This window comes from Equus caballus, chromosome 12 (assembly GCF_041296265.1).
Source record: "Equus caballus isolate H_3958 breed thoroughbred chromosome 12, TB-T2T, whole genome shotgun sequence".
In the NCBI taxonomy this organism is placed as follows: Eukaryota; Metazoa; Chordata; class Mammalia; order Perissodactyla; family Equidae; genus Equus; species Equus caballus.
This window is the reverse complement of record NC_091695.1, coordinates 37154915-37220815: the sequence shown is the minus strand read 5'-3', so window position 1 is coordinate 37220815 and position 65901 is coordinate 37154915. Positions and strand designations below refer to the sequence as shown.

Here is a 65901-nt window from a genome sequence, read left to right as displayed (position 1 = left end):
TGGGGATATTGGTGCCACTTTCACATTCCTTTTAAAGCTGTTTGGAGAAGAGCGTTTGCTCAGAAAGGCTGAGCAAGGAGGGGTTAGGATGACTCTGAAAAGGGCAGCCTGTCGCAGTATCTGGCAGCATGACATGCTCTGTACTTTCACAATTTCCTGAAGGCTGGCAAAGCTGTCCCCTGAAAAAGGAGCAAATCTAAGCCAAAGTGGTTGAAGAAACTCAAAATACTTGGAGAGAATTTTAGTCTGATCCTTTTCTTCTCCAAATGAGGTGTATCGCTGAAGGAACCTACCACAGACCACACGTCAAGTCTGTGGAAGAAGTAGGACTGGAATCCAAGCATCTTGGCAGCTAGGTCCAGGCTTGCAGCAGAGCAACAGTCTGTCATTTTGTCGTCGTCTTCAGCCCCATGACCAACATCATCTTCATTTAAGAAAATCCTCATGGTCCAGAACTTCCACTGGATCTGTGACCTGCTTTGAAAAAATTGCCAAAGAAGCAACTTGGTCATTTGAGAAGCCTGAGAAGGAATTTGAGAGGAATTTGCAATAACATCTCTTCTGAGTCTGAGAAAGAATTTGTGGGAAAATCAGTTAAATACCTAGTCAGTTTTCTCATATATAAAATGGTGCTAAAAAGGCCTTCAGAGTTTTTGAGAGGATGAAGCCACATACAAATTCAAGTATATGTCATATTTAAAGTGCCCAGCATAGAGTCTGACATATATATATTAACATTCAGAAAAGTGTATTTCTTGTCCAACATCTTCTCCTACATCCTTTATAGAAAAGTGGACTTTATCTCTAGACTGATCTCTGGTCTCTATGTGTAATTTTTCTACATGTAATCTAAATCCACCCTCTTGTGCATTGATTGGGATATCCTCAGCCTCTTTCAAAGGGTCCCGATGCTCTAGACTGGCAAGTGACTCATGCTGCTAAACCTGCTTCAAGGGCACAGTCCAGGGATTTCTCAATTTCCTACTGCCCAACCCCAAGCAGATTGTGGAGCTAGCCAAAGTGGAAGTGCATCTCAGATCTCTACTGACCTTAAACAGAAGTGGCTGAGATTTTTTTCTCCAGAACTAGAGAATGCAGGGTCTGACCGTCTGGGAAAGATTCCCCAGAGCACAGTTCACTGTCCTCTTTGGTGTTTGACTTTGGTTATTGACTCCACGCATGAGTTTTTTCCCCCCTGCTTCATAGAATCTCACATCATGACAGCAGAATGAAAGCTAAGGGATCCTTTTCCGAGTCTCACATTTTACAGGTGGAGAAACTGAAGCCCAAAGGTTACTCAGGGAGTTACTAGTGGCTGATACATGCAATTTTTAATCTCTATGATTTCTTTTCAGTTCTTATTGCACAGTTAATGCTTCTTTATAAGTGCTCTCTGTTGAAATAACAGGAGGTTTCTGTCTCCAGACTGATAACCTAAGTGAAAGAGAGGTTAAGTAACTTACCTCAGGTCACACATCTGGTGGTTGGTGGAGTCTAAATTTGAATCCAGGTAATTAGACTTCAGGAACCGTGCTCTAACTACTCTGCTGTACTATTACTGCTGGAACTTACTATACTGATCCTCTTGACTTGAACAGCTGAACCCAAAACTATTGTGAAACCCTTCCTTTGAAGTGAAGTGTAAGCAAACGGTTATTTGATAGGTCCTTTGATGTCTGAATAAAACACAGCTGTTGGGACTGACCATTCAGTGGTGATGAAAGGAGGAAAAGAATGAGATTGTCTCAGATGTTGATGAGGCTGAGATTCTGTACCTTTGGCGTAACTTGAGGACAGACATAACAGTATGGGGGGGTGGGAAGATGCACAAGGTGGAGTCTCTTTTCACCTCATTCTCAGCAGATCTGCCATGCCTCAAGGAACTTTACAGAAATCCCCTTTCTGAAGAGGTGTAGGGGGACAGTCTTCCTTTAAAAAAATTACATTTGGAAAAATAATGGGCATCACTTTTCATTCAGACATTTTTTGGAGTGCCTCTTCTGTGCCAGGCTGTGATCTAGGGGACATGTTATGGACTAAATTTTTATGTCCCCTAAAACTTATATGTTGAAATCTTAACCACTAATGTGATGGTATTTGGAGGTGGGGTAGGTTTAGATGAGGTCATGAGGGTGGGGTCCTCATGAAGGGATTCATGTCCTTACAAGAAGAGGAAGAGACCAGAGCACTCTCTCTCAGCCCTGTGAGGACACAGCAAGAAGGTGGCCTTCTGCTAACTAGGAAGAGAGCTCTCATCAGACATGAAATCTGCTGGCACCTTGACCTTGGACTTCTCAGCCTCCATAACTGTGAGGAATTAATATCTGTTGTTTAAGCTACCCAGTCTATGGTATTTTGTTATAGCAGCCCAAGCTAACTAAGATAGGGTGCATCAATGAACAAAACAGCCAAAATCATCTGCCTTTGTGTGGCTTACATTACACTAAAATAAAAGAGTAGTTAAGAGAGACTATACAGCCTTAGTAATAAGACTAGTGACAAGATGGTGCAAAGAGAGGAAGAGACCAATAGAACAGAGTTGATGTTAAGAACGTCATTTAAATAGATCTCAAGAGGTGAATAGGATTGGACATATGTTGACGGATTTATTGAAAAATTTGTTCTCTGGCCCAGTGTGAGAATCCTGAAGCTGTTTTGGATGTCATTCCCAAGCTGGAAACCACAGGCAATGCTTGGAAGTCCCGTAGTTATGGAAGCACGCCTGACACAAATTGTAAACTCTGTGTATTTGGTGACAGTGGCACGGGAGAAAAAGAAGAGGAAAAGAAACTAGACACGGCAAAGACAAAGAGAACTGCTCTGTATCCAGCTGCGAGACAACACTGCCATTTCAGAAGGCAGCCAGTTGTCATGCACAAGGAACATGAGGAGAAGGACCATGAGAAGGATGACAGAGCCGAGGCAGCTCCAAGGAGGAAATTGATGATCATACAAACATTTTGACAACTGATGGTGCTGAAAGGACAGCTGAAGAGCGGATCAATACCTTGCTTTATTTTTTTATAAGAAAAAAGGAAGAGGGTTTTTAGATTCTTTTGACAAGGAAATTGTTGCAGGAGCAGAAAAACTGGGTATAAAAGCCATGACGGGTTCTCTTGTTTTGACAAGAGTTTGTTTTTTTGTTTTTTAAATGATAAGATTAGAGAGGAAATTAAGAAATACCAATGCTATTTTCTACAGTTTGACACAGTAATGACAAAAGGCTCAGGAGTTCCTTCAGGTTTGGAAGTATATAGTAGCAATTCTTCAAGGTCAGACTGTCTTTAACATTCTAAGTATTTTGAAGGAGAAACAGGTCACAGGGCTTTTGGAAGAAGAGGTTATCATCAGCTCTTTGGGAAAGGTATCTAAGAAGTTAGGGCTCAAGAGAACTACTAAACAAATTGCTGTCAAAGTGAACCACTTATAAAATGGCTGGAAGAAGAAGAGGAGGAATAACCTGGAGGTGAAGACGTAGGTGAAGACAGGGATGCTGCAGTGAGTATCAAAGATTGCCAGCATACTTAAGCTGAAACTGGGAGTCTGACCACAGGGATGGTGAAATTATAATACTAATGCTGTTTAAAATGAGGACTCAACTTTTCTCACCAGGTCATGCTGCAGGTTTTTCTGCATTTTCAGATGGAAAGGCAAAGTATATTTACTAAAACTAAAAGGCTTTATTTCATGCTATCCTTTATATAGAAGCGTTTCATGACTTGTGGTCTGAAAATAAGAACAAAGAAGACTGCAGGGAATCTATGCACATTATTGAGCAATTGTGGTTTGTCTGTTTACAGTTCACCTCCGTTTGAAAAATTAGCAGTTAACAATCTGGATCTCATTTATGCAATCATAAAAATAAAGATTTTTTTCATGAAAACTTGGTTGCAGTTTGCATCAGGTGAGGCAAATCTTTGCCATCTGGATTACCAGATCTATCCTCTCTGTTTTCTCAATAATCTTCTTGTAAAAATACGTTAATTTTAACATATCTTATACATACACATTAATATTAAATATATTTAGATAGTATTATTTAGAACATTGCATTTTGCTTCTAAATTATGAGACATTTTATCAAGCATATGACAATGGTTTTTCTATATTGATTTTACCCTCTAATTAGAATGCTGTGAGGAACAAAAATGTTGAATATAGGCACAAAAACTGTAGTATGGTGGCTTTTGCTTTCTTTGTGTCTGTGAATTTTAATTTCCTTAAAAATGCTCATGTTAATCAAGATTACTCATTAATTCCTTGTGTTTAATATAAGACTACTCTCTTAAAGTAAGGCCCTTGTAATTACATTTTAAATTAGTGCTAAAGAACTCAATATTAAAAACTTGTCAGAGAAAAATGACCACTCAAAATTTAATTAACTAGTGAAAGTGGAGTAAAGGCACATACACACAATTTCTAGTACTTGTCTAAATGTAAAAGAGTCCATTCTGATTAAGGCTTTAGTCATTACAATCCAATTTAGTTTAACACGATTGCTTACATTTGCATAATTTAAAATGTTTAGAGTGAAGAGGGATCATTTATCTGACTTAGAAGATATGTAAGGAATCTTAGGAGGCTTCAATTAAATCGATTCCCAATCCTTACTAACATCATTGAACTCTTTAAACATAAAAATACTGACAGGCCCCGGTGGTTTTTTATTCTGTGATAATTTGGGAAGAGGACAGACCACTGTCTTTAAAACTCAATTGAACTAAGCAATCTGTTCCAAGAATTTGCCATAATTAGGAGAGTTAAGTCAATCTGGCACATAGGTTTTTTTTTCAAACCAAGTACTATTAACGCTGTTATAAACTTCTGTTGTTAACATCTGTTAAAAAGGGGCTTAACACAAAAGGATTTCTTAAAACCGGCCTGATACCAATGAGTGTTTCTTTGTTTCTTATCTTCACCAGATCACTATCTACTTCCCTTAACTAAAACGGCATTGTTCCTTTCTGCACACTTTGTTTTTTTCCTCTTTCCTGAGTCCCTAATACCTATTATTATAAATTTGTACAAGCTCTTTGAAGTCTCCAGAAATCAAATAGAACTCCTTTAAATTTGAGAGCCTTTATAATCATGTTCCTTTCCCTCTAGAAGTAGGTAAAAATTCCTTTTCCTTTCCTTACATTTGTTTATTCCTCTGGGTATAACTCTTATACCACTAAGGAGAAAAAAAAGCACAACATTATTCGATTAGTAGTTTTATTTCTTTAATTCTTTGTAGGTCATCTCACTATCCACAGCACAGGAGAGTGTCTCCTACCCACATATCTTCACGAGATCATTCTGGTGACACTGGGTGGATTCTCCGTTCATGTCGAGGAAGATCTGTTTATTTTGAACCAGAAGTTCTGGAAGCATGACAAAGTCACACACATGATTACTCTACATTTTCGTACGTGCAGTGAACAAACGGGAAGCCAATGTCTAGTCGATGGCTAAAGAATCTACCTGGGCTGATGTGAGCAGTATAGACATAGGTAGACACACAGAGACCAGCAGAACCAAAAAGACGTAAAAAATACTGACACAAATATATATGCAAGCAATCCCCACCCCCAACAAAATACAACACAAATAATATTGTTGCCAAAATTTTCGTGTGATTATTCACACAGCTAGTAATTGTACAAGCTAGAAACTGAATCCTGTTCTTCATACTCTAAACCCATTGCATTTTCCATACATGAAAGCTTCACGAAAAACAAACTGGGATGTCCCTATCCCTAGCACAGGCAATTTACTAGCTAAATCTGTGGTCTCTCCAACAATTGCATTTGAAGATAATCATCTACACCTGTGATCCACTTACGTCCAGAGTCACTGTAAGATATTTTGATGCAATTATCGGTAAAAGCATTTATGAGACTCTAAGAATCCAAACTAGTGTAATGCTGTCACTCTTGTCTTCGAGAATGAGCCCATTTTTGAGTTACTGACACATGTTCCATTATTAACTAACCTTGCTTCCCTGAGATATTAATAGTTCTGTAGAGCATAAACAATAAGTGGAAGAGAATAGGTGACATGGACCTCTGTAGTCAACACAACATGTAAGAAACAGCACTGGTCGTGGAATTAGGAACTCTGTATCAAAATCATAACTCTGTAGCCCAGCTTCTCCATCCATTAAATGCTAGGAATGAACAAAACCAGAGGCTTTCTAAAGCCATTCCAACTATAACATTAAACAATGGTGCCTCCAAAAGTGTGGGAAGAGATATAGAGGTAATTCATAGTGAAGAAACATTTTGAACCTCACTTTTCACATTAGGATATCTTGAGGTTTATTGGCTCGCTTGTAAAAACTATTTTTATTCTTTCTAGAAATGCTTATATTAGTCTGTCAGACATTGAATTTAATTCAATGCCAATAATCCCTGAATACCAAAGCTTAGGAAATTAGGCTTATCCAAGAAGTCTGGAGAGGCTGTCTAGAACTAATGAAGAAGATACATGATATCATCAATGTTTTGAACTCCGTCAGTCTTTTTGCTCAGCTATCCATAATGTGGGCTTTCATCCTCATGGGAACTGTATGGTAGCTGGATGCTGCATTATAGGCTTTCCATCCTCCTTCCCTGTAGGAAGAAGAAGAAAGATATGAAGGGGAGGTGAAGCACCTAAATAAGAAATTGACACGTTCTCAAGAAACTCTTGCAAAATTCTTCTTAGGTCTCCTCGGCCAGAACCATATCGCATTGCCATTTCTATCCACCATGAAGGCTGGAAAATATTGTCTCTCAGCTGTGCACTGTACCAATCCTGAATAAAGTCACCTCCCTTTTGCAAGAATGATAGGGAGACAGGTTAATGAAGAGGCAACTTATCTATTTATAATTAGTGTTGAATTTGCAAGATAATTTCTATTGAGGTGTGTCTTCATCTTGGGCAGCAGGATTCTTTGCATATTTCATTTGAAGATTTAGCGAAAATATTTGCAAAATTATGAAATGATACATTTAACACTTGATAAGATTTCTTCTAAAGTATTTTCTTAAACCCTAGATAGTAGCAGTGAATGGATATGGAGCCATTTTACCAGCACATTGCAGATGTTATTAAAATGCATTTGGAAGAGTTTTATATTTTATTTTTAAACACACACACACCTATATTAAATTTTAACGGCATTTTAAAGACCAAAATTTGTTCATTAATTTTTTGCTATGATTTTGGATAGCAATTAATTTTGAGTGTAAAAGGTAAATATTGGTAGGAAATTAATCAAAACTGAGTGTTGTGTCTCATTACAACCTTTTCAACCCACTGAAGCTGGTAAATAATTATAAAATTTGAATAGCAGGACTTGTTTTAAACAACTCATTTTTTCCCATGCAGAGGGTTAGTTTTCAGTTTACATAACCAGTATGAAATGTCTTGCTTACCAGTTGGAAAACCCCTGACTTTCCCCACTCAGTGAATACTTAATGAATTTCCTCTCTGGGTTGTTTCCTCACTAGGTACATAAATAAACACATAAACTCGGCTTTATTTATTGATTCATTTTTTGTAAGCTCAAGTGTTATTTATTTTACTCTTTGACGTGTCAAAATTTCAGATAATGGGATTAAAATTTTATGAACCTTCTGATTCAATACACCTGTGATTTGAGATTCTTAATATTGGTTAAATTTTTAAAAGTGACAATTACCTTATTGATATGAAAGTCATCTTCATTTTAAGTAAGTGGTATTCAGAGAAAGTCCCTTCAGCACTTAACCAATAATAATCACATTAATTCTTGTCATTAAAGAATCAACTAGATTTATTGTTAGAGATATTTCTTAATTATTTGTTTTAAAATGTAATGATTTTTTACATTAAATTACATTTATTTGCGGTTACCTTTTACTATCACAAATAATACTCCACAAAAAATGTACAGCGATGACATTTTTTATTTTTAAATTCATTTATTTAAGTAGAAAAAGTGAGTTAATTAAGCAAATAATATTACAACTGGTTTACAGTTATGGTTTTTTAATTATAGAATTTGGGGATAGTGCACTTTTTCTAAGATTGAGCACTTGAAAAAATCCCAATTCTTCTTTAAGGAGCACCACACAGTGTTAAGAAATTTAATAGCTCAATTCCTAAAGCTTGAGTATATGCGATATGGAGAACACAAAAATAATATAGTACTTTTTCTATTTGGGTTTTCAAAATCTTTGTAACTTGTACTTGAATAAGTGGGACTCATAAAACTCGAAGAAACCTACCTCTTTCTTTTCCCACAACTGTCCTTTCCAAACATCCTCAGTGGGGCTAGTTCTCTTCAGCTTCTTATTTAAAATCTAAGGTAAGTTACTGTCAGTGAGTGAGGATTCTCTGATCGTTTCAGTAATTATAATGTTCAGTCTTGTGTAAGAATCAAAACTCAACTGTCATTTATAGTGAAAACTTCTTCCTTCCATCAGTTTGGGTCTGCCTTAGACAGGATGCCTATCATGGGAGGCAGGAAAGTGTGCTGTCTTTTTCTAGCCATCTTCCCTAGCTCACTAAGAGGGATTTCTGATCCTTGCAGAATCAAGGGCAGGAATGAGAAGAGTTGAGGACTAGAAAATGTCTTCCTTGACTGGTACTTTCCCAACTTGATGTCAGGCTGGTAGGGGTTGAGTGTTTTGCGGCTCCATCACTGGGATTCATTGGCTGTGGTTCTCTCAGTATTTTAATGCACTTATTCAGCTGGTTGCTCAGGATTCCTCCTAGGTCCCATCCCTGGGTGTCCATCAGAAAATCTCCAGCCTCATTCTCTTCAAGGTCTGCTTGCTCCCTCCTGATGTCCTTTTGGAGCAAGCTCTAAGACCACCCATGGAATCTCTTCCACATGGTTTACCTGTAGAAGGACAGGTCATCCCAATCCAACCTACTCTTGCGTAGCTATGGCAGACAGACTTCGTATCTGTCTCATGATTCCTGCCTCCTGGTGTTCATGCCCATTTGTTATTGCTTCCCCTTGAGTATAGGCAAGAGCTGTGGCTTGCTTTGAATGAATAGAATATGGCAAGAGTGACAAGTGTATGTGATTATGTGTATGTGATTCCACGATTATATTGCAGAAGACTGTAGCATCTGTCTTACTGGTGTCTCTCTCTCTCTCTCCCTTGCTGGTTTTGAGGGACCAAGCAGCTATGTTGGGGAGCTCCATGTGGCAAGGAACTGCAAGCAGCCTTTAGGAACAGCCTGCTTATAGCCGACAGGCCAGCTAACTCTGGCCAACAGCCTACAAAGACCTCCAGCCAACACCCAGCAGGAAAATGGGGCTCTTTGTCCCATAACTGCAAAGAATTGGATTTTGTCACCAACAGTGGAGACTTGAAAGTGGATCCTTCTTCAGCCAAGCCTCGGATGAGACCAAACCCTGCCAACACCTTGACTGCAGCCTTGTGAGACCATGAAGCAAAGAACCCCATTAAGCCATATCCAGAGTCCTGACCCATTGAAACTGTGAGATAATAAAGGTAAGTTATTTTAAACCTCTAAGGTTGTGGCAATTTGCTATGCAGCAATAGGTAAATACGCTGGCCATCAGAGTCGAAAGCCCCAGCCTTAGGCTTTCGGTTCCTCAGAGCGTGTTAGACTAAAGTCTACCATCTTCCCCAAACTGTGAAGATCTACATTAAGCTCCCCACATGGTCCCATTCTAGCCTCTGTCTCTGAGCTTAGAGACGAGGGGAAAGATCTTCCTTCCTTCTCCGACAGAGGGAGGAAGGAGAAAACCCCACAGAACGTCAACAGTTTTCTTCCAATGGAATTCTCCAATAAAGCTCTCAAGGAATATTCTGTTTCTAGCAAAATTCTCTGGGTTCCAACTTAGTCTTTAAACTTCTTTTATAGGCTAGTTGAGAGAACCGTTTTTGGCTAACTCTCTTGTAATTTCTGCTTGGGTGAATGGCATTTCATTTTGTAAACTGAAAGCAATTGTCAACTCCATGGCAAATCAAGAACAGGGGCAGTCCCTCCAGGTGCAGGCAATAGGGGAAGCATTGTCTGTAGAAACTTTTAAAACAATAGCAGAACTGCCATCTGCCTTTTATCATCCACGTGTAAGCAATTCTAAATATACTGATAATAAAATACTCCTTCCCCGAAAAAAAAATCTTCTGTTGGTCTAGATTCTAATCTAAAAATGACCTGTTCCTTGCCTGTTCCTGTTCCCTCCCACCGCCCTACCCTTGCAATGACACTGTGTTATCTATTGTCTCTTGGCCTCAGATGGAACTGAGCAGTCTCCTGCCCACGTAAGTCCTGTTATGTCCAGATGGACACTTTAACTTCAGATTTTACAATGCCTTCTGAGGCTGAATTAGAAAAAGCTGCCCTTCCTGAGGATCCTTTGCTGTCATCTGCTGGACGATTGTAAAAAGTGCAGAAATTCATGATGGTTGCAAAAGTGCATGTCGTCTCTTAGATCTGTGCTGTGTTCCCCCTGCATGCTCATATGTGGTGGTATTGTGTATGCGTTGAAAGTGCACCCGTCAGAAGGAAGGTGGAACATTTAGCATTATCTAAGGTATGAAGAATTAAGATGTAAAATTTCCACCTTCTAGTGCTTTTCTTTCTGTTTGGTCTAGCAGGACTGGTACCAGAAAGTCACTTGGGTGGACCTGTGTGTGATTGTGTGGTGGTGTGGGGGAAGGGGGAGAATGGGTTCTCTGGAGAAAATAAAGGAAACAGGCTCTGGAAGGGTATACTAGCTTTATTGTCCAGCAAAGCAAGGCAGGGAGAAATAGAAGATGAGGAAAAGGAAATGCATGCGTACTAATGAAATGGCACTGTGCCAAGTCACTGTTCTAAGTGTTTGACATATTTCTTCTCATCCTATTAGCATCTGGTGCTATTATATGTGTAACTCTCCCTATTTTGCAGACAAACAGAGGAAGACACTGAGAAGTGAAGGGACTTGCTCGAGACCAAATATTTTGTGTTTGAGGAAGTAAATGGTGAGGCTTCTTGAGGGAAAGTGCCCAGGCATCTTATCTGCAGGGTTAGACGTGCGTGACTCTCTGAGCCCAGACTGACCCTGAGCTCCAGGGGCAGATAAGTTCCACTTGTGGCAATGCTGAGGTCAGTGACCTTAAGCTCCAGAACAGGACTTGCCCACACAGTAGCCTCTCTGCCGTGGCTTCTGGCGGCTGCAGTGGAAATTGCAATTTTTATTTTCCATGAGTGGATGTGGGGACTTCCTTTGCTTCTGCCCTTAAAAATAAAAATAAGAATAAATCGGGGGCCAGCCCAGTGGCATAGTGGTTAAGTTCACATGCTCTGCTTCGGTGGCCCAGGGTTCACAGGCTTGGATCCTGGGCACGGACCTAGCACCACTTGTCAAGCCACGCTGTGGCGGCATCCCACATAAAATAGAGGAAGATAGGCACATATGTTAGCTCAGAGACAATCTTCCTCAAGCAAAATGAGGAAGACTGGCAACAGATGTTAGCTCAGGGCCAATCTTCCTCACACAAAAAAAAGAAAAGCAAAAGAATAAATGTTCCAAGCCAGCAGCAGCTCTGCCACTAGTGCTAACCTTGGAGGTCACAGTAGAATGTCACCTACTGGTCACTGCATGAGTCAGAGACTTCTTTGTCTCCCAAGTTTACAAAAAACGTTCATGGTACCTAAACGTGGGGTGAGGAGGGAAAGGAATACATGGTGGTGTATAACTATTGGGAAATGGAAACTTGATATGTTTTTATGAGATTTATCTTCCAGTTACTTTCAATTTGTTTGAGAGGAAATCTACTGCTTGGTTAATATAAAGTATCTCTTAGGCTGGAAACTTTCCTTCCCTTCAGTTCTGGAAGCAGGAGCACTCCCGCCCTCAATGATTCATCTTATCTGCATGACATCTCGTTGTGAAAAGAGTACTCAATATTGTTTGAGGGGCTGCATTGAAACACAGAGAGAAGAGAAGAAGAAAGAAGATTAAGCAAAAAGTATATATATTTTTTATACTTATATATTTAAATATAATATATATTTAATATATATAATCATATATAATAAATAATATATTATTTAATATAAATATATAATACATATATACATACATATATATTATATGTTTATATTAAATAATATAGTATATATAATATATTATACATATAATTTATATATTATATATGTAATGTATATAATATATATAATATATTATATTTAAATATAATATTTTTTATATCTATATAGTTCATATATATATCAATTTCACATATATATATATGCCACTCAGGGGCTCTAATGAGCTGTATAGTTGTGTAAAAACGGTACCTTAAACAGTAATTAAACAGATCTGTGCTTCATAGGGTACTTACAGCTCTCTTTTTTGAGACTTTTTTTTCTTGTATTGCTTCTGAAAAGATCAGCTCTCTGCTTTATACAATGGTAGGATGATAAGTGTTTGAGAATAATTTTTAACATTTACATATTAATTGTAAAATTTTGGAAATATAGATAAAATATAAAAATAATAAAACTGATATGTGCATATTTGCCCAAGAGATTCAAGCATTTTCAGGATTTGTCTTCTGTATTTATTTAGATTCACCCTTTCCCCCCTCAGAAATGAAATGTCAGAGGCCTCTCTGAAGCTTCCACCTCCTCCCCTTTTCTCCTTCCCCAGATGTCTCCACAGTTAGGAGGGAACTTCCTTTCTCTGGCTTCACGTTTCCTATGGGGGAACTTCCCATAGAGAAACACACCTTCTCCCTACTCCTTCACCTGCTCCTTTTCAGGGAAGGAGGGATGAACATAATCACAGAGTTTGGAACTAGGCGTTGGGTTTGGACAGCTCAGCTCCTCTGAGTTTCTTCTCTCTTTCTGGAGCCAGTCTGCCCACTGGAAAGCAGTAAGTCTACTCTGCTCTTCCCCTTCTGGGGTGGGAGGTGCCTCATCTTAGGGGAGAGGCCTAGGGTGGCCCAGCTCTGCCAGTGACTGTTTGGGAACATCGATTTAATTGCATTTGGTCTCGAACTGAAGGAATGCTTTCCTTTCAGCTTATCAGGAATAAAGTGATATTTTGGTTTTCATCTGAGTATTAGCTGAGGTGAGAAGAAAGAGGTGTTATTTAGTAGTCCCTCAATTCCCCCAAAATATGTATCCAGAGACTAGAAACTTTAAAAAATAAGTAAAAGCCAGCATTTGGGGAGACTGAGGTGTCTGTTGCAGCCTTGATTGGGTGGCTGCAAGTCAACAATCAACTGAGTTCATTCTCGGTTAGAAGTTGATAAAATGGAATTATATCTCTTAGGTGGTTCATATAATACTGGGTGACGAGGTGAACAAGCCTTGTTTGAATGGTGGATGCTTCTGGGACATTGAGAGTCTTGAAGACTCAATGTAGGGAGTACGTTAGGAGAACAAAATGCCCAGGTCACAAACAAGGAAAAGGAAAATAGAATATACTCTAATCAATGAACAACATCAACTTTTCATCAATAGATAAGGGAATGGGCCAATTTAAGAAGCAGATGAATTCTTAGTAGCTCCACTGAGTCTTTCAGAGAGTAGGAAACCTACAGAAGGAAATAGAATATTAGCGTCATGTGTGATTCCTGTAGAAAAAAAATGCTGCAGAGAAAAGAAATATTTCTGCTACTTTGAGGTACCATAGTATTTATGTGTGAAGTGCCACACTGAAGGCCTGTGGATTTAAAAGCGGAGGAAAAGCTAGGTTCTAGAATGGAGCTCTTTGGCAGAGGAAATGGCCGTCTTTAGACTCTTGGGGGTTCTAGCTTCACAGGTATAGATAGAAGCTTTAGTCAGAATTTCTCTGAGAGATTCTTTGCCTGAAATTAGAGTGAGGACAAGGGAAAACCTTCACCTGGGTGCTGGTTTTGTAGGCCTAAGTGATTCCAGCCAAAGGACTGTATTCCCAGAGAGTTCTCATATTCGATGCAGCATGAGGGCGACAGGAACACAGAAACCAGAGAGGAAACAGACATCAAGAGGTTTTGAATAAGCTGAATGAGACATAAGTACCTCCAGAGTGACTTGGTACAGAGAAGCCACCAAAGTTCTAAACTTTGCAAAGTACCTGTGATGGTTAATTTCGTGGGTCAACTTGACTGGGCTAAGGGATGCCCAGAGAGATGGTAAAGCATTCCTGGGTGTATCTGTGAGGGTGTCTCCAGAAGAGATAATGTTTGAATTTGAATCGGCTGACTGGGTAAAGAAGATGGCCCTCCCTGATGAGGTTGGGCATCATTCAATCTGTTGAGGGCCTGAATAGAACAAAAAGGCAGAGGAAGGGTGAATTGGTTTTCCCTGCTTGAGCTGAGACATCCGTCTTATCCTGCTCTCAGACATTGGCACTCTTGACTCTCAAGCCTTTGGACCAGAACTGAATTACACTACCAGCTTTCCAGTTCTCCAGCATGCAGGCAGCAGATCATGGGATTTCTTGGTGTCCATAACCACGTGAGCTAACCGCTATAACAAATCTCTTATATGTACAGTCATGCGTTGCTTAACAACAAGGATACATTCTGAGAAATGCATCGTTAGGCAGTTTTGTTGTGCAGACATCATAGAGTATACTTGCACAAACCTAGGTAGTATAACCTGCTATGCACACAAGCTATGTAGTACTAATCTTATGGGACCACCATTTGTATGTGCGGTCTGTCATTGACCAAAACATCATTATGCCATGCATGACTCTATCTCTATCTCTATCTAATCTCTATATTGTATTGGTTCTTTTTCTCTGGACAACTCTGATTAATACAGCACTGTAATTGCTCAAAGGCTGCTCTCTCAGAGAGACAGCAGTGTGCACACACAGGTTTCTTCACCACCCCACCATGAAGACAGCATGAAAAGATACTCAAATTCAATTTTAACTAGTTTTAAATTCACACATCATTGATCTTCAAAAACTGGAATTGATTGGCATCCTTGAGGATGAAAAGCAAGGTTTCTTTTCCTCCATCTACCCTCCTTCCTTCGGATCCTCCTGAGTTACTGCTTGGTATTTGGAAACATGTTATAGTTGTAGGTTAATTATGGGGTTCTGGAAACCTAATTTCCTTGGGGAAACTGTTCAAGGGGCTTATTTTTGGCTTGTTTTCTATATTTTGTAAATGTGGAGCTGAGAAAAGTTGGAATGCTGCTAAATCCCCGACGTTACACAGAATCTGAGGGAGACATCGCTGGGTGAGTTAGTGAAATAAGAAAATGTGGTAAGGTGACCTTTGGACTTTTTTTTAACATCCAGGGTAAAGGGGTTTAACTGTTTTTTTTTTTTTTAGGGTGAGGAAGATTGGTGCTGAGCCAACATCTATTGCCAATCTTACTCTTTTTGCTTGAGGAAGATTGTCATGAGCCAATATCCATGCCAATCTTCCTCTATGTTGCATGTGGGACACTTGCCATAGCATAGCTTAATGAGAAGTGTGTCTGTCCACGCCCAGATCCGAACCCGCAAACCCTGGGCTGCTGAAGCGAAGCACACAAATTTAACCACTACGCCACTAGACCAGCCCCAAAGGGGTTTAACTTTTTAAATTTTTCCTTGGGAATTTGATAATGAAAGAAGGCTTACATCAAACACTGCAGCATAATTCTACTGTTGATAATGTAGAATTAAAAAATTTTCTCTCATCATTTGAATTTATTATGTACCATTTTGGGAGCTATATTGGACAACATGGCCTAACATAATAAAAAATGAGAAGCCAAAGAGAAATTGAAAAATTTTAAATGAATTTTTATATTAAAACCACTTTTTAATTCCTTTTTGGAAGATCTGAGAATTTCCCTATGGATTAAGCAATTGCAGGCTTGCCATCCAGGCCTTCAAATTTGTACCAAATGGTAAGGGAGCTCCTAGAAGCTGCATTTTCTCCAGTTCTCATCCTCACTGTGGCTTTGGAAGACAACGGACCAAGGAAATCTTCCTGGAGAATAGAACTGCGAATAAATGAACTGTCTGACCAAGGAGCACGTGTCACCGTTTGGACCAAGCTCCCGTGATATTCTTATGCGGTGTTCATTGGAGGAGAGTTTGACTTGACTTCCTTTTGGGAAAAGCTGAGTGCACATCATGGAGCTGTGATCCTTGGTGGAAGTGTGTATCAGAAGAAAAATGTACTTGCATGAGGAATAGCCAGAGGAGTGAACTGCACCACAAACTTGTTGTTTCTGCGTTCCTCTCCCAACAATCTATGACTTCTGTTTGGGTATCCCGGTAGTTCTGAGGAACAGACTCCACCCGCTTCTCCAGCTCCGGTTCTGGGCTGTCATCCCCCACTCCCACGGCAGTGATCCATTCAGTGCGGACACGTGACCTAACGTGGTTCAGTCAGATTGATTCTCAGTAGTTCTGAAACTTCAGACAAAAACACTGTTCTTCCCAACTATGGGGTAGTATGTGGATGCAAGGCCTGTTCTCGATGTAGACATTTTTGTTAACAGCAGGGAATCAGCCCGAGGATGAAGCCAAAACGCCACAGACAGCAGAGCCAAGAATTTGGGCTGCAGGCTCCGTGACATCATAAACTGCTGCTCTAATCTTGTCTGAACTTTGCCCTGACTCTGTCCTTTTTGGATACGTAAGCCTATAAATTTTGTTTAGTTTTAAGGAAGGTGGTTAAGTTTTAATTGTATTAATTGAAAAGCTCATGACACATTATCATTGTATGCATCATGTTTTCTTATGCAAATATATGCATAGAATGAATTCCTGGCAGTAGAATTTCCAAGCATAAATTGCCCAATTAAAACAGACACACACAAAAATAAGGTCAGAAACTGACATGAAATAGTGTATATTAGGTGGAAACATGTCTCTTATGTCAATATTTGTAAACGTAAAAAACACATTAATAGGAAGATTCTTAGATTAAGTCACAAAACAAAACCCAGTAACATTTTATATATGACACAGTTAAGCCAAATGATTGTGTGAAAAATATGTGTTCTTGGTGAGAGCGACTACTAGCTTAGTTATGACTGGTAGTTTAATTGGAGGTACAACTAGCCTTGCTGCTTAGATACTAAGTCTCAAAAAGGAGCCCTTCGAATATTACTTGAATACATCCAGGCCTTCTTGTTCTCCTTGGTGGAGCAAAGAATGCATATAACAGTCTCACCATCTGAGCATTGAGAACAATGCAAATCTTTAAGTCTCTTAAAATGTCAGCAAAATGGTGGGGGAGGGAGGGCATGATTTCATCAGAGCACACGGAATGAAACTTTCTCAAGGCAGTTTCTTACCAGAATCTTATTTACCCATGGCAGCCCTTTCTCCACTGTTTCTTCCCTCTTCTTCACACTGTCTAGCCTCCTCTAGCAACTTTTCTGTTTTCTTGGAAAAATTTCATGAACTTTTTTTTTTTTTTTTGGTGAAGAAGATTGGCCCTGAGCTAATGCCTGTTGCCAATTTTCCTCTTTTTTACTTGAGGAAGATTGGCCCTGAGGTAACATCTGTGCCAGTCTTCCTCTATTTTGTATGTGGGTTGCCACCCCAACATGGCTTGATGAGTGGTGTAGGGCCGTGCCTGAGATCCGAACCCATGAATCCAGGCTGCCAAAGCAGAGTATGCCAAACTTAACCACTATACCACCAGCCCAGCTCCACTTTTTTTTTTTAATAGAAAGAGAAATAAATTTTCCTATTTATAAAATATAAGAAGGAAAAGGGCCCTGGGTATAAAATCTAAATGTCTAGGATGTGAATGGTCGGGAACACATAATATGACTCTGCTTCCGTCAGTCATGAGTGTGAGGTGCAAGGAAAATAGGGCCTGAGAGCTCTTTCTGTACCAGACAGAAAACCTCACAAGAGTAAGAGCCACAGAGCCTCTGTGAAGAAGATGGATCAGAGAGAAGTGAATGGTGTAGAGCAGAAATTTAACTCTCTCTCTCAACTTCTTTTCTTCGTAAGCCTACCCCTAAGACTCTGGCCTAGTTGGTGGTCCTCCCAAAAGGATTAGCTCATAGTAGAAATGTGTGCACGTGGGACGGGAGATAGAGGGAGGGACTCCAGCAGAGGAAATGTTTACGAATGCACACACTCTAAGATCACCTGTCTGCCACAGAGCCATAGGTTTCCTCTCATAGTTGTTAACCAATGTGTAAGTACAATTTTGTATGCTAGTTTTTCCCTTAAAGTGATGGCATAAAGATTTTACCATGGCTGTATCAACTCTTCATCAATACTGTCTCTAACTTTAATATCAGTGCAATATTTCTTTGGGTCTAGAATATCTTAATCTAATTAGATAGTCTTCATTTTTGTGCATTTGTATCAAACTTTCTTTATGTGATAAATAATGTGCTCCCCCCTTTGCATTGAGAAACACAAAAATGACTTGTTTACTGTCACAGAGACCTTTGTTTCTCCAATTCAGATAGGTAAATTGTCTAAATTCTGTACTCTGGGCCCTAGAAATGAAGGATAGAAAATGAGGAGAGGAAAAGAAACCAAGCCGTTCTTGAGGAAAGAAATGGGAAAAGGAGTTATAAGGAGGCGATAAAATTGTTTCTTCTCCAGGACAAACAAGTGAAAAAATTGGGCTCCCCTCCCACCAGGAATTCTGGCTCCCACTTATGGATCCTGAGACTGGCAGATTTTTCTAGGCTGTGGAAAACTGATACTCAGCTGAGGAATCACATCACAGGCTGTAACACTTAATGTTATTATTTTTCACTTGATTGTGCAAAAGAAGTGTGTTAATATGATGTCTAGGACTGATACCAAGTAAATACACTGCCTACAATTGCTGCTTTGTCTTATTTTGCTCTTGTTCCAAATTCAAATGATTTTATCCATCACTTCATTCATCGCTTAAGGAGATGACAGTTTGTTCTATGGGTGAAGGTGTGCCTGAAAACAGGCCACCGCTCGTCCTCTCTACTCCACACAGGCTGGATATTTGGCCTTTGGCAGATGGTCATACCACTGTTCATCCAGTCAACTTTCATCCAACAAATATGAATTCAGAAAATCAGAAATGATGCAGGGTCGGTGAGCCGAGGAGTCGAAAGAAAGATTTTTTAGACTCTCAAGATCTGGCAGTAGTGCTCTTTTATTTAGAGAATAGTATAGAATAGCATGGGGACAGGACCCATGGGCAGGCAGAGCTGGTGCGTGGGGACAGGACCCACGGGCAGTCAGAGCTCCTGCTGCTGCCCCGAGTTGAGGGTTAGGGCTAAATTTAAGGCATGGGTATGTGAGTCATCTCTTTACAAGACAAAGGAAAAAAAGTTAAAATGGTACCAGTGCCAGTAGGGTCCGGCCATTGGGCGGTCCCACAACTTTTAGATAAGAATCAAACCGGATTGAGTAAATGGCAGAAGTCACCGCTCAAATATTATCTTCAACTAAAGACAAAGGAGGATTTTGGGGTGGGGGGTCAGTTACATAAGGTTGCCAGACAGTAAACGACTTAAGTTCTTGCCTTCCCCATTAAGAGTTTCCAGAGATAAGGCCATCCCCCCTTCCTCCTGGTGCAGAGAGGGAGGCGTGGAGATTTCCTTCACAAATGCAATTGTCTCTGATCAAAGGGCAAGCAAATTCCACTCCTCGGAGCCTGATTCTCATCTGCAGTTTTAAAATTAACCAGCCTAAAAATCCTCATCATAAACTGTTTTAAAATTAAGCAGCCTAAAAATCCTCATCACTAAATGCCAGTTACAGTATACATGAGCAGAATCATACATTTTTGTCCTACCAAGCCATCCTAAGTTACTATTCCACATGAGCTACCATACACAATTAATTCTCTTACTCAGCCAGTATTTATGAGGTGCCCACCATGTGCCAGTGCTATGCTAGAGACTAGCAAAACCTTATGAACAAGATATTGTCGTTGCCCTTGAATGCGGTGTGTAGAGAGCATCCTGAGAGAGCGAAGGTGGGAGAAGTCGGTTAAACAACGGAAAAAGCAGGCTTTTCAAGGACACTTAGATGGTGCTTTTAAAGAAGAGCAGATGCTGTGGCCATATGCATTGTAGGCAGGAGGATCAGTGTGGGCAAAGGCTCGGGTTCTGTTGGAGGACTTAGAGCATTTTGTTATGATTCTATCACAGAGTGAGAAGTGAGAGACCCAACTGGGAGAAAGGCAAGATCCTGGATGCCCAGGGCTCTGAACGCCCCCTGAGGCATTGAGATTTGTCAGGGAGGCAATAAGCAGCCATGGGGGAATTTTAGCAGTGTGGTGACAAAATCTCAATTGTATTTCCTAAAGTCCCTATATAGCAGGGTGTGTGAGGGTAAGGAGAGGCAAAGACAGGTCAGAAAATGCAAAATAAAAGGACAAAGGATGCAATATTAATATCAGACAATGAAAAGTCTAAAGAAAATTCTTAAATATGACAACGGGTCTCGTTTGTAATGATGTTACATTGTGGAGAATCTTTATGACCAAATTACATGATATACAAGTAATGAAAAATTGGCCTAGGAATAGGAGAAACTAACAAAAATACAATAGCCATGAGACTTTTTAACATATCTTGTAAGGTTTGAGAAATGTACAAAAAAAATATGATGTGAATAATCAAATGCTTGAATGAACCAGTATAAAGGAAACATATTTTTTAAGCTCACCTGGCACATTGACAACAGTTGACCGCATTTTCATCCCAAAGAAAACCTCATTAAATTTATAAAAATCAGGTCACATTCACTAATCACATTGTGGTAAAGTGGAAAAAGATAATGTAAATATTTGTTTTCACAATTAAAAAAATTCAAGCCCAATGAAAATTTATAAATTTTTATACTGTCAATAACCAGATTAAAAATCTGAAGTGAATATGTTTTGTTCACATTGCAACAAAAATGTTAAATAATCAGGAATTCTCTTAACCTGAAGTGTAAAGGACTTATATGAGGAAAGATACACATTTTTTATTACAGAACATAAAAAGAGACTTGACTACAGCGACATATTTCTGGATGTCAATTATTCCAAATTTTATTTTAAATGTAATTCACTTCCAAAAATAGTCCCCTGTGGAACGTGACAATAATTTAAAGTTCATATGGAATGGGCATAGTTAGCCAAAAGCCTTTCATAAAAGATAAAAGCTGGAGTGAAGACTGTACTATCAGTAATGAAAATTGAAATACTTTAAATAATACAAATTGTTTGTTACTGGCACTGAAATAGACTGAAGATAAAATCATGAGAATAGAAATCCTAGGGGCCGGCCCCGTGGCCAGGTGGTTAAGTTCGTGCACTCTGCTTTGGCTGCCTGGGGTTCGCTGGTTTGGATCCTAGGCGCGGACCTACACACTGCTCATCATGCCATGCCGTGGCAGCTTCCCACACAGAGGGACTAGAATGACCTACAACTAGGATATACAACTATGTACTGGGGCTTTGGGGAGAAAAAAAAAGGGAGAAGATTGGCAACAGATGTTAGCTCAGGGCCAATCTTCCTCTCATAGGAAATAAAAACCCAACAATCTTACCTTTAAAAAAAAATTCCAGACAATAACTATATCTATATGTGAATATAATATAAGAAAAATGTTAATGTCTGTTAAACATATTCTAAATAAATTATTTTTAAACCGTGGAAGAAAAAATACAGCTAACTCAATATATGCTAATAGGCCAGATCCAGCCTTATATTACTTATGCTATCTCTCAGAATAAACAACAGATAACAGACGGAATGAATAATCAAATGTTAAAAAAATTAAAGAAGAAAGAAGAAAATATCTATTTTCTTGTCATTTTAGAGTTTGGAAGCAATCTCTAGGCATACAAAAATGTGCTTAATCACCCAGAAATTTAAGCACTTTTTAACTAACGTAAAAACCTGATGAACAATTCAAAAGGCAAAGCCAAATTATAACAAGGGATAAATATTTGTAACAGCTACAACAAGCAATAAGAGAAAGAAAAATAGGCAGGAAAATAATAAATGGAAGAAGGACAGAATCAGGCAGTTCAGCTAAAAGAAATAGAAATAGCCATGTGTTTATTCATGAAAAAAAAATTGGATTTGAAAGTAAATGATTTGTGTGATCAAATAAATAAAAAATGAAGTGTCCTAAAATGCAAATAAGAGAGGGTGAGAGAGAAAGGCTTTAAGCGTACCCCAAGGGGGAATATTCAAGATGTGGAAGTTTCTGGGAAAGAGGAAGCTGAGACAGGATATGCAACATTGGGCCTTTTGCAAAATCAGCACGAAGAGCGTCAGAGTCCAAGTTCCCAGGGAGATTCTTGCAGTAAAACTTTGTGATGGCTGTCACAAAAGCAGTTAGGGGCTGGCAGTGCAACCCAGGTCCCGCGGCCTGTTGTTTGCATCTAGTTAGAATGCAGAACAATTATGTCCACATGCAATTTCACAGCATGACATTTGAATATTTCTTTCAGGGCTACAGAGATGGTCAAATGAGGAAGGCTGAATGAGAGCATTCAACATCAGAGTTATACATCCCAACATCTTTTGTCCTCACCCTTGTCCTGAAACCCCAGGACTCAAAAACTCCAGCTCTAGAATTCTTCTGTAGCTGGCATACAGAATCCTTTTTAACTGGTTCAGAGGAAGTACTGGAGAGGCCTCCGTGCTCAGGCGTGGGACTGATCCTGTGTCCAGTGGACACAAAGGTGACCAGTGAACACTCAGGACAAGCTGGTCTCAGCCAATGTCCTAGGACTGAACCTAAACATAGAAAACCAGAGAATCAGAGAACAGCCCGTTACCGTGCCCTGATTATTTTCCTTTGCCCAAATCAACAATCTTCAGCTAGTTACTTGTTAGAAGAGATACATGTTTTTGTTTGTCTGCTTGGTAGCCTGAGAAATAATAAAACTGAGTCAACTTCTGAAAGCCTTGGGGAGTAACAGTGCCCACTGTCAGAAGACGCTCTTGTCTCTGTCCTTGATGGATTCTCAGGAAAGCATGGAATGTTCTGCCCATGGGCTGTCACCTGGGACTTTCTTTTAAGAAGAAAACCCAAGGGTTGGAGATACTTAGCCTGGATGTAGCACATTCTAGGAGGCAGAAAAGGTGCTTTAGCCGCCTGCATCCAGATGTGGCCCAAGCCTTCTTACTGTGGAATACCAGAGTCAGCCTTCCTTGCATCTGCTGGCGAGAGCTGAGCTAGTATTTGTAACGGCTCAAACCACTGAATACCCCAATGCCCCTAATCTCCTTCTCATCAGATTCTGACACCTGTCTTCAAGTCAAAGATTATCCAAGACCTCTGGAATGAAAAGTGTATCAACGTCACCTACCTGCCTCTCCACCTCCAGAGTAGCTGAGTGTCTCTAGGTGTCCCCTGAACTGTGTGTCTTGTAGGTTCCTCTTGTCACATTAGGAGCATCTGCTCACCTGAACATCTGTTTCTTTCTAAAATAATGTTTTATGGGCATATGGGATGCACTGTCAACACTTAGACTTTTTATGAGTCTGAAATCCAGATTCCGGGCACATGTACCAGCTTGATTATGGTGGGAAGGGAATGACGAGCCATTTCTTCCACTTCAATAGGAGTCAGGTATTTTTGGAAGGATCTACGAAGTGGACAATGGCTCAGGGCCAGTTTCATTGCCTTAAATCGAGCCCCAGCCCCTGGAGAATTGTCTTCAAGAGTATTTATCCTGATTTAGATTTTTTGGTCCGTTATTCCCTAAACTCACATACTCTCCCCCTCATCCATAACCCCTCTTTTAAGATCATTTTTTGGAGTATTTTCTCCTTTTGTTAACAGTTAATACTGGTGGTTTATCTCCTGTGTGCTGGTCGCCTATCTAGCATGGACTGTGGGCCATTCCTTTGTATTTGTTTAGTCAATAAATATTGAGTACTGATAAGTAGCAGGCTCAGTGCTAATGGCTAAAACTTTCAAAATGAGCTATTTCTTTTATTTGCTATGATATTTGAAAGTGACTTTCAAAGGAGGGGGAATGGATTTAGGGGAGTCATTCTTTCTGATGGTTAAAGGCAGTCACTTCACACAAAAGGGAAGAATAAATCAGAAATGAGAAGGTAGCAGGACTCCAAGGAGAGAATTTTGGCCTGCATAAGGGAAAGGACTAGGGGGACATACATTATAGAGAAGCTGTTGGGCTCAAGAGACTAGTTAAGGAGAGAGCTAAGGACAGACAAGCCAAATGGAAACTTGAAAATTTTTTCTAGAAAGTTCTAGACAAAAGACTGTCTTCAAGCAGAAAGGCCGCTGAGGTTGCTTGACCCCAAGGCTATGCTACAGGCTGTCTCAGGAGATGCTGAAAGCCGCTGATGTTTTATTCAGGTGCCTGTACGTTGAGGGTGACAAAAAAGGGTGGTAGGTTGCAAAAATGGCCATAATTTTTTATTCTCTCCTGCATCCTTGTCCTTTGCAATGTGAGTTTTCAGCATTTTCCATCAATAGGTGGGCATCTATTTCCTCTCCCCTTGAATTTGGGTAACCCTGTCACTTATTTTAGATAATAGAATACAGTGAAAATTATGGTGCACCAAATCTGAGTCCAGGCCTCAAGAAGTCTGGTCCACTTCTCAGAAACCTGCCCAGCCGCCATGTGAAGAAGCCCGAGTTCATCTGATAGAGGAACATATCTGATAGACCTCCCAGGGACTAGCTGTTCCTGGAACACAAGCCAGGTTGTGCTTTTCACTCTTGCTCCATCAAAGGGAAAAGGGTGACATGTTTTGGGGGATGAATTAGGATGCAGGAGCAGTAGAAACCTCAAGCCCTGGCATCAGGAGACTTCTCCTAGCATCCATGACATGGCCTGTCAGCTGTTGACCTCAAACACATGTGGAAAATAGCATACAACCTTGAAGTGTCCAGAAATACAAAAGGTACACAGTTCTCCTAATATTTGCTCTGTAATCCTAATTGTTGCCATCTTGCTCCCTCCCCTCATTACCCTCCCTACCTGAATGTTCCCTCACAAAACTTCTAATCTTGGCTTAACTCATTCCCATACCTTTATAGTGATTCCACTCAGTTCTCTCTCCTTCAGGATGCTTTGTGAATTCTGTTCTATTTTTTTTCTTCTTGTTTGCAGAATTTCCTAATCAGTTTCTTTTGGGTTGCTTTTCTATAAGGTTAGAAGGGACAATCATCTTTATTGCCACTTACCATCACCTGCTCATGACATGCATTAATCCTTGTAACAATTCTATAATTTACTTATTGTTAAGTCAGTTCTCCATATGAGACAGAACAGTGAACGTGGTTCACATCCATGAAGCATTTAACACATTGTATGCCACAAAGAGGGGACTCAAGTAAGTGCTAATGGTTTAAATTGTAATTAACCTACATTCACACTGCTGGCAAGGTGTTTCACCAAACCATCCTAGTTCCTTTTATGCTCTCTTCCTGTCTTTGGCATTTTCATAACTAAGTTTATTCAATCTGGTATAAATATGTGTGGAAGAATAAACTTGAGCTTGGAGCCAGAAAACCTAGGTTCAAATCCTGGATCTTACACTTACCAGCCTTTTTGATCAAGTTTCCTGAGATTAGACAGAGCCCTGAATGGCCCTCTTGTGAAATAGTGATAAACTAGATGAATTCCTAGCCCTATACACCCCAATTCCTTTTTTGTGCTAGAGAAGTCCTAAAATCATGAGCCCATCACTGAGGAGTCTCTTAATACACACACACACACACACACACACACACACACACACACACACACAGAGTCCTTATAAGGTAAATGTGTCAGGACTTGGCTCTTCCTGAGAGACCCAATATACATCTCACAGAACATCAGAGCTAGAAGGGACCTGGAGATCTTCCTACATAATTTCCTACACTGAAATATGATAAAAGTGTGGTCCAGAGAAATAAAGTGACTTGTGGGAGTCATGAAGGTAATGGATCTATAACTCAGGTTCCCCAACTCACTTTTTTCTAAATATTCTGTCTCATTTCCTCAACGTTGAGTGATATATTTAATTGAACCACAAGAGGGAGTCGGTGGGCAAGAAAATGTGCTCTGAATTCTCACCTAATCTCAGCTACCTCCTGGGAGGTTTTGATGCAAGGCTGACCTAAAGCTCTGGTTTCGTGTACTAGATATAGGTTGGATTCCCCCCCCCCCTTTTTTTAATAATTGAGGTCACACTGGATTATAGCATTATATACATTTCAGGTGTACATCCTTATATTTAGACTTCTGTATAGACTGCATCGTGTTCTCCACCAAATTCTAGTAGCCATCAGTTACCATGCACATGTGTTCTTTTACCCCTTTCACCCTCTCCTAGCCCCTTCTGTTAACCACCAATGTGTTCTCTGTATCTATGCGTTTGTTTGTTTATCTTCCACATATGAGTGAAATCATACAGTATTTGTCTTTCTCCAACTTATTTCACTTAGCATAATACACTCAAGGTCCACTCATGTTGTTGCAAATGGCAAGGTTTCATCTTTTTTATGGCTGAGTAGCATTCCATTGTGTGTATGTATATATAGATATACACCACATCTTGTAAGGATTGTTGATATTGCATATAAAAAGCTTAGCACAAAGTGGATTCTTGAGATAATAGGTATTAATGACCGTGACAGATATTGTGATAATGCTTTAATTTCAAAGAGTACTTTTTGTGCCTTCCACTCCTGTCTCACTCACTACACTCTGGGTAAGATAAAAAGCAATCATTTGGACTTTGTCCAATTGTTATCTACTCTAGTTTCCTCTCCCTTCTCCATCTTCACATTCTGGAAGATCTGAGCACATGCAGGATGGAGGAGGGCATGGATAAAACTAGAAAAAGAGACTAAGACTAAAATATCACCTGATCGCATACTCTGAATGATTTGGGTTATGAATAGGACACCAGAGACATGGTTGTGTCCTCTTCCGTCTTTTCGGAAAGTAGACCTTAGTACAGAAGATGAGGGTTGGGGAAGGCTCCAGGTGAGTGGCCAGGTGGCACCACCTATCCCTGGCTCCCTTCCATCTTGGTGGAATAGCCACTTGCCTCTGATGCAGGAAACAACCTGAACCAGACCCTGTGAGGTTCCTGCATGCCAGGTGTTGCATCTAGACCATCTATATGGAAACATGTCAATGAGAGATATTAGAATGACTCATATGATTTCTGGATCTAGAAGTGTCTTTGGAGGTGATTGAGCCAAACTAGTCATTTTCAATGAAGCTGACAGATGAGATTGGACTTGCCTGATGCTATAGAGTGGATCAGTGAAAGAGCTGGGACGAAAATTAAAAAGTGAAATAACATCAGGACTTTTAAATATTTCTGTAATATCCAGTCCCAACATGACAGGGCCATTACCACTACTGGAATTTTTTGTTTTACTTTATTTTGCTTCTCTCTCTATTTTACACAATGTAGAGCTTTACCAATTTAGACTAAGTTTTCTCCAGCCCTGTCTCCCCAAGAGGAATTTTAAATTATGTACCTCCTCCTCTTTTTTTTTTTTTTTTTGTCAAGGAAGATTTTCCCTGAGCTAGCATCTGTTTCCAATCTGCCTCTTATTGTGCGTGAGCTTCAGCCACAGCATGGCCACTGACAGATGAGTGGTGTAGGTCCTTGCCTGGGAACTGAACCCAGGCTGCTGAAGTGGAGTGTGCTGAACTTAACCACTAGACCACTGGGGCTGGCTCTACCTACAACATTTCTTATGCCAGCAATTTAGTAATCATCTTAGGTTGCTTGTGTACCCCCTAGCATTCGCACTCTCTATTCAAAACGACTACTAAAATAATTTTTTCAAAAGGCAATTAGTTGAATAAAATTTAACCTAACTGAATATACATGTACTATGATTCTTCTAACTTAATGTTGAATACAATGAGTGGAACCAAGTAATTTTCTTGAACCTAGTAATACAAATCCTTAGAACTCACCAGCAATTCTTTGGGCAGAGGAAATGGAAAGTGCAAAGGTCCAGAGGTGAGTGGGTGACTCGTGTTTCTGAGGAGGTAGTGTGCCCGAAGCAGAGAGACTGAGATGGGGAGAGAAGGTAGTGTTGTCTGAGGTGTCTGGGGGCTTGAGTTCATTAAAAACTCATAAAGCTGAAGTTTTTATTCCAAGGTAGATGGAAGGCACTGGGGGAGTTTGAGCAAAGGAAAGACGAGATCTGACTTGAGTTTTATCAGGATCACTCCGGCTGCGATACCATGTTGAAAATAGACCAACAGTGGTCAAGGTCAGAAATGGGAAAAACAGTGAGGAAGCTACTGCAGTAGTCCAGGAGAGAGAGGATGGTGGCTCAGACCATTGGGACACAGCATCACTGCTTACTCAAAATAAAACCTGGGAGGCTAGTTAAGCACTTCTCTTTCTTTCACTCCCCCGCAGTCACTCATTTTGAATCCTCAGTTATCAGTCAGGGTCCCCCAGGAAACAGAATTCATCCTGTGTGATCCATCATAAGGGACTTTAATGAAGACCTTACAGGCTGGGCCCAGTTAAGGAAACTAACAAGAGATGAGAGAGCACCAAAGATGAGAAATAGCAGGAAGGTGTACCACCTCTAGGGCTAAAGGTATGAGAAGACAGTGTTACTGGAGTCCACTAAGAGCAGGCACCTTGGAAGACGAGCTTCTTTGTAGTATAATTGTGAAGGAAGCAGCTACTTCCAGAGGCTACGCCACTGCTGAGAGAGGTTGGGGAAGAAATGCTTTGCCCTTTCCCTCCTTTTAGCCTTTAATCCTCCAAACAACCTACATGGTTTGCTTTATTATTCCAAATTTATGGGAGATTTGAAGATTTTCCCAGAGGCATACTGTTGGCAAATGACCAAATTAAGTCTAAAGCTCATGTCTGCTGCTTCTTAGTCCTAGGGTTTTTCCATCACCATATAACCCCTTTTCTGGGAGAAACAATGACGTGAAACTTGACTTTGGCTCACAGGGATGATGAACATCGAAAGTTAAAAGTATAAATGGGTGACAAGACAAAGTATCTGCTCATTCCCTCTCTTCTCCTCCAAGGAGAAAGAAGAGGTGACAATTGATCTAAATCCCAACCTTGGATTGAGCAGTCTGATGGTGTTCCCATTGCTGTGTCTGATGTTTTATGTAGCCTTCATTGCTGGAGTCACTTCTAATGAAGGATAAAGGCTGCGACTAACTTGAGAGTTGCAGGTGGGCACACTTTCATGAGTTTTACCTCCAAAAGTCCCACCAGGTTCTCAGAGTGAAGATCAGAGAAAACTCCCTTTGTGCTCTGGCTTATCCTAGGCACTGTCTACTTGTTGTTGCAGGAGACACTGACTGCTTAAGATGTAGATCTTTCAGCCCTGCTTTTCTGCCTACGTATGCCGCTGTGTTGCAGACAGCTCAACTCAAATTCTGCCAGTTTAAGAGTGCCAGCATGTTCAGTTGAGCCCAGTACACGTCAGGGTCTGGGTTTTATGGATCAAGATCCTCAGGTTTTCAGAAATAACAGTCATTAGATGTGGTGGTCATGTGATACACATAGAAAGTGGTATTGATGGCAAAGGAGGAGGTGCTCAAATGAGCTGGTTCATATTGATGAGGAGATAGTTCGATGGGAAGAATGAGAAGCTATGTGACAGCTAACTAGATGTGGAGTCACTAGGGATCAGGTTGGTTGGTTATTAGAACTTATCTATCTCAGTTCCTCACTTGGAGGATGAAAAACCAAACCTTACTCTCATCACATTGAGTTTAGTGGCTGAGCTAAGGTGAAAACTTGGGTCATCTCACTCCTAGTTATGTGCCTTATCATCTTCAGCCACCTTGCTCTTTAGAGAGTCTTCATAGCAAAAGTCTTGCACATGTGATGAGAATGCAGTAGATTCTCTTTGTTTTGGTTTTCCCTTACCACCATTGCCCATCTCTGCTTCCTCTCAGTCCTTACTCTTGTGTTTTTAATGCCCTTCTCCTAAAAGCCATAGTAAGAGCTATCATCTTATTCAATCATGCTCCATTGGCCTAACAAAATGTTTGTATATTGACTAGATCTTAAAAATTCTCATCACAGGAGAGAAATTTTTCTAAGTGTGGTGACAGATGTCAACTAGACTTGCTGTGGTGATCATTTTGCAATATATCCAAATTTTAAATCATTATGTTGTACATCTGAAATTAATATAATGTTATATGTTGATTATATCTCAAAAAAAGAAGCATTACACATAGAAATACAACCTCATATTTCATTGGTAGAGCCATTGTGCTCATGAAGGAAAATAAATTGCAATTATTTTGCATTTGCATAGCAATTGGCAATTTACAAAACACTTTCACATCCTTTGTATCACTTTATTTACAAACACCAATCTTCCCTTACCAGAGCCCAACAAGGAGGGCAGGTAGACTCCGGTGTGCTGAGGCTGTGAGCATCTCTTAGGGCTCACACTCTGAATTCAGGAAGCCTCCGTAACCATTTGCTCCCGGGTGTCCGGGATGAGTTGCATAGAACCATTCTCATCCTTGTGGGAGCTTGGTATAGAGGCAGAGGGCCTTGTGGTGAAGAATGGGGCTCTTCAAAGGCTCATCTCTCTATTTTCAAATCTAGACTCAGCACTTCTTTATTGTGTGATCCTAGCTTTGCGCCCCCAACTTCTCTGAGCCTCAGCCGTAATTTGGAGCTAATAACACCTTCCTTGTAGAATTTTTTGTGAGGAGTAAGAGAGATATGTAGGTAAAGCGTCTTTTCCAGTGCCCTGCTCAGGATAAGCCCTCAATAAACAGCAGCTACTCCCAGATTCGGACACCCCCAGAGTCAGTTTCTCTATGACTGCACTGGCACATTCAGAGGCAGAGCCCATGGCCAAAAAAATAATAAAAGTTTGTATATAGGTTTAGGTCATACACAATTTTATTAAAACAACTGTAATGAATGGCTCTGGAGAATAGTCTTTGTTTAGATTGCTGAATATACTATAGGAATCTTGGGATAGCTAATTATTCTGGGTTCAGAATTCAGAGGAAATGACACTGTGAGAAATATTGTATCAAGCCACTGAAGTTGGATATGGAGAAATGCTAAGGTATTTTACTTATCTTTTTGTGGAATTTAATTTTTCCTGCTCCAAAGCCACGAGATAAAATCCAATGTACCAAAAACATGCCTTTATGACTTTTGATATAATGGAAGTGTTGGGGGAATCACCTGCCAGAGACAGTGGGGGTTATCATTTTCTGTGAAACTCAATGTTCAAAAGAAGTGAGATTAGATTTCCCTGAAGTTGCAGACCTTCAGAATTTACAAAATATTCTTATAAACAAACAAGAAACAATGCTTTTATATCCTTTTGAAACACATATTTGCTCAATTTTAGTGATTTGATTGGTCTGAAAGACATTTCTAAGAAGTTCAGATAAAAACCTAATTTGCTTACTTGGCAAAATGATTGAAGAGCAGTTAGGTGGGTAGAGTTGAGTGAGCTGATTATGATAAAGGAGAGAAGAATGTGATGTGTGTACATTGCTTTGATGCCAGCATGGATTAGTTGGCTATTGTCACTAAACAGACCCTGTCCTTAGGGGTCTCTAACATTTATTTTATGTGTTAGTATACGTACGCACAAGTGTCTGGGGCTAGATGTGAAGCATTTTAATAGTGATTTCTTAAGAATAATACCTTTCTTTGCTACATATCTGCTATTTTCAGAACCATTTTGTTCTTAATGATAGAGGAAGCCCATAGAGAAAAATATGTTTATGCTTTTAATTTGGAATTATACAGGCACTGGAAAAAAAAATCCTTTTTCTTTTTTTGAGGAAGATTAGCCCTGAGCTGACATATGCTGCCAATCCTCCTCTTTTTGCTGAGGAAGATTGGCCCTAACCTAACATGAATGTCCATCTTCCTCTACTTTATGTGTGGGATGCCTGCCACAGCATGGCTTGATAAGCGGTATGTAGGTCCGCACCTGGGATCCAAACCGGTGAACCCCAGGCTGCTGAAGCACAACATGTGAACTTAACCAGTGCACCACCAGGCCGACCCCAAAACAAATCTTTTATTAAGAGAAAGCAAAGTAATATCCTTCCGAGATTCAAAATAATGAAGAGTAGTGCTTAGATATGTCACCTCAACTTTACATGACCCCCCAGTTCCTAATATATTTGTTTTCACACTTTTCCTCTGCTCTAATCTTTTATGTCAGTTGTCTGGGGCTTTTCCCTTCTCTTTTGCTGACATTGGAATATAATTTTCTCTGATAATATATCTCAACTCCCTCCAAGTGCATCACGTACACCCACTCCCTCCAGTGACTCTATTTTACTCGCCCAGGAGCATTTGACAGAAATGTCCCTGCATGTCATCAGATACTGCAAAGTGCTGAAATCAGAAAAATAAATGATACAGTCCCGTTTTCAAAGATATAACAAAACGGAAAGAAAAACAGATATATGAGAATATAATTTTGAACTGAAGGCTAATCTTGGTGTATTAAACACATATATTTCTGTTTCCTCATGAAACCCAACTAAAATGAATATAAGGGGTAGGAAGAAAGTCGTCAATCCACAAATCCAAAAAGAATATAAGAAAAAATAGCATCACATTATCCTTTTCTTTTCATGTTAAGAAGCAGCTGGATAAGTTGTAAGTGACTTAGTAGCCAACAGAAAAGTATAAATCTGACTGATGGAGCTGGAAGCCTGGAAAAAGGCTGATGCTCTTTGTAGAATTCCAATAAGTCTCAAGAACTGGAAGTGCCTCCAGGTCGATGTGTTGCTGTACATGGTGATGAGCTGGTTCTAACTGTCTAAGAAGTTAGTGAATAGTAAATTAAGTGAATTCACCAAGAATAGTGAATTAAGATCTCAGCAGGCCTAGAACGTAACTGGTTCTAAGTAGAACAAGAGAATACAAGGCTCAAAGAATGCATGTCTCCAGAAAAAAAAATAAATGAAACTGACCAATTATCCTGAGTCTGTAGACACTGAGAAGTTTACATTTATGGTGGAGTATTTGGAATTAGTTTTAGGTATATAGAAAACTAAGCGTGTGAAATATGAGGCAGTTATCAACTCCTGGGAAAAGAAATGGTCAAAAGAAAATACAATCATAACATGAACAATGATCTAGCCATTGATAATTTAAACACTATATATTGATCCAACTAAAAATTATGGTAAAACTCAATTTGGAGAATGAAGGAAAAGGAAGTATTATGGTGGAGGTGTGTGCCCAGGGTAAGGGAGGAGGATGTTGGGATTAGTTCATTGTCTTCAACAGTAGGAAGTTAGTTATAAAACCAAAAAATTGAAAATAGTATTACATTCATTCACTTAGAAATATGGAAGTAGCACAAAAAGAAACAACTAAAAATTTAAATAATTCCAGAGAAAGGAAATTGATTGAGACGCTGGGAAGGGGACACTAACGACCTTATTCAGGCTAAATCCAATGAACATTTTGTTGTTGTCATCTTGCTTCTCTAAACTATTTAACAGTAATTGAACTATTTCTTCTTGTTGAAACATTTCTACGTTAATAATAATGTTAAACAATTCATGCATATTACCGAATACAATCCTCTCAACAATCCTATGGCATAATATCTACATTTTATAGACAAATAAACTGAAGCACAAGGAGTTTAAGCAATTGGCTCCAGCTCACGTAGGGAATAGGATTCAAATCTGGCTCTGTCTGATTCTGGAGTCTACATTCACGATTACTAGTGCTGTGGCCCTTTCTCTTCCTTTAAAAATAATTTGATCTTCAAAATTGCTGTATGCATTTATTCCAATTATTATTTTTTTAATAGCACTAACCCAGCTACCTTCTACAGCATCAATTGGTCCACATGAATTCCATGCACCCGGATGTAGCTTGCTCCGCTCTTCAGCTTCCTCTGCCATGAGCAGCAGTTTTAGTCAATCTCCTACCTTCAGACTTCTTCATTGCAGAGCTAGGCAAGAATCTCCAAGCCGTCGCAAACTCAAAGGGTTAAGTGCCAGTTAACAGCAGGCACTTGCTTCTGCTCTGCTCTGGTGGAAGCTTGGGGCTGGCTATGGTTTTCTAAACCTTGGCAGTAAAATTGCAAACTCCCCTTCTGACAAGTCGTTCCCCCCAAACTTCCAGTGAGTTCCTTTAGTGCCCATGCACTTGTCTTTTGTGAGGACTGGTGTGACAAATGCTACAAATCTCTCTACTCCTAAGAATTCCCTTCAAAAAAAATCCTCCTTTTTGATGATGAATCTCTATGCTTTTCTTAAATGGGCTATTGGGTGTGATGGTCACTGAGCAGTTTTCCTAACTTTTTTTAACTTAAGTTCTAGGGAGATGGATCCAAAAGCTGTCTTTAATTTGGGGGTACTTGTTAGCTATTGTTTTCTGACTTGTGCTTCAAATGAAATCCAGAGCCAAAAGGAACTATCACATTTTATATCTTATTATTTTTGAATTGTCTTCATTTTTCTCTTTCTTTCCCTTCCTATGGTACATAGAATGAACTAAGATAGTGAAACTTACCATTAGGTAAGAATAAAGAAATTTGATGCAATGACTGAGTCTATTTGTGCTTTATCTTCCAGTGGAGATGGAACAAGTTCATTGCTGTTTGTGTGTGGGATAGTTACATTATGTTAGATGCACAAAATAAAAAATAGATAGGTAAATGAGAGATAGGAATTTTGATTGATAATTTTAGATCTGTAAGCTAGAAATCCAAGGAATGGAATAGAGTAGACATCTGGCTTTTGCTTGACCAGCATCTTTTCTAATTTTTCTGGAAATGTATTCAGACTTTTTCCTTTGAGAAGCACCTCTTCACTATTGCAGGTGGGACATTGGAATACTTATACTTGTTCCTACTCTTTCTCATGTTGTAGTCATGTAGTTTTCGAGATCAAGTTATTATATTTTATATTTTACATGAAAAATCATGTAGGCTTAAATGTCTTATTGCTTTATTTGTCCAAAGCTATTTAATGTCTTTCTCATTATTTCGTATTAATTTTTTGTTTTGCTGCATTATATCTTTTAATCATTCAAAGAAGCTCTGAGGTGTCCTTCTGTGTCTAGCCATTTCTTAACTAATACTTTTTTTGTCCTTACTTTTGAGTGTTAATTTTTTTGTAGGACTTCTGAGAGTCTTCAGTATACTAATGTTCATCGTGACCTTCCAGAAGGTAGTGTAGTTTCTGGTACTTTCAGAACTTAATGGTCTGTGGAATCTAGTCACGACTGTTTTGCCCTCCAAATATCTCAGGGGACTAATTTTCAATTGAAACACTATTATCTGCTGGTCTCAGCCTATCAATAACCAGTGTTGAGGTTGGACCAACCCTTGTGGTTGTTACTATGATTGCAAGACACTCTTCAGCAATAACCATCAGGAAATTTTTAAAAAATAAGTTTATTACTTACAGGACCTGGAAATTACATAACACACCTGGGGCCACATAGTGAGGTCCAAGGTTGCGGGTAGAGAGAGACAGAGAGAGAGAGAGAGCACATAGGCCTCTGGTTCTGCTTTCAATGGAGTTGAAGTTGGCGGCCTAGGGTTTCTCAGGCTCACTATTGGTGAATTTAAAACATATGAAGGGGAATGTAAAGCTCAAGAAAGGAAAAAACAAGTGGCCCAAATGGTCAGTAATCAAAATCAGCCAAGATATCTAAAACAAAGGAGCCTCAGTCTGGGGAGGCACCCTGGCTCTTTTTCTAGTCCTGCAGCTGGCAATGTGTTTATTCGAGATAGCCATCCTTGAAGTGGATGCCACAGCAATCAAAGCTTAAGTCAGGCACTTGCATTACAAAAAGAAAAAAACTATCAGGGCTTACACAGACACATTGAGAAATACTTGAATAACCCAGTTTGGAACTGATTGACAGTCGCAGAGGTCACCTCTGCCAGCTGGTTGGCTTGGCCAATGGCAGGACATGGTGGGAAGAGAGAGGTCAGAGAATTTATATAGCCGAGGGTGATTCACTATCTCTTGGGATTTTCCTTTAATGATTTAAAATCATAAGGAAATTCAGAGAGGTGAGCCTGGCATTTGGGATGCTTTTTATGTAGGAGCATTTACTGATTCTGGTGGGTGTCGAGTGGAATCTAATTGTGGTTTTAATTTTCATTTTCTTGATTACTAATGAGATTAAACATGTTTTCACATCTTTCGTGCTCATTTGGATATTCTCTTTGTGTAAAGTGCCAAGACAAGTTTCTTGAACAATTTTGTGCTGCATTGTCTCTTTTTTGCTTAGTACTTGTAAGAGTTCTTTATACGTCCTGGATATATACCCTTTCTTGATTATATGTATTAAAAATGCCATCTAACACTCTGTGGGTTGTCAATTTTTGCTTTACATATTTAGACATTTTGTTATTAGGTATCTACACATTTAAAATTATTACATTGTCCTCGGGATTTGGCCATTTTTATAAGTATGTAATATTCCTCTTTTGCTTCAGTAATGCTTTCTGTTCTAAGGTCAACCTTGTCTGATATTAATAAGACTTTAGTTTGGGTTTTGCCTGACATATCTTTCTCATTTTTCACTTTAAAATTTTTTGTGTCTATCAAGATTTGCCTCTTTTAAATAGAAAGTAGCTGGGTTTTGACTTTTTTTATCTAGTCTGAAATTTTTGTCATTTATTGCACAAAATATATTTACTTATGCATTTGGAATGCAATCTATCATGTTACTATTGGCTTTCCTGGGAGAAACAAAAGTTCTAATTCTTATTAGAATTTGATAAATCAGATATAAATGCTGTGATTTTTAGGGTTATAAGTAAACACACAGTAAAAGGCTTTATAATTACCAGATTGTATAATTACCAGACTAATCGAAGAGAGAAATGTAATAATAATAAATACGTAATCACTTGAAAATAATACAAGAAAAGGGAGATAAGAGAGTATAGAGCATTGCCAAAAAATGGAAAACTTTTTTCTTTGTTCATTTACTTATTTAATTTGAATTCTCTATTTTATGGTATTGATTTCCTTAAATGTTTTGTGTCTATTCACACTTTTGTTTGATTGCTTGTTCCACGTCAGTGAATATATGCTCTGCTTACCACAGACTACATCTGGTGATCGCGAGGGAGGAGTAGGCACTAAGCCAGATCACATGTGCTGGTTGATCGTGATCTAGGTGGGAGAGAGCATCCTGCTTCTCCAGACCAAGGCGCCCTCTGTGTCTCCATGCTCAGAATCCTAGCGCTGGAGGGTGAACTCAGAACTTTCATTTGGGGACTAATTCCATAATACCTTTCTCTCTACTTTTTCCTTTGTCCCTGTTATTTTGAAGGTTTGAAGTTATTCTTATCTCTGTCCTCCTTCTTACTCAGATCTAGGACGCCCATCTTGTGTATTTGCCTGGAGCAGAACTGTAATTTGGCTTGGAAAATAGTTCTCAGACCTTGGTTTGGGGATAACCTACATCGGTGTGTGATGCATGGGTGAGGGAGAAAGAGACAATGACCCAGCCGTTGCCAACATAATTTTAAAAATCAATTGCCTAAACAACTACCCTGGGCTCTGTCCCACTTGCCTAGAATTTATAGTTTTTGACATTGAATTTGGGCTTTTCCCATATTTGTTCTTATTTTTGTAGTGGTTTTCTTCTGTGCTTACTTTGGAGTAGAGTGGTTCTATTCATGCTTCTCTGTCTCTCAAGTTTCATTTCCACTTTCTCCATGTTTCCTTAATTCCTCAGATCTCTTGTCTAGCTAATGATGTCTCTAACCTTTTCATCATTTCATGCAGTATGGAGAGGGAGGAGAGACTGACACTTGTCCTTAGTCCAGCATCTCAACCTCTCTTGTGAAGTCATGAAACTCCGTTGCCTTGGCTTCTGTGAAGCTACATTTTCTTAGTTTTCCCACTACCTTCCGTAGCTCTCTTTTTATATTCCTCTGGGAACGCCTACTTCTGCTAATGCTGATTTTATCTCCTCTCAGTGGGTTTGATCTTCTCTGCCTCCACCTACAACCTGGGTGGTCTCATCCCTCTACATGTGGTAATTGCCTGGATTTACCTCCAACGCCATACTTTCACTCCCTAACTCTTATCCAACTCCTGACTGTCAACCTTGTTTGAAGGTCTTGACACAATTCAAACTAAACATGCTCAAAATTTTACTATTTGTACCCATAATGCTGCCCCGTCCATGTCCATTGCCTTAGTGAATGGTCCTATCACTCATTTAGTTCCCCAAACCAGAATCTGAGACTCATCCTTTCCAGTTTTCTCCTTATCCTACATATCCATTCTCCCACCAAGTGCTGCCATTTCTACTTCCCAGACATCTTTCAAACCCATTCACGTCTTTCCACTTTCCTTAGTGCCAAGGGTAGTTCAGGTAACCATCATCTATTCCCTGAATTACTGCTGCTTCCAGGAGTCTAACTCCATGACGTCAGTGTTGATTCTTCCTATTGTTTCAATACATGGTATCCGGGATGATATTTCTAAAATACACTTTTTTTTTTTTTTCATTTTGAGAATGGTAATTCCAGAGAAGTCTAGATAACATAGTCTTTTGAATTAGGGAAAACTGGATTTCGATCTCACCTACACCAATTATGTGAACATCTCTGAGCTTCAGTTTCATCTTCTGTGAAAACCTGAGTAGACATATGTCTAAAGCATATGGCCTGACACACAGGAAACATCCAATCAGTTTTAAATATAGATATAATCATAATCACTAACTTGAAGACTTTTTATAAATTCTTATTTCTCAGAATAAATCCCAAAGACCAGAAGGTGATATAAGTCCCTCAATTATCTGACTGTTCTTATTCTCTGCTCCTGTTCTATTCTTCAGTGATTCTATTCTTCAATCTTTATGAAGCTCTTTCAGTTTCTTGAGTGCACCATGATGCTTCTAGCCCTTTGGCTTTTCTTCATTCTGTTGACTTGGTCTGGAAACCCCTTACTCTTTTTCTTGTAACTCTTCTTTCATTTGTCTGTCTCTTACTCATTCAACAAGTCTCCAGTTAGACGTCTCCTTCTCCAAGAAATATCTTCTGCATCACCAAAGTCAGATTAATTGATCCTCCTGTGAGCTCTCTTTAGAATTCTCTTTGGCACCTTGCAGGGAACTGCTTATCCTGGATTATGATGGTGTGTTTTTACTGGTCTGTATGTCCCATAGTCTATATGCTCCTTGGAAGTAGGGATTCTGTCTATCATTTTTTACCATTTTGTCTGCAGCACATAGCACACTACTTGGTTCATGGCAATTTTTCTCTAAGAAAATGTTGAATGAATGAGAACTGAACATGACTTTGTTTTCCTCCTCCATATAAAGTAAGTATTGATTTCATATTATAAATCAAGAATCTTAGGTTCAGAGAAATAAGAAGGTCATCCAAGGAATGCTTGGAATTGGGTTTGTCTTAGTCAGAGGCAAGAGTTTTTTCTATGATACCAGCTGCCTCTTTGATTTATAAAAGTGTTGTGTTTATTATTGCCATGAAACCAACTTGTTGCCCTTTTACAGACATTTATGTCTAATGGTGGAATTTCATGTAAATAATACATTTAAATTGTGTATAGAATGGCAACACACAGTTCTCTAGAGGGACAAGTGGGAACATGTGAAAATGCATGAAATTGTGAAAAGGGGCTTTTCATATGATGTTTAAATGCCATTAAATTAATTTGTGCATATAAAGACCTTGGGGCAGAGTCTAACATACTGTAAGTCCTCAACCACTGATATGCACTATATACACTGATATACCACGAATAGTGGTAAACACCACTATTGTTTTCCTATAAAAGACTGTATGAGGCAGTCGCTACTTGTTCAGCCTATTTCACAATACACATCCACACCCAGATTAGGGACACAGACTCAGTTAGCGCTTCCGACATAAAAAAGGAACTAGCTGTGCACCACCTTTGGCATTTAGAAAAACTGCTAGGAGAGGAAGGCAGATTTAAACTGAGAGAGGTGTGGAGTTGAGGCAAGTTATTGTACCTGGACTGAAGGCGCTTGCCCAGAGTCTCTGGCACTTATAGGACACCTACAGACATTGCCGGCTTGAAGAAAGGTAGGTCGAGGGACATCCCTTCCAAGGCTTTTGGGCTGATGATTTTCTCATCCACTTGTTCTAAGGTCCCTGGAAATGGAATGAGAGAGAATGAGGTCACCTCCCATGGCACAAGGTGGTATTCTAGTTTGGGGTGGGTCAACTGCATCTATAAATATACGTTTAGGTACTTTGGGGAACAATCTTTGCTGCAGAGGATGGGGGTAAGGACAGGCTCCTGACGGCTGATGCTGGATGAGGTTGTTTTAGTTGCTTTTGTTCTCTAAATCCCCAGGCTATCAGGAAACTGAAATCAATATTTTCTGCTTTTGGCTAATTATTTCATATACTCTTGATTTATCTTCTTTCATGGTGTTTATTCTCTGTCTCTGACATGTGGTTTTTATAAGTAAACATTTAAGAAAATATCTGCCACATGCAGAGTTTGGCAGAGATGCTGTAGGGCAAAGGTGGAGTCCCCAGTATTATGCAGGCCCTGAGATAGACTGTGGCCTGACCTGGTTCTCCAACTATCTTTGGTACCATTCGTGAGAATGCAAGGCATAAACTGAGACTGCTCATAGGAAGTCTACTAATGAAAGAGACATTGCAGATTCTTGGCATTCTTGGGATCAGAAAGCAGATGAAAGGCAATTGTGCCCAATGCATTCTTTCTGGATGAGGTAAATGAAAGCCAGAGAAAGGAAATACCTTACCCAGAGTCATACTATGTAGTAAAAGAGCTAGGAATAGAACTCAGACTTCTTGATTACTACTCTAGGCCTTTGCCCGCTCTGCTCACCATCTCTACATTACCATCATCACCCTCCATCAAATCCTCCAAGTTCAGGCCTCCTTTTGGGCCTCTATTCTATTTTTTATAAGTTTGACGAGGAAAGAGAGGTGGCCCTTTCAGACCATCCTCCTCATGCTCCCTCCTTGGCATTGTGACCCATGTGGGGGATGGTGACATAAAAATAAGGAAACAAAAGATTGATGCTGGTGCTGATCCACAAGGAGATTGGAGCCAGTAGAAGAAGAGAGGGGGAATTTTCTAGGTTTCTCCACATCTGTAATAGCAACAACTACAAAAAAAGACACTGTACTTGTCAATGGCCCAATATATGTCACAGACGATGTGACAAGACTAGGATTCAGAGTCTTCCCCAGTCTGGAAGAAATGTTCCTCATCTCTATCCAATATTCTCTGTCGTTTTGTTTCCATGATATTTGAATATAGGAAAGTTGAGCCCTGGAGAATAAACACACATTTTTGTCCTTGGGGAATTTACCTTCCCTAAGTAAGTAACACATGGATTTCTACAGTATGAAGGTAGGAGAAGTTATATGAATTTATAGCGAGAGTTTTTAAAAAGACAGAGCGCCAAGTCAAAGTGACCGAGACCTGACGTGTGTTACCAAAGAACAATGGAAAGAACACCAAGAGTCATTTGAAAGCATTGTTTTAATATAGTGGCTGGCCTGGGGAAACTCAGTCTTATTAAGTATAGACAGGGAGAACCACCAGAGATGTTTGCTAAGAGTGAACCTACATTTCCTAAATCCCCAGTCTGAAGGTATGTCTGAGAGATCAATGCAGAAATTCCTATGCATTAAAGAGAAGTAAACTCAAGTACACATTCAACTGGATTAAGAAGAATCATTGGCACTGACATTCTCGGCAATGGGTTTAACATGTGCAAATGCCACCATGTAGGAATGAAATTGCTGATCTGGAAGTATTAAAATAAGTCAAATATATTTGTGGTTTCAAAAATAAAAAGAGATTCAAGGTAAGGTTAGGATAATGGGACGTGGACTGAAGTAGCAGGGCTTCTCCTATCAATTACATTACCCATTTTAACTTTATCATGAGGGTACTGGGAGGTCAAGGAAGGATTTTAGAGGGGGGAGGTAACAGAATTGGTTTCACACTTTAACATGATCATTCTATCTACAAAGTGGAGAATGAACTGGACATACAGGGGCACAAGTGGACACAAGACAACATTAATGGGGTTTGACAACATTCCTGATGAAAATTGGATGATAGCTAAGTCTGAGGATGTGTGAGAAAAGGTTGTGTAGGGTCAGAAGAACATGACTGATTTGGACATGGAGGATGGATAAGAGAAGGCATCAATGGAAAACTATCATTTTTTTTTTTTTAATGTGGACAACTGAGTGAATTGTTGGTCCTTCTGTTAAGGAAAACGCTTAGAATCCCATAATCCTTTTATGCTTCCTGTTACTTTTAGCTTTTGCCATTCTATGTTAGAAACCCTAAAGTAATGCCCTCTACATACTTTTCCTTGCACCATTAATTTTTGAAGGAAAATTGTTGAGGAAGCCTGGATATCTTCTGTTTAGATCTTCTAATGTCCAAAGTGAAAATTCTCCCTATTCCCGTCTGGAACAAGTTGCTAAATGAAGATAAAATTATGCACTTTATTGTAATGACTTTAAATTAAGTTCAGAGGGGCGGAGCTGCCAGGAAAAAAATGGGTTAGAGGACGTGGATTAGATTGAAAGTCGAAAAGAAAACTACCTATTTTATGCTCTTTTGTGTAAATTGAGATCTTGGGTTCTGTTCAGGGGATGCTCTAGTGTACAGAAAAGTGAACACACCCACTCGACGATGTGTAGTATGGAACCCATCTCACAAACTCAGTTATCATTGGGACAGACTGAAAGATAAAGAGGAGAGTTTAATGGCCTGCCTCTACGTAGTCTTGTATGCAGCTTATTCCATGAGAGTAGAAAACAGAACAACCCTGACCATTCTATCCAATCTTTGAGACAAACTGCAAAAGAGAGGGAGCCTCAACTACTGACCACCTGGCACAATGAATAACATGCTCTAACTAATCATATAAGCCCCTTCCTCTGCCTCTCCACCTCCCCTATTACAGGAGCAAGTTGGAACAAGAGAATATGAGGAATAAAATCTTGCTCTAGCATGTCCTTGAATGGCAGGAAGTATTAGAAGAAGTTTGTGTTTTATATATAAAGCCAAAAAATGGTTAAATAACAGTAGTAACAACAATAATAATAGTTAATATGCATTTAGTATTTGGTATGTGACATGCACTGGTTTAAATGCATTATCTCATTATTAAATTCCCACAAGAGATAGGCACTATTATTTGCAGTATAGACTTTTAGAAACACAAGATTAAGTAGCCTGAATAAAGAGTGGCAAAGCTGGAATTTAAATCCAGGTGGTATAATTCCAGAGCCTCTTTGCTTAAGAAGATCCAGTCTACTAGTCTGGTAAATGGAAGAACTATTTGGTTTGCACATTTGTCCACTCATCAGTTCATGGACATTTGGTGTGTTTCCATCTTTCGGCCATTCTGCATAATACCGCTAAGAAAATGCATATGCAGGTTTTTGTGTGGACATATGTTTTCCTTTCTCTTTGTTATATGCCTGGGAGTGGAATTGTTGGGTCATATGCTAAGTCTAATGTTAACATTTTGAGTTACTGCCAAACTGTTTTCCAAAGTGGTTGCACCAATTTTCAACCTCAGCATCAAGGTTCCAATTTCTCCACATTCTCATCATCACTTGTTACTACCTGTTTATTTTTTCCATCCTAGTAGATGTGAAGTCGTATCTTTCTGTGGTTTTGATTTACATTTCTTTAATGACAAATGGTGTTGAGAGTTTTTTTCATGTGTTTACCAGCCATTTGCATATTTTCTTTGGAGAAATGCCTATTCAAATTCTTTGCCCATTTTAAGTTGGGTTATTTTTCTTTTTTATAATTGAATTGTGTAAATTCTTTATATATTCTGGGTACAAGTCCCTTATCAGATATAAGATTTGCAAATATCTTCTCCCATTCTGTGAGTTGTCTTCTCTCTTTCTTCATGGTGTCCCTTGAAGTGGGGAAATTTCTATTCTGAAGAAGTCAAATTTATCTGTTGGTTTTTTGGTTGCTTGAGCTTTTATTTTTATGGCTGAGAAACCATTGGCTAAACCAGGTTCACAAAGACTAACTCCTTTGTTTTCTTCTAATAGTTTTCTAGTTTTAGGTCTTATATTTAGGTCTTTGATACATTTTGAGTTAATTTTTTTTTTTAAAGATTTTATTTTTTTTCCTTTTTCTCCCCAAAGCCCCCAGGTACATAGTTGCATATTCTTAGTTGTGGGTCCTTCTAGTTGTGGCATGTGGGACGCTGCCTCAGCGTGGTTTGACGAGCAGTGCCATGTCAGCGCCCAGGATTCGAACTGACGAAACACTGGGCCGCCTGCAGCAGAGTGCGCAAGCTTAACCACTTGGCCACTGGGCCAGCCCCCATTTTGAGTTAATTTTTTACTTGACATGAAGAAGCGTCTTTCTTCTTTTACATTCTTTTACAATGAATTGGGATGTGTCCTTCTTCTTCTCATCTTTCAAAGAGTTTTTGAAGAAAGCTTGTTATTTCTTTTTAAAATGCTTAAAAGAATTCACCACTGAAATCACATGGGCATGGGCTTTTCTTTGTGGAAATTTTTTAAAATTACTAATTTAATTTCTTGTTATAGATCTATATAGTTTTGTATTTATTTTTGATTCAGTTTCACCAGTTAGTGTCTCTATAGGGATTTGACTATTTCATCTAAGTTATCTAATTTACTGGTGTACAGTTTTTCCCAGAATTCCCTTACAGTTCTTTTATTTTTGCCCGGTTGGTAATCATGTTCCTGTTTTCATTTCTGATTTTAGTAATTTCTTGTCACACTTTTTCTTGTTCAGTCTAGCTAAAGGTTTTCCAATTTTGTGGATCTTTTCAAAGAATATCCCAATCCAATTGTTCATTATTCTTGTGGCTGTTGTCTGGTTTTTGTTTGCCTGTTTGCTATTTTTTGTTTTGTTAGCTTAGGGCAAATATTCCTCAAGCAAAACCAGGAAGATTGTCAACAGATGTTAGCTCAGGGTGAATCATCCTCAACAACAACAGAAAAGAAAAACACCTCAAGTTGATCCTTGACTTATACCATACACACACAAAATTTAATTCAAAATAGATCAAAGACACCCAATTGTAAGAGCTAAATTATAAAACACTTAGAAATAAAGCATAGATTGAAATTTTCATGACATTAAACTTGGCAATGATTTATTGGATATGACACCAAAAGCATGGGCAACAATGATAAAAAAAAAGTAGATAAGTTGGACTTCATAAAAATTAAAACCTTTTGTTCATAAAAGGAGACTATCAACAGAGTGAAAAGGCAGCCCATGGAATGGAGAAAATATCTGAAAATCACATATCTGATAAAGGATTGATATCCAGAATATATAAAGAACTCAACAACAAAGAAACCAAAATTCTGATTCAAAAATGTGCAAAATACTTGAATAGACATTTCCCCAATAAGATATACAAACGGACAATTATCACGTGAAAAGATGCTCAGTGTCACTAGTCATTAGGAAACTGCAAATCAAAACCACAATGAGATACCACTTCACACCCATTCAGAAAGCTATTGTCAAAACAAATGAACAAACAAAAAAGGAAAAGAATGTGGAGAAACTGGAACATTGTGCATTGCTGGTGGGAATGTAAGGTAGTGGCACTACTTTAGTACTTTCCACTACTGTGGAAAACAGTATGGTGATTTTTTAAAAAATTATTGTACTGGAGATTTTTGCCACAGCAATTAGGCAAGAAAAAGAAATAAAAGATATCCAAAATGGTGAAACTCTCGCTGTTGGCAGATGACATGATTCCATATATAGAAAACCCTAAAGAATCCATCAGAAAACTATTAGAAATAATCAACAACTATATCAAAGTTGCAGGGTACAAAATCAACTTGCAAAAATCAGTTGTGCTTCTATACACTAATAGCAAACTACCAGAAAGAGAAGTCAAGAAGACAAGCCCATTACAATTGCAACAAAAAGAATAAGATATCTAGGAATAAATTTAACCAAAGAGGTGAAAGACCTATACACCCAAACTATATAAGACATTACTGAAAAAAATCAAAGAACATGTAAAGAAATGAGAAGATATTCCATGCTCATGGATTGGAGGAATAAACATACTTAAAATGTCTGTATTACCTAAAGCAGTCTACAGATTCAATGCAATCCAAATCAGAATCCTAATGAGATTTTTCATGGAAATAGAGCAAAGAATCCTAAAATTTACATGGAACAACAAAAGACTTTGAATCACCAAAGCAATCCTGGCGAAAAAAGAACAAAGGTGGGGGCATCAGAATCTCTCACTTCAAAATATATTACAAAGCTATAGTAATCGAAACAGCATGGTGCTGGTACAAAACAAGACACACAGATCAATGGAACAGAACTGAAAGCCCAGAAATAAAACCACACGTCTATGATCAGTTAATCTTTGACAAAGCAGCCAAGAACATACTATGGAGAAATGAAAGTCTCTTCAGCAAATTGTGTTGGTAAAACTAGACAGCCACATGCAGAAGAATGAAAATAGACCATTATCTTGCACTGTACACAAAAATTAACTCAAAATGGATTAAAGACTGCAATCTAAGACCTGAGGCCGTAAAACTCCTAGAAGATAACATAGGCAGTACACTTTTTGATATCAGGCTGAGCAGCATCTTTTCAAATGCCATGTCTACTCAGGCAAGTAAAACAAACAAAAAAATTAACAAAATGGGACTTCATCAAATTGAAAATCTTCTGCAAGGCAAAGGAAACCATTGATAAAATGAAAGGAATACCCACCAACTGGGAGGAAGTATTTGCAAATCATATATCTGACAATGGGTCAATTTTCAAAATATATACAACTCAACAACAAAAAAAGCAACCCAATCAAAAAAGGGCAGAGGATATGAACAGACATTTCTCCAAAGCAGATATACAAATGGCCAACAGACACATGAAACAATGTTCAACATCACTAATTATGAGGGCAATGCAAATCAAAACTACATTGAAATATCACCTTACACCTGTCAGAATGGCTATAATCACGCAGACAAAAAATAACAGATGTTGGAGTGGATGTGGACAAAAGGGAACAATCATACACTGCTGGTGGGAATGCGAACTGATGTTGCTACTATGGAAAACAGTATGGAGGTTTCTCAAAAAGCTTAAAAATAGAAATATCATACAATCCAGCTATCGCACTACTAGGTATTTATCCAAATAACTTGAAATCAACAATCCAGAGAGACATATGCGCCCCTATGTTCATTGTAGCATTATTCACAATAGCCAAGATGTGGAAGCAACCCAAATGCCCATCAACTCTAGAATGGCAAACTAAGATGGTATATATATATATGTATGTATGTATATATATACGGAATACTACTCAGCCATAAAAAAGACAAAATCGTCCCATTTGCAACAACATGAATGGATCTTGAGGGTATGATGTTAAGTGAAATAAGCCAGAAAGAAAAATACGGCTCGATTTCACTCATATGTAGAAGATAAACAAACACATGGAGAAAGAGAACAGATTAGTGGTTACCAGAAGGGAAGGGGACTGGGAGTGGGCAAAAGGGGTAACATGGCACATATGTATGGTGTTGGATAAAAATTAGGCAACTGGTGGTGAGCACAATGCAGTCTATACTGAAATAAATAATAATGTAGAAGGTGAATTTATACAATGTTATCAACGTTTATGATTTAAATAAAATAATTGAAAAAGAAATTAGTCTCAGAATTACCATACAGTAATCTGATCAAGCTATTCTACTTCTGGATATATACCCTAAAATAGTGAAAGCAGGGACTTGAACAGATAATTGTATACCCATGTACACGGCAATATCGTTCACAAGAGTCAAAAGTTGGATGCAACCCAAGTGCCCATTGGCTGATGCCTAGATAAACAAAATGTGGTTTATATATACAATGGAATAATATTCAGCCTTAAAAAGTAAAGAAATTTTGACACATGGCTACAACATGGGCGAACTTTGAAGGCATTTTGCTAAGTGAAGTAATCCGGTCACAAAACAACAAATATTGTGTTATTCCACTTATATGAGATTCATAGAATAGTTTAATTCATAGAGACAGAAAATAGAATGGTGGTGGCCGCAGGGCTGGGGGGAGGTGGAAATATGGAGTTAGTATTTAATGAATACAGTTTCAGCAGAGGAAGTTGAAAAACTTTTGGAGATGGAAATGCTAGTGTTTGCTCAATAATGTAAATGTGCTTCAAGCTATACACTGACACCCTTAAAAATGGCTAAAATGGTAAATTGTAGACTGTGAATATTATACCACAAAAAAAGTGACCAACCTCAATATACTTAGTGAGACTCATCCTTTTCTTTAAATAAAAGCTCTGGGATTGTTGCAAGGTATTGGTTAGTGTCCACAGGTCTGGAAATTTTGATGCTGACAATTTTTCCAGTGTTCTCATTGCTTTTATTTATTTATTTATTTATTTATTGAGTTAATGATAGGTTACAATCTTGTGAAATTTCAGTTGTACATTAACGTTTGTCATTCGTGTTGTAGGTGTACCACTTCACCCTTTGTGCCCATCCCCCACCCCACCTTTCCCCTGGTAGCCGCTAATCTGTTCTCTTTGTCCACATTTTTAAATTCCTAATATGAATGGAGTCATACAGAGATTATCCTTCTCTACATGGCTTATTTCACTTAACATAATTCCCTCAAGGTCCATCCATGTTATTGCAAATGGAATGATTTTTTTCTGTTTTACAGCTGAGTAGTATTCCATTGTATATATATACCACATCTTCTTTATCCATTCATCTGTTGATGGGCACTTAGGTTGCTTCCATGTCTTGGCTATTGTAAATAATGCTGCAATGAACATTGGGGTGCATGGGATTTTTGGAATTTCTGACATCAAGCTCTTTGGACAGATACCCCGTAGTGGAATAGCTGGATCGTATGGTAGTTCTATTTTTAATTTTTTGAGGAATCTCCATACTGTTTTCCACAGTGGCTGCACCAGTTTGCATTCCCACCAGCAGTGTATGAAGGTTCCTTTTTCTCCACAACCTCTCCAACATTTGTTACTATTAGTTTTAGATATTTTTGTCATTCTAATGGGTGTAAGGTGATATCTTAGTGTAGTTTTGATTTGCATTTTCCTGATGATCAGCGATGATGAACATCTTTTCATGTGCCTATTGGCCATCTGTATATCTTCTTTGGAGAAATGTCTGTTCATGTCTCCAGCCCATTTTTTGATCGGGTTGTTTGATTTTTTGTTGTTGAGTTGCGAGAGTTCTTTATATATTATGGATAGTTAGCCTTTGTCATATATATGACTTGCAAATATTTTTTTGCAGTTAGTGGGTTGTGTTTTTGTTTCAATCCTGTTTACATTTGCCTTGAAGAAGCTCTTTAGTCTGATGAAGTCCCATTTGTTTATTCTTTCTATTGTTTCCCTTCTCTGAGAAGACATGGTGTCTGAAAAGATCCTTTTAACACTGATGTCAAAGAGAGTACTGCCTACGTTTTCTTCCAGAAGCCTTATGGTTTCAGGTCTCACTTTAGGTCATTGATCCATTTTGAGTTTATTTTGATGAATGGTGAAAAAGAATGGTCAATTTTCATTCTTTTACATATGGCTTTCCAGTTTTCCCAGCACCATTTGTTGAAAAGACTTTCTTTTCTCCATTGTATGCCCTCAGCTCCTTTGTCGAAGATAAGCTGTCCATAGATGTATGGTTTTATTTCTGGGCTTTCAATTCTGTTCCATTGATCTGTGCACCTGTTTTTGTACCAGTACCATGCTGTTTTGATTACTGTAGCTTTGTAGTATGTTTTGAAGTCAGGGATTGTGATGCCTCCCATTTTCTTCTTTTTTCTCAGGATTGCTTATCAATTCGGGGTCTTTTGTTGACCCATAGGAATTTTAGGATTCTTTGTTCTAATTCTGTAAAGAATGTCATTGGGATTCTGATTGGGATAGCATTGGATCTGTAGATTGCTTTAGGTAGAACGGGCATTTTAACCATGTTTATTCTTGAATCCATGTACATGGAATGTCTTTCCACCTCCTTATGTTGTTGTCCAATTCTCTCAGAAAAGCCTTGTAATTTTCATTATATAGGTCCTTCACTTCCTTAGTTAAATTTACCCTGAGGTATTTTATTCTCTTTGTTGTGATTGTGAATGGTATTGTGTTCTTGAGTTCTTTTTCTGTTAGTTCATTATTAGAATATAGAAATGCTGCTGATTTACGCAAATTGATTTTATACCCTGCAACTTTGCTGTAGTTGTTGATAACTTCTAAAAGTTTTCCAATGGATGCTTTGGGGTTTTCTATGTATAAGATCATGTCATCTGCAAACAGTGAGAGTTTCACTTCTTCCCCCCCTATTTGGATTCCTTTTATTCCTTTTACTTGCCTGATTTCTCTGGCCAGGACCTCCAGTACTATGTTAAATAAGAGTGGTGATAGAGGGCATCCTTGTCTCATTCCTGTTTTCAGGGGGATAGTGCTCAGTTTTTGCCCATTGAGTATGATGTTGGCTGTGGGTTTGTCATATATGGCCTTTATTATGTTGAGGTAGTTTCCTTCTATGCCCATTTTGTTCAGAGTTTTAACATAAATGGCTGTTGGATCTTGTCAAATGCTTTCTCTGCATCTATTGAGATGATCATGTGGTTTTTATTCCTCAGTTTGTTGATGTGGTGTATCACGTTGATTGATTTGCAGATGTTGAACCATCCCTGTGTCCCTGGTATGAATCCCACCTGGTCATGACCTATGATCCTTTTGATGAATTGCTGAATTCTGGTTGCCAAAATTTTGTTGAGAATTTTTGCATCTGTGTTCATCAGCGATATTGGCCTGTAGTTCTTTTTCGTGCTGTCCTTGTCAGGCTTTGGTATCAGCATGATTTTGGCCTCATAGAATGTGTTAGGAAGTGTTCCATCCTCCTTAATTTTTTGGAATAGCTTGAAAAGGATGGGTATTAAATCCTCTCTGAAAGTTTGGTAGAATTCCCCAGGAAAGCCATCTGGTCCTGGGGTTTATTCTTTGGGATGTTTTTGATTACTGTTTCAATCTCTTTCCTTGTGATTGGTTTGTTCAAATTGTCTGCTTCTTCTTGAGTGAGCTATGGGAGATTGTAGGAGTCCAAGAATTTATCCATTTCCTCTAGGTTATCTATTTTGTTGGCATATAGTTTTTCATAGTATTCTCTTATAATCCGTTGTATTTCTGCAGAGTCTGTTGTTATTTCTCCTCTTTCATTTCTGATTTTGTTTGTTTGAGCTTTCTCCCTTTTTTCTTTGTAAGTCTGGCTAGGGGTTTGTCAATTTTATTTATCTTCTCAAAGAACCAGCTCTTTGTTTTGTTGATTCTTTCTACTGCCTTTTCATTTCAATAGTATTTATTTTTGCTCTGATTTTTATTATTTCTCTCCTTCTGCTGACTTTGGGCTTTATTTGTTCTTCTTTCTCTAGTTCAGTTCGGTGTATTTTAAGATTGCTTATTTGGGATTTTTCTTGTTTGTTAAGATGTGCCTGTATTGTGGTGAATTTTCCTCTTAATACAGCTTTTGCTGTATCCCATATGAGTTGGTATGGCATGTTATCATTTTCATTTGTTTCCAGGTATTTTTGATTTCTTCTTTAATTTCTTCAATGATCCATTGCTTGTTCAGTAGCGTATTGTTTAGTCTCCACATCTTTGTGCCTTTCTCAGCTTTTTTCTTGTAATTAATTTCTAGCCTTATAGCATTATGATCGGAGAAGATGCTTGTTATTATTTCAATTTTTTTAAATTTGTAGAGGCTTGACTTGTTTCCAAACATATGGTCTATCCTTGAGAGTGTTTCATGTGCACTTGAGAAGAATGCGTATTCTGCTGTTTTAGGGTGAAGTGATCTATATATGTCTATTAAGTCCAATTGTTTTAGTTTTTCGTTTATCTCCACTATTTCCTTGTTGATTTTCTGTGTGGATGATCTGTCCATTGATGTGAGTGGGGTGTTGAGGTCCCCTACTATTACTGTGTTGTTTTTAACATCTTCCTTTAGGTCTGATAATAGTTGCTTTATGAATCTTGGTGCTCCTATGTTGGGTGCATAGATATTTATAAGCATTATTTCTTCTTGATGAACTGTCCCTTTGATCATTATATATTGTCCCTCTGTGTCTCTCTTTACCTGTCTTATTTTGAAATCCGTTTTGTGTGATATAAGAATTGCAACACCTGCTTTCTTTTGCTTGCTATTAGCTTGAAGTATTGTCCTCTACCCTGATTGAGATTACTGTATTGAGGAGAGAAAGTGGCATGAGAGTATCATGGTTGTGCTTTGAGTCTCAAAAGGATAATTTTATATGTCCTTACATTGGCAAGTTGAGATTTAAAGCATTTTAATGTGACAAGAGATTTAAATTCCTGATACCAGAGATATGATTCAAAATCATAATTTCCATCCCCAAAGTCCAGAGTTTATAGGGTATAATCCAAGATTATATAAATTGTATTTAATCAAGATGAACATGGAGAAAGTTTCCAACTCTGAGAGTGCTCTGAGTCACAGTGCTCTGATTAGAAAATGAGGACTATAAAATACATTAAATTGGAATGCAGATGATTCTGTACAGTTCATTGCTATTATAAAAGTTATCATTCAAAGGGGAAATGTCTGTAATCAAGGGAATATGCAGCAATAGGGACAGAAATGAAATCTGAATGCAGACCTAATGTGTGAACTGGAAGACATTTCCCAAATTTGTGGGGCCCAGTATATCCACTCAATTCTACCCATATTTCTATCTCTTCAATGCTTTCTAGCATCTTGATGTCACATGGCATTTCTCACTCTCTGTCTTTCTCTCTCTCTCTCTCTCCTTGTTCTACTTTCTCGGCTGAACTACCAAATGATGAAATTTTGCAAAGATGTTCTAATAGCTGTTATAATAGAGGAAGGGCATGTAGACCAGAGGTTGTTCTATCATTTCCATGACCTCACCCTAAGTTGCATTTGTTATTGTAGCCCCTTTTCTGCTGCCATGACACTCATGCAAAGGATGGAACAGACCACACCAGGGGCTGGCCCTGGTGTGTACCAGCTGGGACAGAATGCTGATCTAAATGCGTATGTGTGAAAAGGGATGCCAGAGAAGTTCTTGAAGGGGAAACCCAAAGTCCTTGGGGTAAGTCAGTTGAGGATCTGGGAGAAGACAAATCATTTTATAGAAACACAATAGGTCATACACAAAACAAATACTCTGTCCCACTAGCCTCAAAATACATCAGCCAGCCCTCAAAACATCAGTATTTGGTGTTCAGGCCCTGTCATTTGAAAAATGATACAATATTCTATTACATCATGCTTCTGATTTAGTTGGCTTAAAATACAATGACTTCAGATCTACTCTAGGGTAGTGGGTCATCCATGATAACTATACTTAACTTCAGCACGGAAGAGTAGAGAAAGAAAAGGACACATGTGCATTAGCTGGTGTCCCATCCACAGACATTCCTTACAGCTGATGGCCCCATATTGTTACTGTATCTCTCTGTGTAATTTTATTAGTCTTCTTATATCCTCTTTGCATTTCTGTCTGGAGTCTCAGGTGGATGTGCCTAGAGGAAATAGACCATTTAAAGAAAGACAGGTTAGTGAAGGTGGGAGGACAGTGAATATAGAGGTTTATCTCTAGCCCAAGCTTTAAACGAATGGGAGAAAGTCATTATAACACTTTGGATCCTTTTGAATGTCATAGGGTACTATATTACCACTTTAGTTTAGACCCCTGAATCAAGCATATCCTCCAGCCCCAGACCCCAAGAAAATGGCATATTGCTCTTCTCTTTGGCTTCCCTTGTACTTACTCTCCTTCCTTACCTTACTTCTCCTCGCTAGAATATGTGCCTCCTAATTTTTGGATCTCTCCAGTCTGAGCATGTGCAAAGAAGAGCAACAGTTTTGGTAGGAGTAGTATCATAGGTAGGTATCATAAAGCACCTCTGAGTAGGTCCTGGTACACTCTTTTTTTTAATTTTCAAATTCCTGAGGCAATTGGGATAAATATACCAAGAGATAGTTTTAGTAAATTAATGTATCCACAATTCCCTATATGAAAAAAGTGACAAGAGAATATCAATAAGACCATCTGACTATTTCAAATGTTAGAGAATAAGGGTAACTTAGTGGTTGGAAAAGGGATGGCTTGGCCTCTGTTTTTGTGGTAGATAATCAGTTTTTACTTTCTTCTTTGTTTCTAGGTTGTGCAGATCGTGATTGCCCTGATGAACCTCAGCTTGGGAATAACAATGATTAGAGTTGCAGTCTCATTTCCTGAAGTTTATTATATCGGTCCCGTATCAGTGTACTCAGGGTACACAATTTGGGGGTCGGTGATGGTGAGCAGAATACCACTAGATATAGTTGGAGACAGTATAACATAGTTGTTAATACCCTCTGATTTGGAGTCATATCCTAACCATCTCTTGTAGTTCTAAAACTTTGAGAAAGATCTCTAACCTCCTTTGACTCAATATTCTCATGTTTAAAGTGGGATTAATAATATAAAACTCATAGAAAGCTAGGTAGACTAAATATTTAATGTGTATCAGTTAGGATATATTACAGCAACATGTACCAAAAAGTCCAAACTGTATGGAGTAAACATTGAAAGTATTGATTATTTCACAACAAGATGCCTGGTGGCTAGTCATGTCCAGGGTTGGTTAATTCAGGAGTTACCTCATTGAGGTAACCTTGTTGAGGACTGCTGGCATATCATATCAGACATGTTGGCACATGTCATTGTTCATAAATGTTTTGTAATGCTTAAATGTTTTCTATTCCCAAGCCAACTATGGGCAAAGGTCATCGATTTCCCACTATTTTCTTGGACTAATTGAGATTCACCTCTATGGCTGGGAAGGGTTCATTGAAGCTCTTGGGAGACTGAACAAAATGAGGATTTTGTTAGCAAGGAAGAAAAGGGGGCATGGCTGGTGTGCAGGTGGTTTGTAGCCAACTATCAGACCTTGGCAAATTGTTAGTTTAGCAAATGCAAGTGCTATTAGCTAATTTTTTCCTCATAACTTTAATATCAATAACTACAATTAAAATTCAACTAAAATTTGAGAAATATTAAAAATTCCCCCTTGAACAAAATGCAAAGAGTTTCTCTGCAAATTGAGAGTGTAAATAGAGTATAAAGTATTAAGTTTTACCTACTGACAAGAGGAAAATACATTTATAAACTGGGTTTGTGTTAGAATCAGGGAGCCAATTTAAGTCCGCAGAGTTTCCATTTATTCACTAAGTTGAGAAGGAGATCGTTTAGAGTTTAAAATCTATAATGAGCTGCCTTTGGAGCCTCCTCACCTGTTTTTGGAAAACTGCAATCTTTGAAGAACAGTAAATACTGTTCTCCTTCTGGGCAGTTGTGAGATGCTTTATTTATCTAATCATACTGATGTCATTAATAGCTTTTTATTAAACTCTTACTATGATCTGGGCACTCTGCACTCTGCTAAGTGCTTTATACATGCAATTCCATTTCAAACAATCATCCCAAACTTCTGAGAAAGGATTTACCATTGTCCTCATTTTACGGATGAAGACATTGGAACTTAGATCAAGTGACTTGCCCAAGAGCACACAAATTTATGGTCTGGGAATCAGGGCTCAAATAGGGCCAGTCCAATTCCAGGATTTCATACATCTGACCACTCTAGTTTTCTGCTTCCCCTTTAATTTCTTTTTCAAGACCACCTTGGAAACCAGTTTTCATAATTTACACCTTTACACATGTTCAGTAGATTACCAGGAGCTGCGGGAGCTGTGTTTGTCAATTGAGACATCGCTCAGACTCTTGTAGGTATCCCACTAGAGGAGCCTTTGTTAACTGGGGGAACATGTTTTGCTGCTACCTTCAAATATTCTTTCAACCTCCTTTCAGAAACCTCACCTGTGGTGTGCCTCCTTCTCTCCCTTATATAGACAAGAACCGACAGCAAGAACCAGTCACAAATCTCTCTCCTATTTGGCCCTTTAGTCTCCAGTAGAGCTAAATGTCCTTTATTGGAATCTTATAAAATTACACCCACATTAGTCTATTTATTCAAGTTTTGTTTTGTGTGCTTTTGGAACACTGTAAAATTTTATTTCTATGTATCTTTCACATTCCTTGTTAAGTTTTTTCTCTCAGAAACCTTATATATTTTTTGCTATAGTAAATGAAGTTCTCTTATGAAATCCTATCTTCAAACACACAAACACACATATATTTATAATGTGTATACATCATTTCTGCATATAATTGTGTTCCCATATGCCTTTCTGAATTTTCCTATTTATGGTAGTTTTTAGTTGATAATCTTGGATGTTCGCAGTGTAAGATATTCATATTTAACTAACAGTAATTTTAACCATTGGCTTCAAATATTTTTGTTACATAATCGTTTTGGTTAATATACTAAGAACGGTAATACGTAATAGTCTCCATCTTTATCTTGATTTGACTTTATGAGATGGCCCCAGTGTTTCCCATTAAACATGGTAACGACTTTTAGACTGAGACAGATGTTCTATCATGTTATGTAAAATGCAACTCTTCAGATTTCATAAATAATGTTTAAGTCAATAACAAGGTTGAACACTATTAAATGTTTTATCAAGATTATAAACATAGGGGCCCACCTGGTGGCGCAGTGGTTAAGTTCGCACATTCGGCTTCTCGGTGGCCCGGGGTTTGCAGGTTCAGATTGTGGGTTCAGACATGGCACTGCTTGGCACGCCATGCTGTGGGAGGCGTTCCACATATAAAGTAGAGGAAGATGGGCATGGATGTTAGCTCAGGGCCAGTCTTCCTCAAAAAAAAAAAGATTATAAGCGTAAATAGGAATTAGCCTGTGAGTTTTCTCCTTAAATCCATTAATTTCATAAATTATAATAATATTTCAATATGAAAACATCTGGTCATTTGAAGAATACTCCATATGTTCATGATTCAGTTCATATAATATGATGGATTATTCTCCCTGTTTTGTTTTTTTTTTCAAGGGGAGACAGTTTACGTTAATCATCTCTATGTCTTGGTATTTAGAAATCTATTGAAGAAATTTATCAAGCTGTTTCATTAGATCAATCCTTTTTTGTATTAAGATAGAAGTTTTGAAACTTCCGAAATTAAATTTGGAGAGCAAACCCAGAAACTCAAACGGTTAAAAAAGTTTAAGGCAGGGAGACCAATCGACTTGACTCCAGTCATTTTGAGTCAAATGAAACTGTATATTATAATCATCATCTAAAATAAAATTTAAAATTTTCTGTGCTACAATTTTCTTTCCAACTTTGAATAGTCAATTTAAAACGAAAATAATCACTGGGATTTTTTCTCTTGTAATACGTTGTTAAATTTTGGCACCATATTAGAGTTACTTCATATCAAGAAGTGAGAATCTTTCTTTATATTTCAATCACCTCAGTTTGTTGATTTTTATGCTTTATTTTTCTAAGATTGGCACCTGAGCTAACAACTGTTACCAATCTTTTTTTTTCCTGTCTCTGCTCTCTAAATCCCCACACCACTACCCCAGCACACAGCTGTATATTCCAGTTGTGGGTCCCTCTGGTTGTGGCATGTGGGACGCCGCCTCAAAATGGCCTAATGAGCGATGCCCCGTCTGCACTCAGGATCTGAACCGGTGAAACCCTGGGCCGCCAAAGCGGAGCACGCAAACTTAACCACTCGGCCACAGGGCCGGCCCCCACCTCAGATTAAATACGATCACAGTTGGACACTTTCTGAAAGCCTTGACAAACTCTCCTGTGATTCCATCTGGTAGAATTTCGCTGGTGTTTCGGGGCAGAGGGGACCATAATTTACAAACTTTTGTGTCTCTTCCAATATAATTAGCCCGTTTAGCATATTTATCACATTTTGGGACAAGTTTTAGTAAGTTATGACTTCAAATAATTGTTTAAAGATTTTTCCTGTATTTTTTTCCTTGTTATTAGTTTATTATTTCAGGGTCCTTGTCAATTGTAGCAGGAACTAGAACTACAAGATGTCTGGTGAGTAATATTTCCTCTTTTTTGTTCCAAAGGAAGAAAGACTGACGACCTATGTATTCTGCCAGAATAGAAAATAAATTTTATTAGTTTTTTAAAAATTAGAGAGATTGTAAGTTTTACCTAGTTAGATTTGTCTTTCAACAGTTGGAATAAAATATTGTCTGATAATAGAATTACTCACATGAGAAATAATAGTTTGGGAAAGTAGCTGCTGAGAGAATCTTTATGGAAATACAGAGAATTTCAGAAAGAGGCATCAAATGGATGGGTCATACAAACCCTACAACTTGAGATCCAGCCCCCATGACAGTGACACCAATTGTTGGTGTGGCATCATATTTACTGACTTGCATGGAAATATGTATTTCACCTCTGTGCAGAAAGGATTTTGATTCAGTTTGCAAAGAAAGAAATTCACAATAAGGCTACTAAGTCAGAAAAAGCAATTTAAAACAATAAAAGCCAATAAATGGCAAAAGCCCAGATCTCAACAAATGTTTTTTCTAGCTAAAACTGTATTGAGTTTTCTTCACTCAAAGGATAAATATCAAACTATGGAGATGATCACTATGGCTTTTCTAAATCTGATCTCTATTTGCCTCCCTAGGATCTTCTCCAGCTATAAACATTAAAATTTACCTCGTGCTACAGCCACACTAAACCTCTCATACTTTCTTGAGGAATTTTAGTTCTTATTAAAAGCCTTCAAAACTTCTCTAAGGGAGAGAAATAGGAAAAGCAATACACAGCAAATGGAGATAACATGCAAAAGGCATGGAGGCATGAGAGGCAACTGGAATTTAGAAAATAAGGAGAAGTCAGGCACCTGAAACAGTACATGGTAGGAGATGGACACAGAAAGGACTGTCCAGCTAAAGCGTAAAGGATACTGAAAGCCCTGCCGAGGAAATTGGAGCTGATCTCATGTGCCCATGGGAGTCATCTGAAGGATTTAAGGGTGGGAATAACAGGATGATATTTGTATTTTGGCAGGTGATTAGAGTTGAAACTACTATAAGGAAAGAGACAAGTTAGGAGACTATTGCAGTAATCAAGACAGAGAAGATGAAATGGGTTGGACAAGAAGTGGTGGGTGTAAAGTGATTGATAGAGACATGTATGAGGATGATGTTGGATTGTTTAATTGATTTTCCTTCCTTTCTAGGTCCAAGGTAGCCTAGGAGTGAACATCACCAGCTCTGTCTTTGCTGCATCAGGGATCATAATCACTGTGATCAACATAATTATTCTTTCAGGCAATTCCCATCTCTGTTACCGATTTTCAGAGGTCGGAGAATTGTTCCATCATTGTAAATGTTTTAATGGTTAGTGCTTCCTCTTTTCGTGGGATACTTTGCTGGAAGCAAGTCACAGGAGCCCGGGCTCTGGCAAAAGTAACAATCAGTATTCCCTAGTTGATGGATTACTTGGGAAGTTAGAAGTGATTGAGAATTAGGGCAATCTTTTATTTAGGAGTCAGGCCCATGTCTCATCTCTCTCTTTGTTCCTTCTCTAAATGTGATGAGGGAAAGTGGGAAGAAAGCTCATGATTATGGAAAAACCACTCTGTAATAATGAGTGTGCTAAGAATTTTGCATAATTTTTCCCATTTAATTTCAAATCACCAATAAGTATTTTCTGTTATCCACTCTAAAACGGGAGCCCAGATGTCAATCTCTATAGGTCCCAGGGCATTCTGTTGGAGCCTGATGCAATTACCTAGTTCTCCAAATATAAATTAAAATTGTATCGAATATTATCCTACAAAAGTTGAATAACCCAGTATCCCTCACCACATCTCTGGGTGTTCTTGCAAGATTAAGCACTTTTGGCCTCAACACCCAGCTCCTGGCAAATTCTTAATCTCTAATGTGTATTTTTACTACTTTTCTGTACCACTTGCCCTCATCTACCTGCTATACATATTGTTTTGTTCTCCAAATTACAACTTACTCAAGACTTTGCAGGTAGTAAAACTTCTTAAAGTTTTGAGTAAGTGTGGGAAGGAAGACACATTGCTGTACCCGTAGCAGACTAAAATGCAATGAAATCTTTATTATTAAAAAGTCTATTAGCCATTCTCAATACCACTGAGTTTCCTGTTACCTCTCCTCCATATGAGCTTCCAGCCTTTCACTGTGCTGCTTAGTTCTTTCTCTCATTGTCACCTTTCTTCACCTAAATTTAGAAAGTCAGCATTGTTCCTAACTTCTTATGCAGATCAATTGCATTAACTTTTCTTCTTTCCTGCTAATCCAGGTGAGTCTTGAGTGCTATATATTCACCCTAAAATAACCCCTTTAGTGTCTTTGCTAATGATCTATTACCCTTGACATTTCCAACAGGTCTTACAGTAAGTAATTTTATTTCTTACCACACCCTGAAAATTGTGGGAGAGTTTCTTCAGAGAACTTAAAACTTTTTTCAGGTTCACACAGTTAGAGATTGGCAAAAGCAGGATTAGATCCTGTAAATTCCCACCTCTAATCCTCCTATTCTTTAATAGTTTTCATGTAGTTATGCTGAAGAAGAATTTTACTTCCAGTGTCAGAAGTTCTCTCCACTCATAGACTTTAAGTTCACAATGATAGGGACACAATCTACAACAGACCAGCTTCATAGGGCTGGCTGGTGGGCGCAGGACCTGTGGGGTCACACAGGGTTTTTAGGTAGAAGAGCTCTACACTTGGTTTACTGCTCTGCTGTTGCTGTCTTGAAGTTCTTAATACCTTTTCACAAGAGGTCCTGTAAATGGTGCAGCCATTTTGTACCATTTGAAGTCTTACCTTCATCTTAATCACCTTCTCCCAGAGACCGTCACAAATTCCTATTCTGTGCACATTTTTTCTGCCTGCCCTTATAGCAGGGCACATCCATAAGGGCTTCCTGGGATCTGGAGCATCAGGTCTATTTCTACCTGGGCACCTGCACAGTCAGTCCAGAGGTCTCTAAGCCCACACCTTATGCCCGGTCCCAGGGTTGACACGCTGGAAGACATAAGGAGACCTGGCCCCCACCTTCAGGAAGCTCCAGTCCTCCTGAGAGGAAAAGGTAGAAATATAGGAAAGCAGTTAGAGGTTGACAAAGACCATGGACTTACTTTTGAGTATAATTATAAAAAGTGGTTAGAAAGAGGTGAGCTCTTTGTAGGAAAGAAAGAGAGCACAATACCTGGAATCATTAGGCAAAACCAGATGAAATTGCTAAAGATCAACTCTGTTTGATCTAGAAATACAGTGGTTTCATCTGGCTCAAAGTATAGATATTACATGTATTTTTTTTCTACTTTTTGTTGGAAATCCAGCCTGATACCTGTTTTCATAAATAAATTTTTATTGAAACAAAGCCACACTCATTTGTCTACATATTGTCCATGGCTGCTTTTGTGCTATAACAGTAGAGTTGAGAATTTGTGACCCATATGGCCTGCAAAACCAAAAATATATGGTAGCTGGCCCTGATAGAAAGTGTGTTAACTCCTGGTCTATCTTACTAGATGGAAAAATCCTTGAGGTCAGGGAAATTATCTGTTTTGTTAGCTGCCCTGTCATCAATGCCTCCTATTCCTGAAACATAGAGGCTGCTGAATATGTTAAAGATATGAGTAAATGGATGAAGAAATGATGAATGCAAATATTCTCAAGATTCAGTTGAGTCATTGTCACTCATGTCCTGGGATATTGATGTACTGGTTTTTCCATAGCAGGGGTACTATCCCTATCCTTGGAGAGAAAAAGAGAATATTTAGACTAAAGAATCCTAGGCATCAATTCAGGCAATCAATTCAAATATTTAAGAATAAGAGCACTGCCAAGTATTTCTCACATCTGACCATGTGTTTTGGCTAACGGTTAGACCTAAAGCCTGTTCTCTGGAGAGATGGATTAAAGACCAAGTGACTTGGTGTTCCTTGTTGCATTAGTTTATTATTGTTGCTTTAACAAGTTACTATAAACCTAGTGACTTACGATAGCATACATTCATTATTTTACAGTTCTGAAGGTCAAAAGTTCGAAAGAGTCCCATAGGTCTAAAATAAAGAGTTTTTAGGGCTGTATCCCTCTCTGGAGACCGTAAAGGAAAATCAGTTTCTTTACCTTCTCTGGCTTCGCAAGGCTGCCTACATTCCTGCTTCTGTTGTGCCATCCTCCGTCTTCAAAGCAAGCAGTGCAACATCTTCAAATCTCTCTTAGACTTTGACTCTTTTACCTCCTGCTTCCACCTGTAAGGGTTCTGTAATTCTTGTGGGCTCACTGGATAATCCAAGATAACCCTTCCATCTCGTGGTCAGCTATTAACGTTAATTCCAGCTGCAAACTTAATTCTCCTTTGCCATGTAACTTGACATATTCACAGTTTCTGGGGTTTAGGATGTGGACACTTTTGGCCTGTTATCACCCTGTCTAAAATTATTACTCTACTTTCAATTACTAAGATACGAGATCATATTATTGTGTTAACTATATGGAATTGCTAGTGTTTGAAAGAAGCTAGTCGAGTATTGTCTTGATGATTTCTTCCCCCCTTTTACAGTATTTTCATAGTCTATATCTACAAGCATTGGAAAGTAGAGGGTGGGGAAAAATGGTTATTTTATGAGTGAAAACAATTAGCTGGAGAAGTGACATTCAGCATGCTAATAACTAGATAAGGGTATGGCTGCAATTAGGAGCCAGTTTTTCTGACCTCTGGCTCATGCTTCATCTCTTTTGGTATTGTAGTCAGTGGTCAATGATTGGACTTGTCATCTCTATTCCTCATATTTTCTTGTTATGAATTTTTTCTTAGAGTATAGATGGTGTGGTGCTCATTTTAAGTATGCCGGAGTTCTGCATTGCTATCTCCCTCTCTGTCTTTGGATGCAAAGTAACCTGTTGTGATCCTGGTCAGGTGAGTATTGGGTTTCTTTGGAAGATATGCATTCATTTCCTATTGCTGTGTAATAGATTATGCAAAGCTAGAGGCATAAAACAACACACATTTATTATCTCTCAGTTTCCACGGATCAAGAATCTGGGCACAGCTTAGCTGAATTCTCTACTCAGGATTTATAAGGCTGTAATCAAGAAGTTGGCTGGGGCTATGGTCTCAGCTGAGGCCTCTGGTCATCTTCTATGCTCACATTGCAGAATTTATTTCTTCTTAGGTGTGGAACTCACGACAAGTTACTTCTACATTGAGGCCTAAAGGAGAGTAAAAGTCTTTGGTGCTTGAAGCCTCTTTTACAGGATTCACATGATTAGGTCAAGTCTCTCCAGAATAATGTCCTTTTTGGGGAACCCAAGGTCAACTGATTAGTAACCTAATTCACAGGATTGATATCCCATCATATACACAGGTCCCACCCACACTCTAAGGGAGAGAATCATACAGGGGCATGGGTGACCAGGTGTCATTTTAGAATTCTGCCTACTACAATGGAGAAAGAAAAGCTATTTTCCTTCATCTTTATCCCTCAAAGGGACTCCACTCTTATTCCAGATCAGGATACTTCACAATGGAGAGGTCCCTAGACAGTGCCAGAGTCTAATCCATTGCCCTCTTTGCAGTCTTCCCTGGGCTGATGAAGAAAGTCAGGGTTTCACACTTTTCTGTTCGTTTGTGCACACAAGCCGATTCTCTTACCCTGGGACGTGCAGCAGATCTTCTTGGCTGCTGAGCAGAAAGAATGTCACCTGGAAAGGATTGGGAAATGGGAGGACACAAGAGACCAAGAGGCTTTAGGAAGAATAAAACAAGGATATCTTCCAAGAATTAAAGGTTCTGGGGTGAGAAATGAACATTAAAAGCCCAAGAGATGCTCATTAGTTTCTTTACCCAAAGGCCCAGGTCAGACAAAGGCCAAAATAATAATAGTCGGATAAGATTATTTTTCTGCTGCCCTTCTCTCCGCTTTTGTGCCTCTTTACTTTCTTTTGGTGCTCCCAGGCTACGCCACATCCCCCACCCCACCACCCTTGAGCACAGAAGAGAGGTTGACTAAATTACATTAACTTTATTAGTAGACTCTTACATTATAAGACCCTAGAAGTTAGAGTTTCTCAGCAATTCCCAGTGATTTTGTAATTTTATTAAGTGGAGCCTTTTCTCATTAAGTGAAGCATTCGAACAAGGGAGCAAACTCAATAGTAACGTTCACATGTAATATCTAGGCCAGTGTTCCCTTCTGCTCCTAGAGTAGCTGCAGAGCTGAGAAACGTGCTCCCCCTAATTCCACTGGTTACAGAGCTGGGAAGTGTGAATCGAGAAAAGAAATGACTTTGGGGTATATAATGCTTAAGTCTCTATCTCTTCCTGGATCTCCTCACCTTCCCCACCCTGCCACACACTCCATTTCACATTGAGTTTGTGGAAGAAGCACAGGCATTTTCCTTAGTTTCCTAATGATTCTTGTTATTTTGGGTCAGGGTGGTTTTTGCAAGGCTTCATTCAGGTCCAGCAAATCTATGATTTCAATAGGCTGTTGCCATCAGCCTGAACAAGCAAGTGTGGAAGAAGAGCTCTATATTTTCCATGACCCCTTGGTTTACCCAAATGGCTGGGCACCATCATCCACACGTAAGATCCATCCATTTGCAACACCACAGCAAACAGCTATCAGCATGTCATGCCAAGAGCTATCAATGAGTGTTTTTCATAGATCCAGCCTGATCTAAAGAATGCCTGAGAAACCTCATCAAACTGATGTTGAGACTGAATTTATAGAAGAAAGGATAGACTGTGATAATGATGACATTGTGTGGGCAGGAAAGGTAAACCTGAGGTTATTTGCTTGACTCATCTGTGGCATTCTGATTGATTTCACAGGTTGTGTTCCTGGTGCCGCCAAATCCTCACATGACAGAAACAGCAGCTCCTGTAACAGTTACAGGAGATTTGATGCCACCGATGTATCAATAGGAAAATGTTCCAGAAAATCTATCTTGACAGTTATGCAAGAATCCCACTTGGGAAAGTACCAAATCCAACTTTGATTTATATATGTATATATATACAAAATTCAGAGCTATGTTCTCATTTCCCCTAAGAAGTCAAAATCCCATTTTGCTGGCTCTTTATCAACAATAGCAGAAGTTAAATAAATGCATCATGCTTTTAATGAGTCAATAGCTCTTGAAAGTTTTTCGTCCGGCCTCGGGACTCTTATAAAAAGACATGAAGGTGGTAAATACGATTTGGCAGATGAAGGGAAAAAGTCACTGTTGAAATGAAGTTAGAAACAATAATTTCATGTACTGCCTACTTCTCATCAAGAGGTGATATGCTGGGGAGAGACTAAGTGTTGATATCAGAAAATATAGTATAGTAGAGAAGAATGTGGGTTTTTAAATCAGGCAACCCTGAATTTTCATCTCCAAATTTCCATTTCTCTCAATTGTTACCTGTATGACCATGGACATGCCACAAAATTTCTCTGTACTTCATATTTCTGTACAGTAAAATAGTGATAATATCACGTGGCTGGTAGACCCATGATAATTACTTGATACAACACAGGTAGAGCAACCACTACTCCAACTGGCGCATACTGAGCCTTAAGACTATTAATTTACACATGTGCATGAGTATATGTGCATGTGCATTCATTTGTATATGTATAATACCAATTCATTATCATTTTATTCAACACATATCTATAAAGTGCCCATGATGGGCAGGTGTTGGTTTAGGGATATGAGAATACAGTGGTGAACAAGAGAGATGACGTCCTTCCTCTCATGTAGGTTGAACTCATAGGGAAGGACATAACTGAACATATTAACAATCAGTCAACCTTTCATATGTTCTTAGAGGCCATATGGAAGCTATGTGCAATTTAAAGGGCTAAAGAATGGCTGTTGGTAGTGGTGGGGGAGTGTGGGACATTAGAAACAATACCCAGGAAAGTTCTTTCTGAGGATGTGATAGTTTCATTATAGTAGGAGAAAAATAATCATTGCAGTTTTACAGACATTTTGTCCTTTCTTAAAGTGTCAATTTTTCCAGCTTTATTGAGGTATAATAGACCAATA

General features: G+C 38.7%; 1 protein-coding gene and 1 long non-coding RNA gene across 3 annotated transcripts; both read left to right on the top strand.

The window, feature by feature from the left end:
• The first annotated feature begins 2868 nt into the window (after positions 1-2868).
• On the top strand, positions 2869-11948 carry LOC111775943 (uncharacterized). Its single transcript, XR_011423671.1, has 4 exons — positions 2869-3498; positions 9134-9476; positions 10885-10958; positions 11808-11948. It is a non-coding gene; the product is annotated as an uncharacterized lncRNA (long non-coding RNA).
• A 27812-nt stretch (positions 11949-39760) lies between these two features.
• LOC100061371 (membrane-spanning 4-domains subfamily A member 4A-like) lies at positions 39761-64988 on the top strand. Of its 2 annotated transcripts, XM_070228758.1 has the most exons (8): positions 39761-39910; positions 52847-53006; positions 53720-53803; positions 54082-54219; positions 57833-57889; positions 59055-59214; positions 62678-62779; positions 64697-64988. In XM_070228758.1, the coding sequence occupies exons 4-7, from the start codon at positions 54106-54108 to the stop codon at positions 62767-62769; spliced, it is 423 nt and encodes a 140-aa protein (XP_070084859.1). In that variant the 5' UTR covers positions 39761-39910; positions 52847-53006; positions 53720-53803; positions 54082-54105; the 3' UTR covers positions 62770-62779; positions 64697-64988. The 2 variants fall into 2 exon arrangements, with proteins under 2 accessions (XP_070084859.1, XP_070084857.1); XM_070228756.1 differs by lacking the exon at positions 53720-53803 and having other exon boundaries at positions 39775-39910.
• The last annotated feature ends 913 nt before the right edge of the window (positions 64989-65901 follow it).

Coding starts and splice junctions, on each gene's coding strand:
- LOC100061371 (XM_070228756.1), top strand. CDS start 52,965: ATGCCAGAGAAGTTCTTGAAGGGGAAACCCAAAGTCCTTGGG. Junction 54,220..57,832: donor CAATTTGGGGGTCGGTGATG/GTGAGCAGAATA, acceptor CCTTGTTATTAG/TTTATTATTTCAGGGTCCTT. Junction 59,215..62,677: donor TCATTGTAAATGTTTTAATG/GTTAGTGCTTCC, acceptor ATTTTTTCTTAG/AGTATAGATGGTGTGGTGCT.